A 58,003-nucleotide genomic window follows, 5' to 3' on the forward strand; every position below is an offset into this window, starting at 1 on the left:
GGCAGCAGGTCGGATTTATTCACCCGATTTTGTATCTTTCAGCTTATTAATTATGCAGCAATGAGGAACCGTCAAATCTGGCAAGGAGGCAGGCTGGAATTCTTTCACCCTGCCATTACCTCATGAGGTTAAATGTCTTGGTGCCATATTTAAACACTCAACGTCATACAGTCCTACTTCACCCAAAAGAACAAAACACTCAGCTTCATGGTTCAGTGAGGCCTCTTCTCCAGGCCATCCAGGAAAGGCAGGGGATGTCTTTCCTTGGAGCCCAGTTTGAGAGGAGGTCACCAGGGAGATCAGTACCCCGTTTGGCCAACAGAAAAGGACCACCCTGCAATGCAAGAAAAGAATGAATGATCTATGCACTTTGCCACAATAAGTGAAATTTTTATTCAATCCAAACTCACACTCTCCTAAGGGCATCAGGTAGTCTAAGGGTTAGAATCCACTGGAGATATCACACACGACCAGTAGATGGGACATCAGCACTGGATGTCTGCTAACCACAATAAGCTTATTATCTCCTGTAAGATCTTCCACAAATAGCACCTTACTGGCAAGATCTCAGCGCACAAAGCAGGAACGCATGCTTCTGAAATGCACTTTCATCCATAGTGCTGACAGTCAACTCCTCTGCCTTTATTACAAAATATAGAGTGACTGAAGAATTAGAAGATGCTGAGGAATCTAGATGTTCTAATGTATGAGTCATGAAAAATTAGTGTGCAGGTACAGCGCATAATCAAGATATCTTGATCTCCATATTTAAGGAAGGATGTAAATGTGTCAGAGGCGATCCAAAGCAAGTTTACTGGATTGATTTCTGGAATGAACAGGTTGTCTTACAAGGAAAGCTTTGACATGCGGAACTCATTTCTACAGGAATTTAGAAGGGAGTTGAAAAGAATGAGGTGAGGCTTGAATCATAGAATCTACAGTGCAGAAGGTGGCTATTTGGCTCATCGAGCCTATGCTGACAACAACCCTACCCAGGTCCTTTCCCCGCACACACAGAAACACACACACAGAAACATACAGAGATATACACACAAACACACGGAGATATACACACATATAAACACATGGAAAAATACACACACACACAAACTCACACACAGAAAAATACACACACACACACACACACACACACAGAAAAATACACACACACAAACACACAGAGAAACACATAAAGAAACATACACACAGAAACACATGCACACAAACGCACGTACACAAACACACGGAGAAACACACACACAAACGCACATACACAAACACACAGGGAAACACACACACACACAAAACACAAGAAACACATAAAGAAACATACACACAGAAACACACACACACAAACGCACGGAGAAATACACACACAAACGGACATACACAAACACACAGAGAAACACACACACACAAACACACGGAGAAACACACACAGACAAACACGCGGAGAAATACGCAGCAAAACACATATATAGAACCAGACACAAACACACAAACGCAGCGAAACACACACACACACACATAAACACATGCACAGGAACACATAGAGAAACATACACACATAAACACAGAGAAACACACACACTCACACACAAACATGCACACACAAACCCACACAAACACATGGAGAAACACACACACACAAACACTCAGAGAAACACACACACACAAACACACACAGAGAAATATACAAATGCACACACAAACATGGGCAATTGGGACCTGGTGGGAGGGCACGATAGTTGGCACGGACCAGTTGAGCCAAAGGGCCTGCTTCCGTGTTGCATTGTTCTGTGACTCTGTGAGAGAAATATATATGCACACAAACACAAACACACACAAACAAACACGCAAATACACACATGCCATCTGTTCCATTCTGTGTCTTTAATTATATACCTTACAGAAAAGGTGAAAAGGAATCAGTATTACTCCAATAATCTCTGTAAGCAGCTCTGAACAGCAGTGCACCAGTGGCCTGGGATGTCTTCTCCAATGTTCTCAGTCTCCACGTCATAGTGAAAGCCTTCATTAATGGTTCTAAGGTGACTGCAAAACTGCATTTTGAATAATCTGTGTTATTAGTGGCAGCTTCCATGCACAGATAAATGCCAGTGTAGAGTTTGAAAATACCAAATCATTCAGATTGGAGTCAAAGCTCTGTTACCTCAAAATAGCACGAGGCGGGACCACCATCAATTACAGGCAATGACACATCTCACCTTCTAGTTAACTAATCATTCCAAACCACTAGAAGTTTCAAATTAGGAGCAGTAATGTTTTAATTGACAAAATAAAGAGCTAACTTCTTTTGGTTTCGCTCATTGAGTTATTCACAGAACTGATTGCAATAATTTTATCATTGTATCCTTGAACAAGGTCCCACCATTTACTTAAGAACAAATGCCGAATCTAAGATTTGATGGTTTACAATGCCAAATAAAAAATTGACTCAAATAGCTGGAGGTTTTGCAATTCTGATCAAAAGAGCTACTTTACAGGGGTGAATGGCCTCAATGTTATGACATAGTGTATAGTGCACCTCTTGACAATTGTCCTTACACTTTACCATAAGCATCCATCTGGGAGACTATGGCTTGTGGGTTCACAGAGAGAATTGGGAGGGTGTGGGGTTTGGTTATGGCGAGATTTCTACAGTGCAATATAAGTAGCAAAATTATAAATGTCATTTCTAAATGCCTTTATTATAAACAGTCCACAGAAGAAATGGCACCCCCATAATGAGCAAAAAGAAGGAAACTGCGACTGAGCAACTAACAAGTTGTGGCTGCCAGAACTCTCTGAATTACTGGTGGCACAGTCATGGAATCTAACAGTGCAGAACGAGGCCATTCAGCCCATCAAGTCTGCACTGACCACAATCCCACCCAAGCCCTATCCCCATAATCCCATGCATTTACCCTAGCCCGTCTCCCTGATACTAAGGGGCATTTTAGCATGGCCAATAACCTAAGCAGCATGTCTTCGGACTGTGGGGAGGAAACTGGAGCACCCAGAGGAAACCCACACAGACGCAGGGAGAATGCGCAAACTCCGCCCAGACAGTGACCCAAGCTGGGAATTGAACCCGGGTCCCTGGTGCTGTGAGGCAGCAGTGCTAACCAATGTGCTGTGGTTGGCACTACTGCCTCACAGCGCCAAGGACCTGGATTCAATTCCTGGCTTATGTCACTATCTGTACCGAGTCTGCATGTTCTCCCCGTGTCTCCATGGGTTTCCTCCAGGTGCTCTGGTTTCCTACTACAGTTGAAAAGACGTGCTGGTTAGGTGCATTGGCCACGCTAAATTCTCTCTCAGTGTACCCGAACACGCGCCGGAGTGTGGCGACTGGGGAATTTTCACCTTAACTTTATTGCAGTGTTAATGTAAACCTACTTGTGACACTAATCCATAAACTGTAAACTTTAAAAATTACCAGGAGTACATTGAGATGTGTGAATTCGAGAAGAAATTAGAAATAACTCTTGGTGCCAAAGGAATCAAGGGATATGGGGGCGGGGGGATCAGGATATTGAATTTGATGATCAGCTGTATCAACATGAATGGTGGAGCAGGCCCAAAGGGCCAAATGGCCTACTCCTGCTTCTATTTTCTATGTTTCTACGTTGCACTATAGCATGATAATTAAACTCAGTCACCAATCTGAAAACCTCCAGATCAGATATATTTACAGTTTTTGGTTGTATCTGTCATGTTGTAACTGCGTTTCAATTTAGGTATTCAGGTTTATCTCTGAAGCAATAAATGCATCAAACATGAAGATTACCATCTGCCACTTATCTGAGAGGGAAGTTCCGATTAACCATTATGTTACATCATTTCACATAAATCTGGGAGCGAAATGTTTTCTCTTGTCTTTTCTTTATTGTGATGTCTTGCCTGGAAAAAAGATACGAAGTTGTCTTTAAAAATCTGGACTGCCAATTTGAAATAGCAATGCCGGTCTTCCAAACCAAACCCTTAAAAAAAATCTCATCAAACCGCTGACAGGAGGGATCACTAAAAAATTGGTTATAGGCGTGTCTTACGCAGCGTCTTAAAGGCCGAGAGGGAGACAGAGACAAGAGATCAAGGAGGGATTCCAAAACCTAGCACCTGGGCAGCTGAAGACATGCTAGCTCATGATGGAGTGAATGGAAAGCCTGGGGCAGGGAAAAAGGGGATGTGGGTTGGAGGAGATTATAGCAATAGGGAGAAATTAGGCATGAAGGGACTTAAAAAGGAAGATTAGAACATAAGATTTATTGCACTGAAAGTAAGAATGAGGATGATCGAAGAGCAGGGTTTAAATTTTGTTTATTAGTGTCACAAGTAGGCTTACATTAACACTGCAATGAAGTTACTTTGAAAATCACCTAGTTACCACACTCTGGTGCCTGTTCGGGTACATTGAGGGAGAAATTAGCACAGCCAATGCACCTAACCAACACGTCTTTCTGACTGTGGGAGGAAACTGAAGCACCCGGAGGAAACCCATGCAGATACGGGGAGAAATGCAGGCTGTGCACAAACAGTGACCCAAGCCTGGAACTGAACCCGGGTCCCTGGCACTGTGAGGCAGTGGCGCTAACCCACTGTGCCACCATGGTGCAGCAAAATATGGAGGAGGTTTGAATCAACTGTAAGACCTTTCTGTTGCCTCATCCAATAAATAATTCTCCTTTGGTCTCGCTAACAAAGAATTCATGGCTGGAATGATGAAAGTGACCACTGTAAAATAGTGGCTGACAATTAAGGGTCAAAGTCTCCACAGGAGCTTGCTGTACCTGCGTGCTTATTTTCAGCAACTGATGCACAAGGACTCCAAGGTCTCATTGAGTTTCCACCTCTCTCAATTTATACCCATTCAAGTAATAATCTATCTTCCTATTATTGAAGTGGATAACCTCACATTTATCTACATTCTACTGCATCTGCCATGCCGATACCCACACACTCAGCCTGTCCAAATCACGTTGAAGCACTTCTGCATCCTTCTCTCAGCTCACCCTCCCATCTAACTTTGTATCATCTGCAAATTTGGAGATAATGCATTCAGTTCCTTCTTCCAAATCATTAATATATAACGTGAACAGTTGGAGTCCTGGCACAGATCCCTGTGGAACCCCATTAGGCACTGAATGCCAATCAGAAAAGGGGGGAAGGTAGATCGTGACTGCCCTTGTCGGGGGGAAGGGGGGGTTCAGGACTGCCTGAGGGAAAGGGATTGGGGCTGTCAGAGGTGGGGGTCGGGACTGCCGGGAGGTGGGGGGATTCAGGAATCTGGAGGGGTCTGGTAGATCAGGGCTGGCTGGGGGAAGGTGACATTGGCGCCTGCCCAGGGATGTCCGAGAGGGGATGGGGGGGGGGGGCCGGAAGGCCAGCAATGGGGGGTTGCGGAGCTAGCCGGCAGTGGGGGGGGGCACTGCGCATGTGCCGGTCTCTGTGCTGACAGACCAGTGCATCCAATGGCCCACTCAGTGCTATGTTGCTGACCTCTCCGGTGGGAATTGGCCGCGTCCACTGATTTTCAGAGAGAATCTCGCTCAGACCCTCTGTGATTCACAGAGATTCATTCTGGAAATCCAGCTAAAAAAATTGGAGGGAGTTATTCCCGTTTTTACACAAATTGAGGAGTTAGGATGTTTTTGGGAGAATCCCACCCTATACATTTTACTAAAGTATTTTACGAAAAAGATGTTGCTGATGTTGAAAGAATGTTTGGGTCTGCTCAAGATATTTCCAGTCAAGTTCTGTTCATGAACAATAGACTGGCACCGGTCCAGTGTAATGGATGTTTATAAAATTTCATTCATGGGACACAGGCATTGCTGGTTAACCAGTATTTATTGTTTGATTAGCCCTATCCCACCTTGAGGCCTTTGTTTTCATTTCATTTGATTTTTTATTGTCCTCTACCTTTTCTTCCTTTATTGTGGTCCCTGCAGAATGCTGGCGAGGCGGTGGGGGGAGTGGGGGTGTCGGTGAGGGGAAGGTGTGTTGAGCCGTGGTGTCATGCTGCAGTTGGCAGAAATGGCAGAGGGCAATCCTTTGAATGCGGAGACTGGTGGGGTGGAAAGTGAGGACAAAGGGGGGGCCCGACCTGGTTCTGGGAAGGATGGGGGGTGGTGAGAGCAGTGGCCCGGGGGATGGGTTGGACACGGCTGAGAGCCCTGTCAATCACAGTGGGTGGAAAACCACAAATGAGGAAGAAGGGAGACGTATGGGGCAGCGCTACTTTGAAAAGTGGCTTCATCAGAACAGAAGCGGTGGAGGGGAAGGAACTGAGAGAATGGAAATTCTTATAGGAAGTGGAGTGTGAAGAGCTTCAGTCAAGGTAGTTGTGGGAGTTGGTGGCCTTGTAATGGATACTAGTGCACAGTTTCTTTACCCAGAGGGTGGTGAGGGATTGGAATGCCCTGCCTGCTGCAGTTGTAAATGCGCCTAGTTTGGGGGCGTTTAAGAGATCCGTGGATAGGTTTATGGATGAAAAGGGATTCGTTTAGGTTAGTGGGTCATTGTTTTGTAACTGGTCGGCGCAACATCGTGGGCCGAAGGGCCTGTTCTGCGCTGTAATGTTCTATGTTCTATGTTTATCACCACAAATGGAGACAGAGAGGTCAGATGTTATGGTGGCCATGAAGGACATGGGGGAGCATCAATAGATCTTTCTGTGGGTTTTGTGGAGTAGTTACTCCCCTACTGAGCAAGCAGGGGCTCCACCTATGGGAAACAAGCAGAAGGAGCTTACAACCCAGTGCCTCAGCCCAGACCATTATTCTGTAGGTCCCCGGACTTGGACTTGTGTCATATTTCTCTTCTTGTGAATGAAGGGTTGGGGAGTTAGAAGACTGGCCTAAGCAAGATTACTACAAGAAACATGCAAAAGGAAAGGAAAGAAATGAGGGGCAGAGATCAGGGTCTGAAATTGTTAAACTAAAGGCTGAATCCACAAGTAAAGCACCTAGTCAGAAGATGGCGAAGGAGAGGTTGTTCAGAGTCAGAGGTGGATGGTTGGAGGGTATTGTGAGTACACAGTAAGAGGTAGTATTGGGGGTAGGGTCAGAGCGAAGAAAACGTTATTGGAATTTGCAATCATAGAATCCCTACAGTACAGAAGGTCATTTGACCCATTGAGCCTGCACCAACAACAATCCCAATGTGGCCCTATCCCCGTATCCCCATGTATTTACCCTGCTAAGCCCCCTGACACTAAGGGACAATTTAGCATAGCCAATCCACCTAATCCGCACATTTTTGCACTGTGGGAGAAAACCAGAGCACCCGGAGTAAACCCACACAGACACGGGGAGAATGTGCAGTCAGTGACCCGAGGCTGGAATTGAACCTGGGTCCCTGGCGCTGTGAGACAGCAGTGCTAACCACTGTACCAGTGTGCCATGCAATCTTTCAAACCTGAAATAAACAAAACCAAAAACTTGTATGAAGTTGGCGACGCTCTCATTTCATTCTGCATAGTTAGCCTGCAGTACTTGCATAGCAAATCCTTGCCAGTAATATTAATAGATTGATACAATATTCTTAGAATGACAACATTCCCACCCAGGCCTATCCCCATAAACCCACTTATTTACACCACTAGTCCCCCTGACACGAAGGGACAATTTAGAACGGCCATTCCACCTAACCCGCATGTCTTTGGATAAATGATGGGTTAAATTTTCTTCGATAATTTTGTAATCATCTCCCATTTTTTCCAACTGGTGCTTTCTGTTTTGTTTCTTTAAATAGCTGACTGAGTGCAGAAGATAGTGCCAATGTTGTTCTTGGCTAATAGCAGAACCATTTCTATTGGATTTAATTGGCTGTGCTCCTATTATTCCAACAAGCTGATTGCCCTCCCGATGTACAGTGCTCCATCTAGTGGATTGGGTAAACCTATGAAAAAAACTGGCCACATGGAACTGCAATTTTGATAAGAACATCTCCAGCCATCTTCCTGTTGTGCAGTCACTAAACCATCAACTGGTCAAATCACACACCATCAAAGAGCTATTGTTACAGCAATTAGATCCACTATCCTCCTCGCCTCCCCACCATTCACCCTATCTCCACAACCCCTCGCACTTGCCTTGGTTAGTCCACCTAACTGATACATCTGTGGACTGTGGGAGGAAACCGGAGCTCCCAGAGGAAACCCACACAGACAAGGGGAGAATTCGCAAACTCCACACAGTCACCTATGGCCTCAATTACAGCAGGTAATTAAGAAGACAAATGGAATTTTATCCTTCATTGTGAGTGGGATGGAGTTTAAAAACAGCGAGGTTATGTTGCAGCTGGAAAAGGTGCTGGTGAGGTCACACCTGGAGTACTGTGTACAGTTTTGGTCTCCTTGCTTTAGAAAGGATATACTGGCACTGGAGATTCACTAGGTTGATTCCAGGGTTGAGAGGGTTGGCTTATGAGGAGAGACTGAGTAGACTGGGATTATACCCATTGGAATTCAGAAGAATGAGGGGAGATCTATAGAAACATATCAGATTAAGAAGGGAATAGACAAGATAGAAGCAGGGAAGTTTTTTTCCACTGGCGGGTGAAACTAGAACAGGGAACACGGCCTCAAAATAAGGGGGAACAGATTGAGGACTGAGTTGAGGAGGAACTTCTCCACGCAAGGGGTTGTGAATCTGTGGAATTCCCTGACCAAGGAAGCAGCTGAGGCTAACTCATTGAATGTTTTTAAGGCAAGGATAGATAGATTTTTGAACAGTAAAGAAATTAAGGGTTATGGTGAGTGGGTGGGTAAGTGGAGTTGAATCCACGAAAAGATCAACCATTATCTTATTGAATGGCAGAGTGGACTAAAGGGGCCAGATGGCCTACTCCTGCTCCTATTTCTTATGTTCTTATGTTTAGAATTGAACCCAGGTCCCTGGCGCTGTGAGGCAACACTGCTAACCACTGTGCCACCTGAGATATTCACCAATAGAACTCTTGACTGAGTTGACATATTCATCCATATAGGATATGAATTAAGAGCAGGAGTAGCCCTAATTCAATAAGATTATGGATTATCTGATTGTAACCTCAATTCCACATTTCCGCCTACCCTCAATAACTTCTCAATAAGATCATGGTTGATCTTTTCATGGATTCAACTCCACTTACCCGTCCACTCACCATAACCCTTAATTCCTTTACTGTTCAAAAATGTATCTACCCTTTCCTTAAAAACGTTCAATGAGGTAGCCTCAACTACTTCACTGGGAAGGGAATTCCACAGATTCACAACCCTTTGTGTGGGCAAGTTCCTCCTCAATCTTACCTATCAAGAATCTATCTAGCTCAGCCTTAAAAATATTCAGACTCTGCTTCCATTGTCTTTTGAAGAGGAGAGTTCCAGAGGTTTACCTCCCCTCTGAGAGAAACAGAAATTCCTCACCTCTCTCTTGAGTATATACTTCACACAGTCCCATCAGAGCAAATAGGCTTACAATGGAACATCGATTCCCTTTGAACCTGCATCCCTACTTCCCCACTATATCTTCAAACCTCTTGACACCTTTAAGATCAATAGTTTCTCAGGCATTGAAAATATGGACAGAGTGGCATGGCCCACTAAGGGAATCAGAACGGACGTGGGGCAGACAATGGGACATCCCGCTCACTTTGGGTGTAATTTTACAGTTTCAGGACAAGCGAGGCATTGAGATAGAAGATCCGCCATGGCAGCGTAGGCTTGAGGAGCCAAATGGGCGAATCTTCCAATTCCAGACAGCAATTGAAAATTTGTCTCCAGGATTATTTCAGTAACCGAGCCTAAACTCCCCAGCTGCCAGGTTGAGGATTTGAACTCCTGCTCGCAGGAGTCTAGGTCTCCGGATTGTTAGTCCAGTGCAATGTAATCACAAGTCTCATGGTGCAATGGGTGGTGCTCTTGCCTTTGAGCCAAAGGCTCCAGGTTTGAGATCTCTTCCCACCTCCACCAAGAACTTGCTGCCCATATAGGTTGAGTACCAAGCTGCAAATCCATCAAACACACTTTCAAAGGGAAGTGGGAAGAATGGATGAGATTGACTGGGAGAGATTCCCAATGAGCCAGTGAACAAATATCGGGGCTTCTACTATCGTTACATAGAAATGTAGAAAATAGGAGCAGGAGTTGGCCATTCAGCCTTTCGAGCCTGTGCCTGCCTTTCAGCATAGTTCCATGCCTGACGAAGACTGCAAGAAACTACAAAGTGTTGCGAATGTAGTCCAGTTCATCAGGCAAACCAGCCTCCCATCCATTGACTCCGTCTAAACATCCCGCTGTCTCGGGAAAATAGCAAGTATAATCAAGGATCCCATGTACCCCGGGCATACTGTCTTCCATCTTCTTCCATTGGGGAAAAGATATAAACATTTGAAACACATACTAACCTACTCAAGAATGGCTTTCTCCCTGCTGCCATCAGACTTTTGAATGGACCTATCTTATATTAAGCTAATCTTTCTCTACACCCTAGCTTTGACACTATATTCTGCACCCTTTCCCCTCCTTCTCTCCTATGTACTCTATGAACAGTATGTTTTGTCCATGTGATGCACAAGAAACAATACTTTTCACTATATCCCAATACTTTTGCCATACTGTGACAAGGGTTGCATGGTGGCACATAGGTTGACACTGCTGCCTCACACTGTTAGTGACCTGGGTTCAATTGCTGGCTTGGGTCACTATGTGTGTGGAGTTTGCACATTCTCCCCATGTCTGCATGTGTTTCCTCTGGGTGCTCTGGTTTCCCCCCACAGTCCGAAAGACGTGCTGGTTGGGTGCATTGGCCATGCTAAATTCTCCCTCAGGGTACCCGAACAGGGACCGGAGCGTGGCGACTAAGGGATTTTCACAGTAGCTTCATTGCAGTGTTAATGTAAGCCTACTTGTGACAATAATAAATAAACCTTTAAACGTAAAACAAATCAAATCAAAGTGCATGTTGCTGCACCAACTCGTTCTCTGATTGACCTGCACTGCCTGGGAGTGGGTCTAATCTCCGCTGCCTGCCTTCGGCAGTGACCGGAGGTGGCGCTGTGGGTGGAGGTCTGCTTGGTACTACCCCGCTGTAGGAGGGGGCGCTGCGCTGGGAGGAGCAGCAGCTCCCGAGCGGCGGGCGTCCATCCTGTCTCGGATATATCCTTGGCAGCGGAAGTGGAGGAAAGCGGAAGTGTATAAAGAGGCAGGAAGAGAGTGAGGGAGTTCCAGACTGGGTGAGAATGTCAGAATAATCATTATCATTGTGATTTTATTTAAGAAAAGAGACACAGAAAGGTTAAATAAAGTCTCACTAGTCATTTGTAATTTACAGAATTAAGCAATGTTTTCCTCACCATTGAATTCCTGCAGCTGTTGTCATGATTCCTTCACAAAGCAACTGCTGAAATGTTCTAAATCTGGAATTTTCCAAAATATTAACTAAACCCAATTCAGGTTGCTCCAATTTCTAGGTTAGCCTGCAGACTGAAGCTTAACTCAGGGCCATGGGTTTGACCCCCGTGTTGGGCACTATATTTTTTGGGCTGGTGCGATGGCACTGCTGCCTCACAGCGCCAGGGACCCAGGTTCAATTCCTGGCTTGGGTCGCTGTCTGTGTGGAGTCTGCACATTCTCCCTGCGTCTGCGTGGGTTTCCTCCGGGTGCTCCAGTTTCCTCCCGTGTTCCAAAGATGTGTGGGTTAGGTGGATTGGCCATGCTAAATTAACCCTTAGTGTCCAAAGACGTATAGGTTATGTGCATTTGAGGGATTAATACACGGGGTTATGGGTATAGGGTGTGGAGAGATGCTCTGTCTGCAAGTCGGTGCAGACTCAATGGGCCAAACGGCCTCCTGCACTGTATTGATTCTACAATTCTATGAAACCTTTTGGAACCTTTTATTGAAATGCATTTTTTTTTTGGTTATATTGTCATTTTTTGCCCTCTTGGAATTCCTGTCAATCCTACCTACTGCCGCCCCCACACTCCCTAAAAGAAATGTAATTTTTTTGTGCAAAGGCATGAGGAAAATCTTTTTCACGCAGTGGTTGGCTAAGGTCTGGAATGCACTGTCTGAGAGTGTGGCAGAGGCAAGTTCAAGAGGAAATTGGATGATTATTTGAAAAGAAACAAATGCAGTGCTATGGGGGGGAGGGGCAGGAGAATGGCACAAGGCGAAATGCTCATTCAGAGAGCTAGTGCAGCCACAGTGGGCCAAATAGCCTCCTTCTGCACTGTAACAGTTCTGTGATTTTCCCTGAAAATCTTAAACTGAAAATGACATGTTATCTGATTCTGTTTAGGGCTGCCGCCTGATGAATGATTTGAGTTGTCTATTTGGAAGTTTGATTTATAAAGCTGGAGCAAAAAAATTCTTCTTTAAAATTGAGATTTATTTTTCTTTGCTTATTTCTGTGTCCTACTTGACGCTTTCAATAAATAATCGGAGTAGCTGTCAGAATTCAATCCATCACCTTACCGTCTGGCTATTAACTTAACCAGAAGTGACAGCAGCAGCGATATTTTGCTTTTGTTGAAGAACTGACAATTCTTTTCTGTAGAATGAGATTTTCTGGACGACAGATTGCAGCAGTTTAGCTCAAAGCACATTTATTTATTAGACTGCAATGTGTAAAAGAAAAAAATGCCTTTATTTATGTAGTTCAGGATGTTACAAAATGCTTTACTCTTAAAACGTGACTATTCTTGTAATGTAGAGAGCAGGTTTGCATCTACCCAATTATGGAACAAAAGGTTTTAAACCTGTATGAATGTATTAGTTTTCTATGCTATTCAATCAGGTCGAAAAATCAAAAATGGAAAGCAATTTTGACAATTCCCACTTTGTGCAACTCTCTCAAAAATTGAGACAGTCTCTTGAACTAAAGCAGTACGATATTGGGCTAGCAACAGCATCAAAGTGCTAAATCAGCAGTCCTCTTTTCTTAACTGAGTAATCTCCAGCTGCATTGTAGTGGGGCGGCACAGTGGTTAGCACTGCTGCCTCAGTGCCAGGGACCTGAGTTCAATTCCAGGCTTGGGTCACTATTTATGTGGAGTTTGCACATTCTCCACATGTCTGCATGGGTTTCCTCTGGGTGCTCCGGTTTCCTCCCACAATCCAAAAAAATGTGTTGGTTAGGTGGATTGGCCATGCTAAATTCTCCCTCAGTGTACCTGAAGAGGTGCCGGACTGCAGCAACCGCCGGATTTTCAGAGTAACTTCATTACAGTGTTAATGTAAGCCTATTGTGACAAATAAATTTTTAAAAAATGTAGTTCTCAAATCCAACATTCACTGCGTCTTTGTACTGAAAGCCCCACCTGCATTTCAGCATGAGATCAACTCATATTACAGACCATATATCATCGAATCTCTACAGTACAGAAGCAGGCCATTTAGTCCATCAAGTCTGCACTGACCACTCATAATCCCATGCATTTACCCCCGCTAGTTGCCCTAATCCTAAGGGTCAATTTAGCATGGCCAATCCATCAAATCCACACATCTTTGGACTGTGGGAAAAAAACCAGAGCACCCGGAGGAAAGCCACACAGGCATGGGAACCAAGCCAGGAATCAAACCTGAATTCCTGGCACCGCGGGGCAATAGTGGCTAACCACTGTGCCATTGTGTACCCGCTATATTTGATTTGATTTATTATTGTCACATGTATTAACATGCAGTGAAAAGTATTAATTCTTACACGCTATACAAACAAAGCATCGAGAAGGAAACAAGAGAGTGCAAACTGTAGTGTTACAGACATAGTTATGGTGTAGAAAAGGATCAACTTAGTACATTCAAAAGGCTGACGACAACAGGGAAGAAGCTGTTCTTGAGTCGGTTGGTACGTGACTTCAGACTTTTGTATCTTTTTCCTCGTGGAAGAAGGTGGAAGAGAGAATGTCCTGGGTGCGTGGTGTCCTTAATTATGTTGGCTGCTTTGTGGAGGCAGCGGGAAGTGTAGACAGTCAATGGATGGGAAGCTGGTTTGTGTGATGGATTGGGCTACATTCACAACATTTTGTAGTTTCTTGCAGTCTTGGGCAGGCAAAAGAACTTATTTCAGGAAATCCAATGTGTGGTACTATGTTCTGTGGGCCAGATTGCTTTGACTTATGGGCATGAAGTGTCATATACTCAAAGAATAGGGTGTTGGCCTTCAAATGCATTGTGTGCAATTGCTGGTGTGATGTTCTGTGTTGCACCATTGCAGTTTGCACTTAATTCTCTGTCTTCATCCTTTAGGAGGAAAGTGATGGCTGCAGCAATGGAAACTGAGCAACCTAATATTGAGGTCTTTGAAACAGCCTCTGCAAGTGCTGCTTTGGACATTGAAGAATCAGATGAACCCGAGCCATACTATGTGGAGAGGTACTCCTGGAGTCGTTTACGGAAGTTAATCACTGATAGCCGGAAGCTGCATGGACACATGATGGCAAAATCTCCTCATGATTTTTGTTTTGTAAAGAAAAATGATCCTGAAGGACTTCATTCAGATAGGGTCTATTATCTAGGTGAGCAGCCTCCCACCTGTAGCAGGCTTGTAGTTTCATCTGTTACAGTTCACACCTTATTCCACAAGACTGGCAGTTGCATTAGTCATTTTTTTTGTCCCTATCAGCTTATGCCTGTTTGATGCCTGGATGTGTCTGCCTCTGTTTGCTTGTGGTTCCAGTGTTACAACTAATGAATGCAACAATCATCGCTTTTGTTTTAAGTAATATCAGATCATTATTTCTTCAGTTGCTGTAATGTGACCAATAGATTATTACTTTAACAAACACAATATCCATCACTTTACGCAGCTTGGGGCAATGAATTCACATGACTAAACTATGTTCAGAAAATGCTTGTTCTTCATGAACACACAGGCTGGTATTATTTATTTATTTGCTTATTCATCCTGGAGCACTCAGTATTGTATCCCTCACCACCAGTTTTCACCCTAGATAACAGGCTTCTGACTATGCAGTATATCACAGCAAGCTGATCTAGTTCCACTTGCAGTGAAATCCAGCAAGGGCCATTGGACAGCCACTTACAATGGGGACACTCACTCACCCCAGCACAAGACAGCTTAGGTTAATTATAATCCTTCTAACCTTCACCCTTCATCCAACACAGACTAAGGAATCAGTTGTTATTTCTCTTTTCTGCTGCTCCAAACTGGCTGCTCTTGGTATCTGTCATTGCCACTCTGTGAGTAGCCACTTGAAAACAGGAGCAAATTAATAACACATGCCACAGAGTCATAGAGGATTACAGCATGGAAGCAGGCCCTTCGGCCCAACTTGTCCATGCCACCCATTTTATTTAACCGCTAAGCTCGTCCCAATTGCCTTCAGTTGGCCCATATCTCTCTGTACCCATCGTAAGTAACTGTCTAAATGCTTTTTAAAAGACAAAATTGTACCTGCCTCTACTACTACCTCTGGCAGTTTTTCCAGATACTCACCACCCTCTGTGTAAAAAAAAAAATTGCCCCTCTGGAGCCTTTTGTGTCTCTCCCCTCTCACCTTAAACCTGTGTCCTCTAGTTTTAGACTTACTAACCTTTGGGAAAATATGTTGACTATCTAGCTGATCTATGCCCCTCATTATTTTATAGACTTCTATAAGATCACCCCTAAGTCTCTTATATTCCAGGGAAAGAAGTCCCAGTGTGTCCAGCCTCTCCTTATAACTCAGACCATCAAATCTTGGTCGCATCTAGGTAACCTTTCCTACACTGTTTCTAGTTTGATAATATCCTTTCTATAATAGGGTGATCAGAACTGTACACAGTCCTGTCCCTCCCTCAATGTTTCAGGAATTGTTATAGCATCACAATTCCATGTACCCATCCATGCCCTGAGCTCATCTGCCTTACCTGTCAGGCCACTTGCTTTGAAATAAATTAATCTAGACTCCCCTTTCTCTCTGCCGTACTCTGACCTGTCTAGTACGAGGATTACTGACATCATCTTTACTATTTAACGTGCTGTCTTTTACTGCATCGCTGTCCTCAACTCGCTCTTTTGTTTCCCTACTATTTGGGGTCCCCCCCACCTCAACTCATTTAAACACTCCTGTGTGGCTCTAGCAAGTCTCTCCACCAGGATGTTAGTCTCTCTTCAGTCCAAGTGTTATGTTATAGGAGCAAATATATTTTGGACAATATCCTGTTATCCTCTCCCTCACCTGGGGGAGGTTGACATGTATTCAAGTGGTTCGAACTTGCTTTTTCCTAGTGGAAGAAGCTGGACAAGACTAATGTGTAAAACAAAGTTGGAACGGTTGCATACAATTAAGTGCCTCCCTCTAAAAGACTTGTGACAGTGGTGTTACGAACTTCAGTCTACAGCAAAATCAATGAGCGTTGTATTCTAACTGTCCCGTATGTGAGAATTTTGTGAGGTTCCACTTACTGGGATGGATCTGATACTTGGGCACATTTCCTCCTAGTACATCCAGCAGTAATCAGTATTTGAATTTGTATAGTGTATACACAGGTATTGCACATCTAAATAGTTTCTGTACACAGTCAATATGTATAGTGTGCAAACACGAATATCATACAAGTTGTCCTCACAAATACTCAATGTTAATGTACTCAGACATGCGTATTGTCTATGGACAGTACACTCTCAAAGAAATAATGATAAATGCTGTACTCACACATTCACAATATTCAGTGAGATACTACATGCATGGACAAAAGCACTGTTCCTTCATGGGGAGACCATCCTATAATCAGGGTGGCACCTGAAGTTTATTATTTATTAGTCACACGTAGGCTTACATTAACAAATTAAGTTACTGTGAAAATCTCCTAGTTGCCACACTCTGGCGCCTGTTCGGGTACACTGAGGGAGAATGTAACATGATCAGTGCACTAACCTGCACATCTTTGGACTATGCAGGAAACTGGAGCGCCCGGAGGAAACCTACGCAGACACGTGGAGAATGTGCAAACTCTGCACAGACGGTGACCCAAGCCAGGAATCAAACCTGGGTCCCTGGTGCTGTGAGGCAGCAGTGCTAACCACTGTGCCAACTTACTTGCATATTATAGAATGTTACTGCTTGATAACCTTCACAGTTTGGGGAACACTGGTGTCCCTTTAGTTTACCAGCAGTGTTAGTAAGATTCTGTATGGGAACAACTTGAAGTCTCAGATTCTGTTTGTCTCAGTCCTTGCTCACCTCAAGGGTTGGTTTCTTTCCTCTCATATCCTTTCCCTTTGCTTAAGATCTCGGTCACATGCCTTGCCAATACACCACTTTTGCCACCTTTCCAGCATGGGGAATTTTTGTTCTCATTCTTACTTGTACACATTTGGTAACTCCTTTTATGCAGCCTGCTTTCTCTTCTGAACTTTTCCGCCAAGTTCAAGAAAAAAAACAATGATGACAATGAAATACATCAAAATAATGTTAAAGAGTAATCTGTGCAGCTTTCGGAAACTCAAACTGAAGTTGTAACAGAGGAAAAAGGCAAAGGAAAGAGCACTAAGAGCGGAGTTGAAAAATGTGCTGAAACTTCTTCGGTGTAACATGCAACAAAATTGTAAAGCTATTTATTAAGAACATTAACAATTTTTTAATTTGTTTGTGTGATGCTGCAAACCTTTAAAAAGTATTGTGAATAAAAACAGTGAAGAAATGAAAGGGATGGTACTTTTGTTTAAAATATAAAAAAAACCAAGGAACTACATAAAGACATACTTATTCACTGAAATTACCATAAATATATGAATAATGTCTTTACACTTGCAGCGTATGGTAATCATTGATGCGCAGAGATTTATCTTTTATATTTGTGGTTCTACTAGTGAAGGGACAATAAAGAGAAACATGAGTTCAAATCCTACCATGTTATTGTGGGAAATTGAATTCAATTGAAAACAAATTCTGAATGTAAGATGCAGGTATCTGTACAGACATAACCAGAAGGCCATGTCTTTAAAAAACTAACTGGGTCACTAACAGCCCCTCAAGGGAAGGAAGTCTGCTGTCCTGACCCAGTCTGGTCGACATACAAATCCAGTCCCACACTGGTGGGATTGAATCTTAACTGTCCTCTGAAATAGCCCAGCAAACCTGTAAGCTCTGCCAACCGAGGAGCAGCTGAGGATGGCAATAGAATGCTCACCTTTTCACTAACCCTCACATCATGAGAATGAATGAAAAGAAATGGCAAACATAATTTGCATACAAATTAATGCAGAAATTCTGTAATTTGAAGATTAATGTTGAGAGTGTATAATTTATATATTAGTGTAAGGAATGCACTGTTCATTGCATTAATGTGGGGAGTGTATAATTTGTACATTGGGGTTGTGTTTTTGTGGATTTATTAATTTGTTGAGTGAGTAATTGGTGTATCAATGTGTAAAATGTATATATAATCATAAAAATCTCAGTGTAGAGGAACACAGTGTCTTTAATTGCACCAGTGCTGTTTCCATGTTGAAGCTATCTACTCTGTGACTTTATCTTTCCTTAAATCTTTTCATAATTTTCTTCAATGATTTATCTAATTTCGTCTTAAATCCTCTGATTGACTCAGCATTGATTGCTGCTTCTGACAAATACATTTTATACGCCAAACGCCCTTTGCATGCACAAACATGTCCTTACTGTCCTCCTCCCCTCCCCCTGAGGTGACACTATGGCATAGTGGTTAGCACTGCTACCCCACAGCACCAGGGACCCAGGTTTGATTCCCGGCTTGGGTCACTGCCTGTGCGGAGTTTGCATGTTCTCCCTGTGCTTCTGGCTTTCCTCCGGGTGCTCTGGTTTCCTCCCACAATGTGAAAGACGTGCTGGTCAGGTGCACTGGCCAAACTAAATTCTCCCTCAGTGTACCTGAACAGTTACCGGAGTGTGGCGACTAGGAGATTTTCACAGTAACTTCATTGCAGTGTTAATGTAAGCCTACTTGTGACAAATAAATAAACTTCAAACTACTTGCATTAATCCCACATCTATGCCTGCTTTGTAGCAATGGAAGTGCCCCTTCACTATTTACCCTCTGAAACTCTTAAAATTTGAATACTTCCAGTAGAATCCAGTGCTTCTATTCCAGTGAATACCTTCCTAGTTTTTGAATTCTCTTGTCGTTGCTTTATCCTTTTACCCCTGGCCTTAACCCCAGTCAATCTACATTGTACCTTTTCCATGAATTTACTATTTTCCCAGGAGTGCAGCTGCAGTATAACCAATGTTTTGCTGTGCATGCTAACGCATAATTGTACATTTACTAATTTAAGGGTGTTAAATTGTTGCATATTTATTAATAAAAGGTCATAGATCTGTACATTTACTACTGAGGAGAGCATACAGAATAAAGGTACCGTATAGCAAGCTGAAAATCTCCAATTTATTGTTGATTAAGTTATTGATTTTGAGAGTTCTGCTTGACAATGGGTACGATGAATTGATCTGGTGTGTAATTGATTTTAATATGTCATTCCATTCCAGCCATGTCAAACGAAAACCGGGAAAATAGATTGTTCTACTCAGAAATTCCCCATAAGATAAACAAGGATACTGTCCTGCTGCTCTTATGGAAACCTCTGCTGGACTATTTTCAGGTACGGGAAACAGTGTGACAATTGTTATTTCACTGACTGCTAAATGTAGATAAACCAAATGACTTTTCATATTGATGTCCCAGTCCGTTCCTGACTACGGAATTTACTGTCGTGAAGAAGAACTGTTGCGGGAAAGGAAGAGAATCGGAACGATTGGAATTGCATCCTACGATTTCCACAGAGAAAGCGGAATGTTTCTGTTCCAGGCGAGCAACAACATCTATTTCACAGTGGACGGTGGTAACGCAGGTTTTACTGTGAGTCCAACTGTTTATTTCCACCTCTACAAATTTGACTTACTTTTGTCCTCTTTCATATCCGTGTGCTAGTGTTGTTTGAATGAGAGACCAGATACCTCCTTTGTGGACCTTTTTAGTACCTTTAAGAAGCAAAGAAGACATAATCCAGGAAATTATAGGCTGGTGAGCCTGACGTCTGGTGGGGAAGCTTTTGGAGATGATCCTGAGGGACTGGATACATGCACACTTGAAAGAATATGGACTAGTTAGTGACAGGCAGCATGGTTTTTTATGGGGAAGGTCATGTCTCACCAACTTGATTGAGATTTTGAAGAGGTGACAGAGATAATTGATGAGGGAAGGGCTCCGGGTGTAGTTTTTATTGACTTTACTAAGGTGTTTGACAAAGTCCCACGTGGCAGACTGGTACAAAAGCTAAAATCACATGGGACTCAGGATGGGCTGGCTAGATGGATACAGAATGCCTTGGTCATAGAAGATAAAGATTACCAGTGGAAGGGTGTTTTTCAGAACGGAGATTTGTAGCTAATAGTGTTCTGCAAGGGTCAGTGTTGGGATCTCTGTTGTTTGTAGTATTTGTAAATGAACTGGAGGAAAACATGGGTGATATGATTAGTAAATTTGCAGGTGACACGAGATTGGTGAATTGCTGATAGTGCCGGGATTGTGAGAGGACACAGCAGGATATAGATAGATTGGAGATTTGGGCACAGAATCTGGACAAACGTGAGGTGATGCATTTTGAAGCTTCAAATTTAGGCTTGAATTATATTGTAAATGGCACACCCCTTAGGACATACTGGTAAGGTAACATACAGAGGGAACTGGGCGTGCAGGTCCACAGTTCTCTAAATGTGGCAACACAGGTGGCCAAGGTGATTAAGAAGGTATATGGCACGCTTGCCTTCATCCGTCAGGAGATACAAAAGTGCAAGAACTGACAAATCACATTGCAGCTATATAAAACCTTGGTTAGGCTGTATTTAAAGTTATTAGTCACAGGTAGGCTAAGATTAACACAGCAATGAAGTTACTGTGAAAATCCCCTAGTTGCCACACTCTGGCACCAGTTCAGGTACACTGAGGGAGAATTTAGCATGGCTAATCCACCTTACCAGTGTGTCTTTCGAACTGTGGGAGGAAACCAGAGCATTTGGAGGAAACCCACACAGACACAGGGAGAACGTACAGATTCCACATGGACAGTGACCCAAGCCGGGAATTGAGCCCAGGCCCCGGCACTGTGAGGTCCCTGTGCTAACCACTGTGCCATCCCACTGGAGTATTATATGCAGTTATGGTCACCACACTACCAGAAAGAGATCAAAGCTTTGGAAAGAATGCAAAGAAGGTTCACCAGGATGTTGCCTGATCTCGAGGGTGTGGGCTATTAGGAGAGGTTGAATAAACTAGGATTGTTTTCATTGAAAAGACAGAGGCTGAGGGGGAGACCTGACTGAGGTCTACAAAATTATGAGAGGCATTGACAGGGTGACTAGTCAGAGGCTTTTTCCCAGGGTGGAAGTGTCAATTACAAGGGGACACAGGTTCAAGGTGAGAGGGAGGAAAGTTTAAGGGAGATGTGCAGGGGAAGTTTTTCACACAGTAAGTGGTGGGTGCCTGGAATGTGCTGCCAAAGGAGGTGATGGGTACATGAATAGGAAGGGAGTAAAGGGACAGGGACCGAGTAAGGGCAGAAGTTTTTTTTTAGTTTACTTATGGCATAGGCCTGGAGGGCCAAAGGGCCTACCCTGTGCTGTACTTCTCTTTGCACCTTGTTCTTTAATTCTGTGTAAAGACTGTAACATAGTTGGCTCGCTCTGTGGTGTTGCCTTCCTGGTCACCCAGCTCCATGGCTTAGCGCCAAAATCATCTTGTCTGATAATCTAGTTTCTGTGTGAGCCAGCAGCACGATCCTGGCGTGAGCTAGCAGTGTGATCCAGGTGTGAGCTCGCAGTGTGATCCAGGTGTGAGCTCGCAGTGTGATCCCAGCATGGAGTAGCACAGTGATACTGGTGTGAGCTAGTAGTGCAATGCCAATACAATGTGTGTGTGAAATAGTCATTTAGTCATTGGGCTGCAGTCAGAACCATGATGGGCCACATACTCGCTGTGGGCCACTGGTTGCCCACCCTTGGTTAAGAATCAACTCCATTATGTGGGTCTGGAGTCACAAGTAGGCCAGACCCTGGGTAAAGCTGGCAGATTTTTTCCCCTGCAGGACTTTAGTGAACCAGATTGGTTTTCATGACAATCCATTAGCTTCATAGTTTCATGATCATTGTTAGTGAGACTGGCTTTTCAGTCCATATTTATTAATTGAACTCATCTTGTGGAAGCATTAGTCTAGTCCTCTGGATTATGTGTTCAGTAACATTAGCATTTTGCTCATGTCGCCATTGATCAAAACATAGAAAATAGAAGTGTAAACCATTTGGCCCTTCAAGCCTGTTCCTCCATTCAGTACAATCATGGCTGATCCTTTATCTCAACGCCATATGACTGCACCTTCCGCATACCCCTTGACACCTTTAAAGTCTAGATATCTATTTCCTTCTTAAATATATTCAGTGACTTGGCCTCCAGACCCTTCTGTGGTAGAAATTCCATAGGTCCACCATCTTCTGAGTGAAGAAGTTCCTCCTCATCTCAGTCCTAAATGGCCTACCCCATATCCTGAGACTGTGTCTCTTTTTTCTTGATCCTCCGAGCCAGAGGAAACAACATCCTGCATCCAGTCTGTCCAGCCCTGTTAGAATTTTAGTTGAAAGATTAGATGAAAGCTTGACCCGGAATAACTTGTGACTGCCAATAAAGAAGATTTTTCCATTAAGAAATGGATAAAACAATCCATTGCAGTAAGGAGGAAACTTTCTATTTTCCGCAAGTTGAACAGCCTATCCTCCCAAAGAGAATCAAAATTATTTCAAAGTTGTGAGATGACACAGTAATAAATAGAGATGATTAAATACCTTTTACTTTACAGAATGAACCATTAAATCCTTCACCAGTGAAAACCAGTTGTCCCAACATCAGGATGGATCCCAAAATTTGCCCTGCCGATCCATCTTGGATCTCATTCATTCACAGCAATGACTTGTGGATTTCCAACATTGAAACAGGCGAAGAAAGACGACTCACGTTTGCACATAAAGGTACTGATGAGTCCGACAGAAATGCTACATTAATCTAAACCTGTATCCACAGTGTAAAAGCAAATTACTGCGGATGCTGGAATCTGAAACCAAAAGAAAACCCTGGAAAATCTCAGCAGGTCTGGTAGCATCTGTAAGGAGAGAAACAAACTGACGTTTTGAGTCCAGATGACTCTTTGTCAAAGCTGAGCTATGTCAATTCTTTTCTCTCTTTACAGATGCTGCCAGACCTGCTGAGATTTTCCGCACTTTCTCTTTTGGCTCCTGTATCCACTGTGTTCTGAGATCTGTTCCAGTCGCCCTTGGAATACCAGCGACTTATGGGATCTGTTCTGATACCACTCTTACACACAGTGATAGATGGAATTTGGCTTGGCAAAAGAAAGATGTGTATTGGTATAGCACCTGTCACGTGCTTAGGAAGTCCTAAAACACTTTATAGCCACTGAAATCAGCCAACGATAGCCTTCTATCCTCGGTAAGAAATGGAATGTGCGCTAATTGTATGATGTCAAGAACAACAGAAGTTAAGTGCTGTGCGGGGACAAGAAAGGGGAGGTTTTCTGTGATTTTGTACGCAATCCTGGACAACAGCAGCAGACAAACACACCCATGCCCTCTTTCCTTGTGAATGAGGTTTGTTAACAGTTTATGATACAGTGCAGAAGGAAGCCATTTGGCCCACAATCCCACCCATGCCCTATAAGAACATAAGAAATAGGAGCAGGAGTAGGCCATCTAGCCCTTTGAGCCTGCCCCGCCATTCAATAAGATCATGGCTGATATGTCGTGTCTCAGTTCCACTTTCCCGCCCGCTCCCCATAACCCTTAATCCCCTGTCTTATCAAAAACCCATCAACCCGCGTCTTAAATATATTTAGCGAGGCAGCCTCCACCACTTCCATGGGCAGAGAATTCCAGAGATTCACCACCCTTTGAGTGAAGAAGTTCCTCCTCAACTCCATTCTAAACCGCCCCCCCCTTTATCTTGAGGCTGTGCCCTCTAGTCCTACTGTCCTTTCTAAGCGGGAAGAGTCTCTCCACCTCTACCCTATCCATCCCATTCATCATCTTATATGTCTCAATGAGATCTCCCCTCATTTTTCTAAACTCTAACGTGTACAAGCCTAGTTTATTCAGCCTCTCCTCATAGTTCAAACCCCTCAACTCCAGTATCAGCCTAGTAAACCTCCTCTGCACTCCCTCCAAGGCCAAAATATCCTTGCGTAAGTGCGGCGACCAAAACTGCACACAGTACTCCAGCTGCGGCCTCACCAGTGCCCTGTACAGTTGCAGCAAGACCTCCCTACTTTTATATTCAATCCCCCTCGCTATGAAGGCCAGCATCCCATTCGCCTTCCTGACCACCTGCTGCACCTGCAGGCTGGGTTTTTGCGACTCATGCACAAGGACCCTGAGGTCCCTCTGCACCGTCGCATGCTGCAGTTTTTTGCCATGTAAGTAATAGTCCTTCCTACCATTATTCCTACCAAAGTGGACAACTTCACACTTGCCAACATTAAATTCCATTTGCCAGTTCCTGGCCCATTCGCCCAGCCTATCTAGATCCTTCTGCAGACTTTCCACACCCTCCGCACAATTTGCCGTTCCACCAATCTTGGTGTCATCAGCAAATTTCGACACCATACACTCGGTTCCCTCCTCCAGATCATCTATATAAATGGTGAATAGCTGAGGCACCAGCACTGACCCCTGGGGCACTCCACTAGCCACCGACCGCCAATCCGAATAGCACCCATTGACCCCCACTCTCTGCCTCCTATTTGACAGCCAATCCCCTATCCACGCTAACACCCTACCCCCAACTCCATGCCCCCTGACCTTCTGTAATAACCTCTTGTGAGGCACCTTATCAAACGCCTTCTGAAAATCAAGAAACATCCCCGTAACCTGTAACCACACATCTTCACCCTAGCTAGTACCCTCCTGACACTAATGGACAATTTAGCATGGCCAATCAATCTAATCCACATGTTTTAGGACTGTGGGAGGTACCTGGAGGAAACCCACACAGACACAGGGAGAATGTACCAACTCCACACAGTCACCCAAGGTTGGAATTGAACTCGGGTCCCTGGCGCTGAGAGGCAGCAGTGCTAACCACTGTGCCACCCATCGAATCATTGATTCACATCAATGGTTCTCAATATTTTTTGTTTGTTTCAATATTTTTTGGTTTAATACTGACATTTCTTAACTTCCTCACTGAAGAATCGATACAAACTCCTCCTTACTATTCAATTAGTGAAATAATGTGGTACTAAATAAGGACTAACTGACAGACAATCTGATGACCCCCAGGAGAACTTCAGTGGTCCAAGGTCAGTGGTTTGAAAATTGCAGTAGGTCTAGTAAATTTTTTCACAAATTCAAACTCCTATTAGCCTCTCGAAAAAGGCGAGCAGGAAGGGAAGGAATTTGAGACAAAGTCCAATATCAGGATGAAGTGAGGTTTGACGATGATGGGGTTGAGAGGCACTGGTAACTCATGTCAGTATTAATCATAGAAACTAGAAGCAGGATTAGGCCATTTGGCATGCTCCGCCATCCATTTTGATCATGGCTGATCATCAAATTCAATAACCTGATCCCCCCTTCCTCCCATATCCCTTGATCCCTTTAGGCCCAAGAGCTATATCTAATTTCTTCTTGAAATCAGACAATGTTTTGACCTCAACTACATCCTGTGGTAGTGAATTCCACACATTCACCGCCCTCTGAGTGAAGAAATTTCTCCTCGCCTCAGTTCTAAAAGGTTTACCCCTTATCTTCAAACTATGACCCCTAGTTCTGGACTTACCCACAATTGGGAATATTCTTTCTGAATCTATCCTGTCTAATCCTGTCTAACCATGAGTTCTTAACGGATAATGCCTAATAAGCTGAACAGACGGCAACATGGCCTGACGAGGAAAAAGAGTACAAAGCATGGGAATGTATAAAGCAGAAAAAAGGAAAGAATCATACTTCAAAATTCCCAGAAAGAAGTACAAATTGTCAGGATTATGCATAAGCCACTTCTGACCTGTTGAATATTGTTTGTAGCCTTTACAAAACCATTTCACATCCAAAGTTTGTCAAAACTGCAATAGCAATAAGCCAATTCCAAATCAAAAATAGAAATCTTTAATCAGGAATAAATCGCCTCAATTTTTGAGTTTGATAAATATAAGTTCTTGTATTACTACGTAGAAGATGGATTGATCTTTGATGAACTGACAGGAAATGTTATCAAGTTTTTAATGTTTATTTATTAGTGTCACCAATAGGCTTACATTAACACTGCAATGAAGTTAGTGTGAAAATCCCCTAGTTCCATACTCTGGTGTCTGGTCGGATACACTGAGGCAGAATTTAGCATGGCCAGTGCACCTAACCAGCACGTCTTTTGGATTAGTATGTGGAGAAAAAGGATAGGATGACATGAGTTTTGTTTCAAATTTGCAGTTTTAAACAAATTTCTGCATTTTGATGCTTTCTTCAACTTTTATCAATAAGGTTTGCCCAACTTAGAGGATGATCCCAAATCTGCGGGCATCTCCAGCTTTGTACTCCAGGAAGAGTTTGACCGGTACACAGGGTATTGGTGGTGTCCTGTGGCTGAAGACAGTAAGTACATTCATTAAGTGAACGCATGGGATTACGCTGGAATTAAATTATATTAGAGTCAGTCACTTTCCACTAGCCAGTGTGTTTCAAGGCCACTCATGATCAGGTAGATTTTGGATTGAATTCACAATCTGTGTTGCTAATTGATCTCAAGTAGGAAATTTATGATTTGGGAGAGGACAAAGTTAGTCAGGGTTCCCATTCCTGGTTGCAATCCAGTGCTACTAGAAAATGATGTTAGATAGAAACAGTATCAGGTTGTCACCAGGGTTGTGCTCCCTGTCTAGCAAACTGGCCACTTGAACAAGGTTATGGAGATCTGTCATCACTAATAGAGATCCTGAAGGATTGAAACAATTATATTAGTAAATATTTGGGGCAATTTAAGCATCTTCTGTTAAGATGCATTATCACATCGTAGTATTATCATAGTGTAAAAGGAGGCCATTTGGCCCATTGAGCCTGCACCGATAGCAGTCCCATCCCCATAACCCCAAATAATCTTATCCCCCTGACACTAATTCACACATCTTTGGACTGTGGGAGAAATCGGAGCACCTGGAGGAAACCCATGTAGACATGGGTAGAATGTGCAAACTCCACACAGACAGTGACCTAAGGCCAGAATTGAACCTGGGTCCCTGGCACTGTGAGGCAGCAATGTTGACCACTGTGCTGCTCCATGTTAATTAACAGTCCATTCTGGATGATTAATAATTTGCATATAACAAATTGCATAAAACAACAGGAACTTGCATTTTCATAGCATTTTTAACAGAGTAAAATGACTCAAATCTTGTCACATGAGCATTATCAAATTGATGTTAGACATTAACGGTGTCTAGTTTATCAGTGATTACCAGCTGGCCGCGTTATGTTCTCTTGTCTAGCAGACTTTTGTACTGAGCCACATAATGGGATAGCAGAATAGCCCAGCACTCGGTCAGACAGACTGGATTTAAGATGCATTTCAGGATGAGAGAAAAATAGAGCAGAGGTGGGATTTAAGGAGGGGGTTCCAGGGCTTCCGGCCTAGGCAGTTGAAGGCACAACCACCAGTGGTGGAGTGATTAAAATCAGGTGGAACGTAGAAAAGCTTGTAGGACTGGAGGAAAGAGGGAGGGCTGAGGCTCTGGAGGGATTTGAAAACGACACATTTCCACCTTATCTGACAGCATTTTTGAGGTTTGGAGGGGGGGATGCATTTTCCCATCCCGCCCATCACGGGAATCATAGTGGGCGGGGAGGTGGACCATGCAACTGTCTGCTGACCTCTGGTGGGAAGTGGAAAATCCTGTCCTTGGCGCCTATATTTCACATTGGCAAGGAGTTGGATTCTGTTATAAAACAATCCAACGGGTTGACCACATGCCATGATAATGAGTTCTCCGAACATAAACCTTGTCTTTGGTTGCTGATAGTGATTAGCTTTGTTGTTTCTTTGTGTAAGAAAGTGGCAAGATTCTAAAATGAGCAATAATATCCAAGTACTTGCATTGTTACTGAAAGAAAATTGAACATATGAATGATGATACATAATTAGTTATGCCTTTGCAGATAAGATGGGCAGATTTATGGAATTTCAAACTAAGAACCGGAATCCAAACTCGCCCTTTAAAATCCACAACTGGGGTTTGCTGGAACTTATTTAATCTGTTTATGAATTTGGAAACTACATCAAAGAAGTTAAATCTTCGTTAAAAAAAAGTTTAAAAAAAACTTTTAAAAACTTTTTTTTTCAAACATCCCTACAAATAATGAAGCATAAACTCAGACATAATGAGTTTAACGTTGATGACTGTTCCATTGATATTGAAATTGAAATTCTTTCCCAGCTTCAGATGGAGGAAGGATTTTCAGGATACTTTATGAAGAGAATGATGAGTCAAATGTGGAAATCATCCATGTAACTTCACCCATGCTTGAAACACGAAGGTGTGATTCATATAGGTACCCACGAACGGGTAAGGGGTCTCTTTCTTTATGTACGCTTTACATTATTTAAGCACTTTGTGATCTCCCTGATGATGTCTCCAAAATGAGGTTTGCGTACCTGAAAAAGGAATGCAGTACTGCAGTCACAATCGTGCAGTTATGTGTTAACCGCAGTTAAGTAAAACATGACAAAATACAGTGTATTATCTCAATCACAAAATGGAGGTACTGATGTAGGGCAAGGTGCCATCAGGAATCTGGCAAAGGCACTTCAGGTGGCAATGGAAAGCATCCATGTCAGGTTGGGAATGCACCCCCTTAGAAAGGTGGTGAGTGCCTTCTTGAACTGCTACAGTCCCTGATATGTAGTACACCCACAGTGCTTTTAGGACAGGAATTCCAGGATTTATACAGTCTGCAAAGTGGAGTTGAGGCCAAGATGAGATCAGCCATGATCACATTAAATGATGGAGCAGGCTTGAGGGGCTGGATTGCCAATTCCTATTCCTAGTTCTTATGAATCTTATGATTTTCCAGCGACGGTAAAAGAATGGTGATAAATTTTCAAATCAGGATGGTGAGTGAATTAGAGGGGAACCTCCAGTTAGGGGTGTTCCCAGATATCCGCTGCTCTTGTCCTAGGTGGTAGTGGTTGGATGTTTGGAAGGTGATCTCTTGATCTCTCTATACGAAAGGGTGAGGGAGACAAAATGGTCACTCTATCACAGTGTGGATAATAATTAGTATATAACAAATTGCATAAAACAACAAGAACTTGCATTTTCATAGCATCTTTAACAGAGTAAAATGTCCAAAGTCACTTCACAAGAGCATTCTTAAAGAAGACTTTGACACTGAGCCACATAATGAGACAACACAATAACCCAGCGCTTGATCAGATAGATTGGATTTAAGATGCACTTCAAGGAGGGGAGGAAAGTAGAGCAGAGGAGAGATTTAGGGAGGGGATTCCAGAGCTTTGGGCCTAAGCAGTTGATTGGACGACCATCAATGCTTGAGTGATTAAAATCTGGGGGAACTTAGAGAGGGTTGTAGGACTGGAGGAGAGAGGGAGGGCTGAGGCTCTGGAGGGATTTGAAAACTGCATAATGTAGCGGGCATCTGAGGCAAGGCTTTATTGTTGCCACTGAGGCCTGTGTACCCTTACACATTGGTCTCATTTTGGTTGGTGTAAGCAGCTGGAGCTCGCTCTTAACCTGCCAGAGTGGATGAGGCCACTTTTGTGGTATTGTATGGCTGACCTGTGCTGGACAACCTGGGCACTTACAGCAGGGTTGGTTGCCTGCTCAGCCTCTTCCTCTCATCAGCCGATTAGAGTGCATTCCCTTCAGACCTCCACGTGGTTTAGGAGGACACATAGAGTGGCATCATTAAACTTTGGTGCTAGACCATCACCTCCCCCTCCAGACATCTCCCTGGTTTGTAAAGACAGTGAGGATGTCCAGGCACCTTTTAAAAATGGCACCTGGATATGACAGCAAGGTGCACACCCTCTAACCCACCCGGCTACACAAGATGTGGAGAAACCCGACTGCATAATTAATGCCACCGGGGCTTAGAATATTCACACCCACTGTTACTAATCGTCTCCAGAACGCCCAGAAAAGAATTGAAGATTTTACCTTCAGGAGGAGCCCAAGTATAACTGCAGTTTTAGCCCTGGTCTCCTTGTTAAAAGTGTTTTGCTGCTACCCAATCTTTCTCCAGGCTACTGCTTTTGTGCTACTCCTCACATCACCTTGAGCACGCTAATCATTCCAGCAATGGCCCTGGTTTCAGTGACCCATGTTACTGCTGCCATAAACATAGACCCCTGTAATTCTCAGACTGAGCCACTGAGGTACAGCTGAAGGACAGATACAGTTCATACTCGGCAGGACATAGTTGCTCAGAAGAGCAACTATGTCCTACCACATCCGCTCACAGCAGGAATGCAGTACAATTATAAAGTGCACAGTCTCTTTGTGTTTCTCATAGCCAGGTCACAGCAATACATTCATTAACCCCTCAAGATGTGGGTTTCATGACTATTTATTAACTGTACCAATATTGTGTAAACGCTAGCTATCTTGATGCCACTCTTAAATCAATTGCAAATGTGTGGATATCAGATTTGGGGTCAGGGATGCTGATGTTTATCCAAATACAAAAGTTCACAGAGTCCAAATGGAGATAGAGTCATTTCATGAAAGCATATCTAATATGAATGTAATCAATTTTTATTAACCATTTTCTCCCTTTGAGATTAATTAATACATAAGGTAGAGAAGATGTATTTCTGTACTTTAATTATTATTGATTTCTGAATTTACCCAAACTGCTTGCATTTCATAATTTTGTTTCAATATTGCAGGGACTCTAAATCCAAAGATCACTTTCAAGATGTCTGAAGTAACAATAAGTGCTAATGGAAGGGTGAGCACCTTTAATAGTCACCAAATCTCAAATACGCTAAGTTTCTAATGACAATATCAATGGTGCCATTATCTCTCCTCTTTAGATTGCGAGTGTCATTGACAAGGAATTGGTCCAGCCATTTGAGATTATTTTTAGTGGAACAGAGTACATTGCACGGGTTGGATGGACGCGAGAAGGAAAATAGTGCGTATGTTACCGGTGCCTTGAAGGGTTTTTCTGCTTTTCAGTCTACGATTATAAGCGTAAGAGGGAAAGCTGAGAAACATAGCCCCGTTAGAGCTCAAATTGTTTCATCTAGATATTCAGTAATTGCAGCTGTATAAAACCCATGCCCTCTGATACTAGCGGCTGAAATTTAACTCATTATTCGTGTAATATCTGGATAATGAAATAATAATTTAAGGTTAATGAATAATTAATAGCAATAAGCATTTGGCAGACATGTTTTTGAACAGTAAGCATATTATTATTGGATGAATATCTTCAGACATTAGATCCATACCTGTAAGGTCTTGTGGGGGACAGATAACTGAACCTTGAGGATAAAATTTCACTTGACAATTTTAAGCATGTTCACTTTTAGGCAAAAGTTTTGGAGTTCTGAGGAAATTCACCCAATTCAATCCTTCAGCATAACATTTTGTTTCTGCATATATTTCACTTGTGTAAGTAAAAAGAAATATTGCCAATGTATCTGAATCTACAAAATATTGATTTTCTCACAGTGCGTGGGCCATCCTGTTGGATCGACCTCAGACAAGGCTCCAGATTGTCCTGATTCCTCCTGCTTTGTTTATCCCAGTAGTGGATGATCCAGTGGAACATCAGAAACTCGTGGAATCTGTGCTTGATAGTGTAACACCATTGATTATATATGAGGAAACAACAGATGTTTGGATAAACGTATGTAGCATCCACCTCCCTCGGTTTATAAACTAGCCACTATCCTCACCAATATTGTGAGTAATAGATTCATTGTAAGGCTAACTTCTTCACATTGTGGAAAAAATGCTGATGAGTGATTCAAAATAAAACTTCTTCCTTGTCAGCTCTGGCTCAGCTCTTGCTTCTGAGGCCATTGGATGGGCCAAATGGCCTCCTGCACTATAGGGATTCTGTGATTCTCAGTCACAAGGTGTTGGGCTCAAGTTCCACTCCAGAGCTTTGGCACAAAAATTGAGGCCAACACTGCAATGCAGCACTTCCTCTGTACTGCACTGCTGGAAATGCCATTTTTCAGGTGAGATGTTAAATCGAGTCCCCCTCTGTCCCCTCAGATGGAGGCAAACGATTCCATATTTTGACGAAGAGCTGGGAGTAATCCCTTGATCAACACCAAAAAAAAAGATACCTGGTCATTAAAGTTAAAGTTAATTTATTATTAATCACAAGTAAGGCATATATTAACACTGCAATGAAGTTTGTGAAATTCCCCTAGTCGCCACATTCCGGTGCCTGTTTGGACCAATGCACCTAACCAGTACGTATTTCAGAAACTGGAGCGCCCGGAGGAAACCCACACAGACACAGGGAGAATGTGCAAACTCCACACAGACAGTGACTCAAGCTGGGAATCAAACCCAGGTCCCTGGTACTATGAGGCAGCGGTGCTAACCACTGTGCCACCGTGCTGCTGTTATCATTGTTTGTGGGAGTTTGCTGTGCACAAATTGGCTGCCACGTTTCATTCATTACAACAGTGACTAACACTTAAAAAATACTTCATTGGCTGTAAAGAGACAGTTAGTGGTCATGCAAAGTCTGCATAAATGCACGTCTTTTTTTTGTAGGTGCACGATATACTTCACATATTTCCTCAGGTGAAGATGGATGAGATTCAGTTTATTTTTGCCTCTGAGTGCAAAACTGGCTTCAGACACCTTTACAAAATTACAACAGTGTTGGAGGAGTGCAAGTATAAACGGTCCAGTGGGAGCTACCCCTCTCCAGGTAAAGACATTGAAGAAAACATGAGCCTTTCTTAAAACTGATTTGAGTTTCAGTTAAAGAAACTGCGAAAGAATCAATGTGCTGGCAATTTGTCAAGACCTGTGGTGTTTGTTTATTTCACCGAAGATAAACGCCAGAATTCTACTGTCCTGCTGCCCGCCATGGAATTGGAACGGGCGAGGGGTGGACAATGGAAATGTCCGTTTGACCTTGGACAGGAGTTTCCAATCTCGCTCGAGCAAGGCCATAAAATTCCACCCAGAGTATCTGACCAGTTAAAATTTCTATTATTTGGAGAATGTGACCGGGATGTTACTGCCCACACACCATGGGAATCAGAGCAGGCGAGGGGCGGCCAATGGGAAGGTCTGATGACCTCGGGCAGGATTTTACGTTTTTGGGACGAGTGAGGTTGTAAAATCTCGTTATGTGATTGGAGGCACCCCTTTTGTATGGAATTTGGGAGTGAGTGTTTAGAAAATATATTTCAAATTCAATTGATAAATATTTGGTATAGAAAGATATTGAGGTAAATGAGAGGCAGAGAGGTTTAGGACACTTCAAATTTCAGGATTGGTCAGATGCACCTCAGTAGTTTTGTCTGGTCCTGTACATTGTTATATTGTTGCACTAGTTAGATAGGAGCTGTTCTTTGAGATTAATTAACCCTGAGTGTCCAACAGGTTTTTTTCTTCTACGTTGAGGCTGCTACATAAAGGCTAACAAACTCTGTCTGGAGAATAATTATTCCCTGCAACCGTTGTGATTACGTCACTCCCTCTATCTGTTGGTGCCCCTGTGTTATTGCATCAACAGCATCACCTTACATTTATATAGTGCCTTTATCATAGTAAAACATCCTCAGACTCTTCAGAGGGGTGTTATCAAACAGAATGTGTCACAAAGGAGCTATTAGGACAGGTACCCAAAACCTTGGTCAAAGAGTTAGCTTGGGAGGAGTGTCTTAAAGGAGGCGGGAGAGATAGGTGGAAATGTTTAGGCAGTGAATTCTAGAATTTAGGGCCCAGGCAGCTGAAGGCAGGACTTTTTAAAAAATTATTTAATGTGATCTGGGCATCGCTGGCAAGTCCAGTATTTGTTGCCCATCCCTAATCGCTCTTGAAGAGGTGGTGCTGAGAGCTGCCTTCTTGATCCGCTGCAGTCCATGTGGTGTAGATACAGTGCTGTTAAGATTGGCCATCATTGATGGGATGATTCAAATCAGAGATTGCAAGCAGCTCAAATTGGCAAACTCTGCAGTAGCGTGTCCCTGGTATTATTCCTCCATCGGTAATGTATGTTTTCTCAGCACTCCTTCGCAGATGGCTAGGCATCATAATTCATCTCTCAGTAAAATTAATCTGAAAAAGTTACAGCTGAATAGATCATTTCCATTTTTGCCAGGTTTAACTCCTCGCGTGGTTGATAATTAACTGCCTCAAGATAATTACAAAGGGTTAATTTGTACAATGCATGTAGCCATCAGATGTCATTAGTCCATGTATTTATTTACACAGGGAACAAAATAGCTTTAGTTGTAGCCAAGATGAAATGTGCCTTGTCATGTGAACTGCCTGATCTACCTTAATCTCCTTTGATTTTGGGAAGTGTGTGAAATTAGCAAAGCTACCTTTTCTGCTCAGCTGCATTTCCCAGAGAAAATGGTTGTCCTAGAGCCTGTTGTGGTGATGATGTCCCCACATTGGTATTAAGTAGTGGAACATTTGAAACAAATGTCTGAAATAGGGTGGTGTGTTATTTGGAGGTGATGATGTTTCCTTGATTTGCAAAATAAACCCCTGACCAACTCAAGTAATCTGGGCTTTTTCTACAAGACATTGTAGAAACCCAGGTCTTAATGTAATTTAAATCGTTGCTTAAACCTTCTGATGTATATCAAGGTACGGCGGCATGGTGGCACAGTGGTTAGCACTGCTGTCTCTCAGCTCCAGGACCAGGGTTCAATTCCCGGCTTGGGTCACTGTCTGTGTGGAGTTTGCATATTCTCCTCGTATCTGCGTCTGTTTCCTCTGGGTGCTCCAGTTTCCACCCACAGTCCAAAGATGTGCAGGTTAGGTAGATTGGTCATGCTAAATTGCCCCTAATGTCCCAGGATGCGCAGGTTAGAAGGATTAGTGAGGTAAATAGGTGGGATTATAGGATAGGGCCTAGGTGGTTAATGGTGCAACCTCAACGGGCCGAATGGTCTCCTTCGACACTGTAGAGTTTCTATGAGTTTCTTTCTGTGAGAAGTAAACTTGCAGGGATCGAATGGGGAAGTGGAACTTACTGGATTGCTCTGCATGGAGCTGGATATGACTGATATGGCCTCATCTGTGACTCCAGGGCTTGAGTCCAAAAATCAAGGCTGATACTCCAATGCACTGTCCCTTCTTTTGGGTGAGACATTAAACCCAGACCCCACATGGTGGATGTAAAGGATCCCATGACACTCAAAGAAGAGTGGGATAAATTATCCCTGGTGTCCTGTCCATCTTAACCCCTAACCAGCATCAGCAAAACAGGTTTTCTAGTTAGTCTTGAGTTGTGGGAGTTTGTTGTTTGCAAGTTTGCTGCTACGTTTGCTACATTGCAAACACTTGGCTGTAAAGCTCTTTGAAACATTCGGTGATTGTGAAGAATGCTATATAAGTGCAACTCTTTTGGTTTTTTTCTGACTAATTCACATGCCATTTTCCCCAGATGATTTTAAATGTCCAATTAAAGAAGAACTGCCTTTGACCAGTGGAGAGTGGGAAGTGCTCGGGAGACATGGCTCTACGGTAAGTACATCTTATGTTCCAGTTTGACCGCAGAGGTTGGAATCCTGGCAACTTCGATATCACTTCAAGCTTTTATGGCAACAACATCATCTCTCACTGGGCTGATTGTGAAAACTCTTATGCATTAGTTAACAATAAAATTGTAATGCTGGCGTGCGGCCAGTCTTATAGGATGCTATTGAGCGAGCCTCAATCTCTTAAACATCAGGTTGAGGCAGAAGGCTGCAAAATGATTAGGTGTTGTGTGCCTCTTAGTGGCTTTAAGAAAAGGCTGCCAGTCATGTCCCTGCCTCTTCTTTTGGCCAAGAAATAGTGTGAGGTACACGAGGTACATAAAGGTACCATAATGCTTATTCAAAGAATCAATGATGACACAGTGGGCTGAATGGCCTCCTTCTGCACCATAACAATTCATTCCATCAAACACGGGCGGGGGTAAGGAAAATAAAGATGGGTGTCATTGCCAATTGTTCACTGAATGTCCTGAGTTTTATCTGCACCAGTGTATCCCGTGGACAAAAGAGCCCGTGATGCCAAACAGTGCTGTCTTACAGTGCAGCATAGTGGTTACCACTACTGTTCCACAGCGCCATGGACCAGGTTCAGTTCCGGCCACGGGTCACTGTGTGGAACATAAGAACATAAGAAATAGGAGCAGGAGTAGGCCATCTAGCCTCTCGAGCCTGCCCCGCCATTCAATAAGATCATGGCTGATCAGAAGTGGCTCAGTTCCACTTTCATAAGAACATAAGAAATAGGAGCAGGAGTAGGCCATCTGGCCCTTCGAGCCTGCCCCGCCATTCAATAAGATCATGGCTGATCTGTCGTGGCTCAGTTCCACTTTCCCGCCCTCTCCCCATAACCCTTAATCCCCTCTCTTATCAAAAACCCATCAACCCGCTTCTTAAAAATATTTAGCGAGGCAGCCTCCACCACTTCAACGGGCAGAGAATTCCAGAGATTCACCACCCTTTGAGTGAAGAAGTTCCTCCTCAACTCCGTTCTGAACCGCCCCCCCCTTTATCTTGAGGCTGTGCCCCCTAGTCCTACTGTCTTTTTTGAGCGGGAAGAGTCTTTCCACCTCTATCCTATCCATCCCATTCATCATCTTATACGTCTCAATGAGATCTCCCCTCATTCTTCTAAACTCTAACGAGTACAAGCCTAGTTTATTCAGCCTCTCCTCATAGCTCAACCCCCTCAACTCCGGTATCAGCCTAGTAAACCTCCTCTGCACTCCCTCCAGGGCCAAAATATCCTTGCGCAGGTGCGGCGCCCAAAACTGCACACAGTACTCCAGCTGCGGCCTCACCAATGCCCTATACAGCTGCAGCAAGACCTCCCTACTTTTATATTCAATCCCCCTCGCTATGAAGGCCAGCATCCCATTCGCCTTCCTGACCACCTGCTGCACTTGCAGGCTGGGTTTTTGCGACTCATGCACAAGGACCCCGAGGTCCCTCTGCACCGTCGCCTGCTGCAGTTTTTCGCCACGTAAGTAATAGTCCTTCCTACCATTCTTCCTACCAAAGTGGACCACCTCACACTTGCCAACATTAAATTCCATTTGCCATTTCCTGGCCCATTCGCCCAGCCTATCTAGATCCTTCTGCAGACTCTCCACACCCTCCGCACAATTTGCCTTTCCCCCAATCTTGGTGTCATCAGCAAATTTCGACACCCTACACTCGGTTCCCTCCTCCAGATCATCTATATAAATGGTAAATAGCTGAGGCCCCAGCACCGACCCCTGGGGCACCCCACTAGTCACCAACCGCCAATCCGAATAGCACCCATTGACCCCCACTCTCTGCCTCCTATTTGACAACCAATCCTCTATCCACGCTAACACCCTACCCCCAACTCCATGTCCTCTGACCTTCTGCAGTAACCTCTTGTGAGGTACCTTATCAAACGCCTTCTGAAAATCCAGAAAGACCACATCCACCGGCTCTCCTCTATCCACCGCCCTAGACACATCCTCATAGAACTCCAGTAAATTTGTCAGACACGACTTCCCTTTAATGAAACCGTGTTGCGTCTGCCCTATCAAGCAATTCCCTTCAAGATGCCTCGCAATTTCCTCCTTAATGACGGATTCTAACATTTTACCTACCACAGACGTTAAACTAACCGGCCTGTAATTCCCCGCCTTTTGCCTGGCACCCTTCTTAAACAACGGCGTAACATTAGCCGTTTTCCAATCCTCCGGCACTTCCCCGGAATCCAGCGACGTCTGGAAAATAACCACCAAGGCATCCACTATCACCTCCGCCATTTCTTTCAGAACCCTCGGATGCATTCCATCCGGTCCTGGGGACTTGTCCACAATCAGCCCCTCCAGTCTGTCGCGCACCACCTCTCTAGTAACAGTAATGTCATTAAGACCCTCCAGTCCTACCACCTTTCCATCGCTAACACCCGGCAAATTATTCACGTCCTCCTCCGTGAAGACAGAAACAAAAAAGTTATTCAAGACCTTCGCCATATCCCCATCCCCTACCACTAGGTCCCCTTTCTCATCCGCTAAGGGACCAACGTTCACCCTAGCCAGCCTCTTCCTTTTTATATATTTATAAAAACTCTTGCTATCCTTTTTTATATTAAGCGCTAGCCCAGCTTCATAGCTTCTTCTACCCTCCTTTATCAACTTTTTTGTCAATCTTTGTTGACATTTAAACCTTTCCCAATCCTCTTCTCGCCCACTGCTCTTAGCTACTCTAAATTCCTCCGCTTTTAATTTAACACTTTCCTTCACCTCCTTCGTTATCCACGGCTTATTACCTCTCTTCCTACTGTCCTTTTTAACCATCGGAATAAATTTCTGCTGAGCACCAAGAAAGATCTCCTTAAAGATCCTCCACTGCTCCTCAGCAGACCTACCTTCCAACGCGCTCCCCCAGTCCACATTCGCCAATTCTTCTCTCATCCTACCATACTCCCCTCTATTCAAACAAAGGACACGTGTCCGGGAACCCACTTTCTCCTCCTCCATCTGCAACAGAAACTCCACCATACAATGATCACTCTCTCCAAGAGGATCCTTCACCTCAAGGTCCCTAATTCTACCCGCCTCATTACATAGCACCAGATCCAAGATAGCTCGCTCCCTCGTCGGCTCCAACACACACTGTTCCAGGAAACTATCCCGGCAGCATTCCAAGAACTCCTCCTCGAGCCCACCTCGTCCAACATGGGTCGACCAATCAATATGCAGATTGAAATCCCCCATAACTACTGCCGTCCCATTCCTGCACGCCGCACTTATTTGCGCGTTAACAGCCCGCCCCACCTCCAGATCATTATTCGGGGGCCTATAGACGACACCCACCAGCGTCTTCCTCCCTTTGCTGTTCCTAATCTCCACCCACAACGATTCCACTTTCTGCTCTTTGGCTCCGATATCATCCCTTGCTACCACCTTGATGCTGTCCTTAATCAGCAGAGCTACGCCACCCCCTCTTTCCTCCTGCCTACCCTTCCTAAACACTTGATAGCCCTGTACATTCATCTCCCAGTCCCTGTCACCTTGCAGCCACGTCTCTGTAATGGCCACCAGATCGTATCCATTTGTGTCGATCTGCGCCACCAGCTCATCCACTTTATTCCGAATGCTTCGTGCATTCAGATAAAGCGCTTTCATCCCAGCCTTCTTCTGGACCCTATTTGCCGTAACGCCACCACTTGGGACATCCTCAGCCTCTTCCCTTACCTGTACCCTATCCTTAACTGTAGACCTCCTAACATCACCTACCCTCGCACCCTCCCCCCCCCTAATTAGTTTAAAGCCCTGTCTACAGTCCTCTTTACTCGATTCGCCAGCACTCTGGTCCCAGCACGATTCAGACCAACCCCATCCCGCCCGAACAAGTCCCACCTACCCCAATACTGGTGCCAATGCCCCATAAATTCGATCCCATTCCTCCCACACCAATCTCTGAGCCACCCATTCACTTCCTTTATCCTGTCAACCCTACGCCCGTCTGCACTCGGTTCAGGCAGTAGCCCAGAGAAGACCACCTTGTCGGTTCTACTTTTTAATTCCATTCCCAGCTTCTCATACTCCCTCCCCAGATCCTCAGTCCGCACTTTGCCTACGTCGCTGGCACCCACATGTACCACCACAACTGGGTTCTCACCCTCCCACTCCAGATTCCTCTGCAGCCCAGCTGCGACATCCTGTACCCGAGCACCAGGCAGACAACACACCCTTCTGTGCACTTTGTCATTGTGACAAAGGACAGTGTCAATACCCTTCACCCCACTATCTCCAATCACTACTACGTTCCTTTTCCCCTTCTCTTTGCCTATGTCCTGCTGCATCACTGTACCGTGTGCAGTTTGCTCACCAACCTCACCTGCCTCGTCCTCTTCCAGAGTGGAAGCAAGAACCTCAAACCTGTTATGCAGATTAAGAGGCTGAGGCCTCCGCTCCTCACCCCCCTTCCTCCTCCCAGCAGCCCCCTTTTGTTCCTGACCCTTAGATTTAGACAGTCTAGAGGGGGTGGATGTCACTTGCACCCCATTGACAATGGCACCCTCTCTCCCCCTGATGAGCCTCAGTGTCTGTAGCTCAGAGGCCAGCTCATCCACCTTGAGCTGGAGCTCCTCCAGCAACCTGCACTTACTGCAGACATGGTCACTGGGAAGGACCCTGGGGTCCACCAGTTCCCACATCATACAGGAACCGCACATCACATGCCCCTCCATTATTCAATATAATTTGTTGTGGGAAAAAATTTTTTCCTTGTTTCTTGCTGTAGTAGTTTTGAAAAAAAAATTTTTTTTTTTCCTTGTTCTTTCAACCTGGCCTTTTTACCTTCAAGCCCTTTTTGATATTAAGCCCTAATAGCTCACTCTGCTTCCCTCTCACTCCGCTGCCCGCTCCGACGCTGTCTGCTATCTACACCAGGCCTCCTTTTAAACTTGGTGCTGATTTAAAGCTGATGGGCCACAACTGCCTGATAATCACTCCCTCACAATTCTTAAAGCAGTAAATACAATAAGTAAATGCTTTAAACAGTTCTACAAAGAACAAAGTGCTTTAAACTTATTTTAAACAGGTTTTTAACAGGTAAAGTCTTAGCTTTCTCTCTGATGCTCCTTCCTCGTCTGCTTTTCCCGCTTTCTCCCCATAACCCTTAATCCCCTTGCCTACCAAAAACCTATCTACCCGTGACTTAAATATATTTAGCGAGGTAGCCTCCACCACTTCAACGGGCAGAGAATTCCAGAGATTCACCACCCTTTGAGTGAAGAAGTTCCTCCTCAACTCCGTTCTAAACTGCACCCCCCTTATCTTGAGGCTGTGCCCTCTAGTCCTGCTGTCCTTTCTGAGCGGGAAGAATCTCTCTACCTCTACCCTATCCATCCCCTTCATCATCTTATACGTCTCAATAAGATCCCCCCTCATCCCTCTAAACTCCAACGAGTACAATCCCAGTCTATTCAGCCTCTCTTCATAGTCCAACCCTCTCAACTCCGGTATCAGCCTAGTGAACCTCCTCTGCATTCCCTCCAAGGCCAAAATATCCTTGCGCAAGTGCGGCGACCAAAACTGCACACAGTACTCCAGCTGCGGCCTCACCAGTGCCCTGTACAGTTGCAGCAAGACCTCCCTACTTTTGTATTCAATCCCCCTCGCTATGAAGGCCAGCATCCCATTTGCCTTCCTGATCACCTGCTGCACCTGTAGGCTGGGTTTTTGCGACTCATGCACAAGGACCCCCAGGTCCCTCTGCACTGTAGCATGCTGCAGCTTTTCGCCCTTTAAGTAGTAGTCTCTCCTACTATTATTCTTGCCAAAGTGGATAATCTCACACTTGCCAACATTGTATTCCATCTGCCAGGCCCTCGCCCACTCGCTCAACCTCTCTAGATCCCTCTGCAGACTTTCCACACCCTCTGCACAATTTACTTTTCCACTTATCTTTGTGTCATCAGCAAATTTCGACACCCTACACTCAGCTCCCTCCTCCAGATCATCTATATAAATGGTAAATTGCTGAGTCCCCAGCACCGATCCCTGGGGCACTCCACTAGTCACCAACCGCCAATCCGAATAGCACCCATTGACACCTACTCTCTGCCTCCTATTTGACAGCCAATCCCCTATCCATGCTAACACCTTACCCCCAACTCCATGCCCCCTAACCTTCTGTAACAACCTTTTGTGCGGCACCTTATCAAACGCCTTCTGAAAATTGAGAAACACCACATCCACCGGTTCCCCTCCGTCCACCGCACTAGACACATCCTCATAGAATTCCAATAAATTTGTCAGACACGACTTCCCCTTAACGAATCCGTGCTGCGTCTGATCTATCAAAGAATTCTTCTCAAGATGCCTCGCTATTTCTTCTTTGATGACGGATTCAAGCATTTTTCCTACAACAGATGTTAAACTAACTAAATTTGCACGTTCTCCCCGTGTCAGCGTGAGTTTCCTCCTGGTTTTCAGGTTTCCTCTCACATTCTGAAGATGTGCTGGTTAGCTTGTTTGGCCATGCTAAGTTGACCCTTGTATCGGGGGCGGTTAACAGGATAAATATGTGGGGTTACGGGAATAGGGCCTAGATGGGATTGTGGTCGGTGCAGACTGTTGTTGCCATAATGGGCCAAATGGCCTCCTTATGCACTGTAGGCATTCTATGAGATTTCAGGCAGGCTGGCTATAAAGCCTTAATGTCTTGGGCAAGAGAGGGGGAAACTGTCAGGTTTTGTGCATTCAGTCATTAGCCAGTGAGAAGCGTGTGAGTGAATATTGGGTAAGAAGATCACAGTATTCCTCTTGTGGGCACCGCAGTTGAACAGCTCACTGACACTTAGTGTTTTAACTCACAAATGAAGAACAGGCTAGTGGCCAAGTGAGACAGAACTGAACCACATGTTTAGTAGAGTGAAGCAGAGTTCTCTGTTGGAATGTATGTTTGTTTATTGGCTCTTGTCAATACTCTGGTTATTTAAACCTCAGGTTGGTGGTGGTATGAGAAAGGCTCCACTTTATATAGGAGCTGTGTTAATGATTGTAATACACAAGTTATATGACCTGGAGGACAGTTTCTCAAACTATGTATTTTTAACAGATATGGGTCAATGAAGCTACTCACCTGGTGTATTTTCAAGGCACTAAGGACACACCTTTGGAGCACCATCTCTATGTCGTGAGCTACGAAAATCCCATGGAGATTGTACGACTGACACAGTTAGGCTACTCTCATAATTGTTTCGTTAGCCAGGTAAGATTCCTGCTCGTCAGAAAATGAGTAGATCCAACTCCTGGTGGCGATTGTTGTATCCCTTCTCATTGAGATCTGCATTTAGATAATAAAGTCTGCCAACATAGTGACAGTTTCAGCATATATAGTTTTACACGTACAGATATGATTCTTATTTATTGGTGGAGGGAAGGGCAGGGATTGCACATACAAACATATGAATTAGGAGCAGGAGTAGGCCATTTGGTCTCTCGAGCCTGCTCTGCTGTTTGATAAGATCATGGCTAATCTGATTGTGGCCTCAACTCCACTTTCCTGCCTGCCTCCTCTTCCCTTTGGCTGCCTTGTTAGTCCGTAATCTATCTACTTCTGCCTTAAATATATTTAGTGACCCTGCTTCCACTGCTCTCAGGAAGAGTTCTACTTGAGTTGCTGTGTAGGAATTTACAGTGGAACAGAGTTACAATTTACACCTTCTCTTTGCTTGTAGAACTTTGATATGTTTGTCAGCAAGTACAGCAACCAGGACCATCCACACTGTGTACACATCTTCCGACTGACTGGTTCAGAAGAAGTCCCTCTCCACAAACAGAGTGAATTCTGGGCCATAATGTTAAAGTCTCCAGGTATCATCATTGTAATTATTTAAAAACTAATGAAGTAATCCTCCATAATCTGTGAGTTTCCTCTGGGTACTCTGGTGTCCTCCCACAGTCCAAAGTTGTGCAGGTTAGGTGGATTGGCTGTGCTAAATTGCCCCTTTGTGTCCAGGGATGTATAGGGTAGGTGGATTAGCGGGGTTAATGTACAGAGATAGGGCCCAGTGTTATGCCTTAGTAAAATGCTCTTTCGGAGAGTCAGTGCAGTCTTGATGGGCTGAATGGTCACTTTCTGCTCTGTAGGGATTCTATGGATTGTGCAAAAGCTTCTAGAAAGTTGTCTGTTCTCTCTGAAGCATGCAGAGGTGGTAAGAGGGGTCAGAAACATAAATGGTATGCTGATAGGAGGTACTGAGGTGTGCTGAAAGTGATAAACATACATAAGACACACACTCAGATCTCACTATTACTTTGAAGCCAATTCAGCTGTCATACAAAATAAGGAGCCCATAGCCTGGCTGTTGAAATGGGTTCCATTGTGAGCTTATGCAAGCATTTCTTTACCTGAAATGTTACTGATTGTATTGCAGGTTGCCCTCCAGATTACATTCCTCCAGAGATGTTCAGTTTTCCCAGCAAGTCTGGGTATATACTGTATGGAATGATGTTCAGACCGCATAATCTACAGCCTAGAAAAAAATACCCCACTCTGCTTTACACGTACGGTGGCCCTCAGGTAGGATTATTTCCCATTTCCTCTAAACAACATTTTGTGTTTCTTTTTCACCACCCTTTTTGTGCGTCCTGCACCATACCCAGGACACCTGAACAAACAGACAGGCAGGTAATTTTCTGCTGTGTCTCTGCTGGAGCAGACAGTGTTTTCAGTAGTAATTCACTGTTTGGTTTCCCTGTTGTTTGCTGGGATCATAAAGCAGTTTCGTCTGAACTCCCCTTTCGATTGTTTGCTGACTCTCTTGTGTCAAAAGCCTCTAAGTATGTTTACTCTAATCCAATGCTAAAGATGTCTATTAGGTTCTGTGTCTATTGTCCCTCAGTCTCTCTTTTCAAGAGAAAATAGACCCAGTCAGTTTGTTCTTTCTCGATAGGTATGGGCTTGTCTTTCTGGTGCCGTTCCTTGCACTCCCTCTATATCATTTTAATAATTTGGTTGGCCAGATTTGTACACAATGATCGAAATGTGGCCTAACTATAGTTCGATACAAGTAGCGTAGCTTCTCTCCTGTTCAATTCTGTTAAACCCAAGTACTTTGTCCCTTTCTTTGTGCCTTAATTAAATGTCTTCACTGATTTGTATATTTATTGCACCTCAGATCACTTTACTTTTCTATACTCTTTTCATTCTTATTTTCCAAGTAACGTGTGACCCCCTTTCTTTTCCTAACCAAGATGTCATATCTCACAATTCTTTTTGATTTCCTTGTCCAAAGGCAGGATCTTGCCAACTATTCAGCAAGCCATAGCAAAGTGCAGTGATTTTTCTTTTGCTCTGGACAGGGAAAGGAAGTAGACCTTGTATCTACCTCAGCTGGAACAATGATGGAATCCCATGCTGCTGGTGTTAATCTGATCCCCACACTACTGTCTAACCAACTGAGTTAATTGGCCCCCACTCCCATACTTACTGTGCTGGAATTCATTTGCCAGACAGTTAGGTTAGTGCCCCTGCCTTTGGGTGCTGATGGAGTCAATGAGCTAGTCTGTTCCCTGTTGAGATTTGTGAGATAGTTTCCTCCCTCATACACTGTGTCTTCCTTCCCAATTGATTCAGTTACTTGTTGTAAACCTTCATTCCAGTGATTTCTTTCACTGTTTTTGTGGGGTTTTTTGCCATTTGCAGTCTCTAAATCAATCTAAGTGCTTTCTATTTTCAGATGAATTAGAAATAACCAGTCTGAAAGATTTCAGATGGATATTTCTTGGAGGTCAAATGTCGTTGTTTAACATGCATCTTGTTTCTTTAATGGCTTTTATTGGTCCACTAACTTCACACAGTGTCCACACTGAAGATGGACTATCAGCTTCTCAGCTTCAGCTGCACAGCAACTGGCTGCAGTAGTGAAGAGGAGATCAGGAGTAGCCACAAGTGACTCTTGCTAATTTCCTCTGCTTCCGTGTCAGAAAGGTTCCTGCTCAGAATATAGTGATGTTGAGATCACCAGTACAATAAATGGAAGATCAAATGCAGAAGGCGTGTAATTACAGTCTTTATAGTTTCTTGCACAGAATGGCTACAGCACAGGAGAACATCATTCAGCCTACTGTGTGTACTGGCTCTCTCTGAAGGAGCAATTCACCTACTCCCCCGCCTTCTCCCTGTAGCCCTGTACGTTCTTTTCAGATAACGATTCAATTCCCTCTTGAATGCATGATTCAACTTGCCTCCTCCACACTCTCAGCCAGTGCTTTCATTGAGTGAGAAATGTTTTCCTCATGTCACCACTGCTTCTTTGCCAATTTCCCTAAATCTGTGCCCTCAGATTCTCAATCCTTCCACCAGCAGGAACAGTTTTGCCCTATCTATTCTGTCTAGACTCCTCATGAGTTTGAATATCCCTATTAAATTTCCTCTTGACCTTCTCCTGTCCAAGGAAGACAGTCTCAACTTCTCCAATCTTTCTATGTAACTGAAGTTCTTCATCCCTGGAACCATTCTCCTGAATATTTTCTGCAGTCTAATGCCGTAATAATGAAAATAAATATAATTTTGCCTTATTATTTACTCTACACTAAAAGTAATTTGGATTAAATGTTAAACATAAGATGCAATAGATATACCTCATATTCTTTTTACTCCGTAGGTGCAGTTAGTAAACAATCGCTTTAAGGGAGTTAAATACCTGCGTTTGAACACACTGGCAGAGCTTGGTTATGTTGTGGTTGTCATAGATTCCAGGGGATCCTGTCACAGAGGCCTTAAGTTTGAAGGTGCCTTGAAATACAAGATGGTAGGTTGAATGTTTTATCCTTTGGATTCAGTCAATGCAGTTTCTTCAGTATGAGAAACACAGCCTAATGAGACCACAGCCTAATAAACAATTGATGATAATACAGGGGCATAACACTTAGATTGTTAAGAAATGGATTGTTTGCTAAGTTCCCGATCTCAGGTACAGAGCTGTGAGGAGAGGCTGAGAACCTTTCCGCACAGAATGGTATGATCGAAGGGAGAACTATCAACAACATGCTCTTGCAAGCCCCCTGTCAGCAAATACACGTCCAGAATTAGCAGAGGCCTAAAAGCAAGGGGTGCCATTTACCTTGTGAGGGCCCTGTGCACAGGTGAGGTTAGAGCACTAACATTTTCATGGACATTGACACTTTCTTGGTGTCTAATCTGCAAGTGTACAGTCATGAAAAGGGACGTCTGCAATAGGAAATGTAAAAAGAGTTGAAAAATTTGTAAGCAATTGAGAACATAAAAGTAACGGCAACAAAAGATTATAAACATCATGAAGCACCAATCTTATTTCTATTGGTGAGCCATATGCCATTGCGGAAACTAGCTTTGCGTGCTTTAGTTGAAGTGAGATACCCTATATATTTGAGTGATTGAGTGGGCAGCCTGGTGGCACAGTGATTAGCACTGCTGTCTCACAGCACCAGGGATCCGGGTTCAATTCCAGCCTCGGGTCACTGTCTGTGTGGAATTTGCAAGTTCTCCCTCGTGGGTTTCCTCCAGGTGCTCTGGTTTCCTCCCACAGTCTGAAGATGTGTGGGTTAGGTTGATTGGCCGTGCTAAATTCACCCTGGTTTCGGGGAATTAGCAGGGTAAATATGTCGGGTTGTGGGAATAGGACCCGGGTGGGATTGTGGTCAGTGCAGAGTCGATGAGTCAAATGGCCTCCTTCTGCACTGTAGGGATTCTATGGTACAGTTTGTCCGGACTGAATTGAACCTTTTACCTCAGCCTTAACTCGGGAATGATGGGTCGGCTTGGTAACAAGGCGGGCACCTCGGTTGAGGCTGCATCAGTGACTGACTCTCTGTCATTCTCCCAGATGCTCTCACTGACACATGCTCATTCTGACACTGCTGCTGACTCAAACTATTTCTCCCTCTGTCACTCCCTCAGTGTTGCAACTTCTTCACACTCACCCTTTTACTTTAAAACACATTCTCGCCGAATCTCTCATTCAGCAATCCTTACTGATTCACAACTCCATTTCCTCAATAACTCATCTCTTTCATTTGCTCTCTTGCACTCATTCACTCTTACTCAATCTCGTATTTGCTCACACTTAAACTTGCCCATTCACCCATTCTCTTGTACTTTTGTCATCCTCACTCAGTAACTTACTTTATTTAGCTGAAGATTCGAGTGCCTCTTACACAGATATATATGTATTTTTATGTCTACACCTGTACTTATCAGTTTTCAATCTATAGAAATAAAATTTTGGCTTCCAAAAATTCTAATTGGATTACTTCAGTCTGGAGTAACCTGATGCTTGCAAACTGAGAATCTTTTTGACAAATCACATGTGCTTGATATGATGTCATTTTATATTAAACACACAGTGCTTTTAACATTCTAATCAGTGAATTTCTCATGCAGGGTCAGGTAGAAATTGAAGACCAGGTAGAAGGACTACAGTATTTGGCTGCCAAGTATGGTTTTGTTGACATGGAACGCGTGGCAATTCATGGTTGGTCATACGGTGGTTATCTGTCCCTCATGGGTCTGGTGAGAAGACCTGAAATATTTAAGGTTTGTAATTGGGTCTGTACTCGTTGGATTTTAGAAGGATGAGGGGGGATCTTATAGAGATATATAAGATAATGAAGGGGATGGATAGGGTAGAGGTAGAGAGATTCTTCCAGCTCAGAAAGGACAGCAGGACTAGAGGGCACAGTCTCAAGATAGGGGTGGGAGGGGTGGGGGGCAGGTTAGAATGGAGTTGAGGAGGAACTTCTTCCCTCAAAGGGTGGTGAATCTCTGGAATTCTCTGTCCGTTGAAGTGGTGGAGGCTACCTCGCTAAATATATTTAAGACACAGGGAGATAGGTTTTTGACAGACAAGGGAATTAAGGGTTATGGGGAGAAAGCGGGAAAGTGGAACTGAATGTTGAATGGCGGGGCAGGCTCGAAGGACTAGATGGCCTACTCCTGCTCCTATTTCTTATGTTCTTATGTTCTTAATGTTAACCCATTCTCACCTATAGGATCAATAGGAATGTTAACTAAGTGACTGGATATGTCTGTAATGGTGAGGGTGTCTGCAAACCACCTGAGGTTGGAATGTATGAATGGAATGCCTGCATCTAAAAAGCAAAAAAAATTATTCATTTCTCCATTATGTGTAAGCTCTTTGCTGCGTGACAATTCTACAGCTACTAAATCTGAACATAGAAACATAGAAGATAGGAGCAAGGGGAGGCCATTTGACCCTTCTGTTCAACCATTCACCACAATCATGGCTGATTGTCCAACTCAATAGCCTAATCCTGGTTTCTCCCCATAATCTTTGATCCCATTCACTCCAAGTGCTATATCGAGTCGCATCTTGAATACATTCAATGTTTTAGCATCAACTACTTTCTGTGGTAATGATTTCCACAGGCTCACCACTCTTTGGGTGATGAAATGTGTCCTCATCTCCGTCCTAAATGGTTTACCCCAAATCCTCAGACTGTGACCCCTGGTTCTGGAGTTCCCCACCATCGGGAATATCCTCCCTGTCTAGTCCAGTTTGAATTTTATAAGTCTCTTTGAGATCCCCCCTCATTCGTTCGAACTCCAGTGCAAACAATCCTAACCTAATCCTAATTTCCCCTCATACATCAGTCCCGCCATCCCCGGAATCAGCCCGGTAAACCTTCGCTGCACTCCCTCGACAGCAAAAACATCCTTCCTCAGAAAAGGAGATCAAAACTGCACACAGTGTTCTGGGTCTGGCTTCACCAAAGCCGTGTAAAATTGCAGCAGCTCATAGAAACGTAGGAAATAGAACCATTCGGCCCTTCAAGCCTGCTCTGCTATTCATTTTAATCATGGCTAATCATCAAAATCAATATCCTGATTCCCCCCCTTCCCCCACATATCTCTTGATCCTTTCAGCCCCAGGAGCTATATCTAATATAGATAGAAACATAGGAAATAGAAAAACTCATTGTTCATATCTACATTCTTCTTATTGGCTACTACATGGACCAATCATATGTGACACGTTTATAGCTTACCACTGATTTCTCGAAATCACAGCACAGGAAGCCATTCAGCCCATCATGTCTGTGCTAGCTTTTCACTGAATGATTCCAAAACAAATCCCACTGTCTATTCTCTAATCCCAAAGCTCCATAACTTCCTCTGTTTTAAAGATTTGTCCATTTTTCTTGCAAACAATGTCATGATCTCGGCGTCAACTAGTCTCTGTGACAATGGTCAGAGAACTCACTGGATAAAAACATTTCACAGAACCTCTCCCCTCACTGTCATGACAAGTTAACTCGGTCACCCTCATCTCTGTCTGCCCACCAGAGGAATTAGTCTTTCCCTATTCACGTAATCAAAACTCTTCATAATCTCAAAAGACTTATTCAGTTCATGGTGGTATAAAAAAAGGTAATTGATCCAGAGGAGGAGATATAGGAGGGGTGACCAAGAGCTTGGTCAATAAGGTAGATTTCAAAAACAATTTTAAATGTAGAAAGGACAGTGAAGAAACAGAGGGGGTTTAGAAGGGACCAAGGGAGGTGAAGGCATGGTCTCCAGTACTGGGTGAATGGAGGAGGGGAAACACCAGAGCCTTGTGTTAGAGATGAGTTTGGAGGTAGAAAGGTCTTAAAGATTTGAGGAACTTACAGAGATGGGCAAGTTGAGGCTGCGAAGGAGTTAAAAATACAGACATGAGTTTTAAATTTGACTCTTTGGGGATCAGGGTGGGGATGTGGGATTTAGACTCAAATAGGATTTTGCTGGAAAAAGAGTCATGCTATTGAAGCTTCTTGTCTTGCAGTCATCACAAGATAAGTCAGCGAAAGCTTGTAGGACAACCATTTCCTGGTTCATTCCCCATGTTTATGCCTTGACCAATCAGAATCAATCAGCACGTTTTGAATTTGAAACAAAGGCTTGGCAGTTAACTGTTTTTTGCTGTGTTCTCCATTACAACATCTCTATCGATCAATCAGCGCTTTCTTCTCATGTAGTATAAATTGTTGTTCCCTTTACTGTTGGTTTATCTTGTGAGCTATCCTGATGAGTGCAAGATGAAAAGTTTTGATGGCAGGCCTTTTTTTTAAGCAACACTCAAGTTTTGTACTACCAAACAACTGATTGTTGAGATTACAAAAATAATCTGGTTCAGTTTAAAACAGGATTGGTGACAAGGGTACGGAATGATAACATCAGTCTTCCCCAGGTTTTTCTGGACGAAAGCTAGATACTGGATAAAACATTTTGATCCCTTTTCATGTGCCCTGCGCCTTTCTGACATTCATGCCTGTAAACTGTAACTTCATTTTTGTGCAGGTAGCCATAGCCGGAGCCCCTGTAACGTTGTGGATCTTCTATGATACCGGATACACGGAACGCTACATGGGTCTCCCAGATAAGAATGAGAGTGGCTATGATATTGGATCAGCAGCGATGCAAGTTGATCGATTTCCTCTTGAGTAAGTTTCACCACTTTGCTATCTGTGCTGTGTTCAGCTACAATCCAATCCAAAGTTCATTCAAAAATTTTTTTTTGTTTAACTTTGTTTTCTAACCTAAGTGTTGGACAGTTAAATATAATCTGTGGACATTTGGTGTGCAGAGCTTTAAAAATCCTTCGATAGCTTTAAACCTTAAAGTTTATAAATTGCGTTTTTTGGAAAGAAGTTCTTATTATCTCGCTGTAAACATCTAGCAAGAGTTGAGTAGACCGGTTTTAAGTGAGTTTAGTAACTTTATAGTAATAAAATTCTTGTGACCTAATAACTAGGGAAGTCTATGTGCTCTATAATATATATAATAAAATACAAAAATCAGAAAATGCTGGAGAGTCTCAGCGGGTCAGGCAGAATTTATGGAAACAGAAGCAGAATTAGTGGCCAGAATTTTATCTCGGCCTCCAGAGGCTCATAAGATCCTGCCTGAGGCCAACAGAGAATGCTGTTCTGTGAGCCTTGCCAGTCCCGATTCTGGGGCTGGCGTGCCGGTAAAATTCTGGCCACTGTTTCAAGTCTGTGTGACTCTTCTTCATACAGATTGGAAATGTTAACTCTGTGTCTCTCTCCGCAGATACCACCACACCTGCTAAGTTTTTCAGCATCTTCTGCTTTTTATTTCAGATTTCCTACATCTGCTAATGTATTTTGCTTTTATTTAAATCTCATCCTAAAATACTAATAATTTGCAGTACCACTGTTACTTGGAGAGATAGTGAATTAAATTAAGATCTAACTTATGAACCAGAATGTTTGATATTGGTAATTGGTTATTAGCATATTGAATGTTTTGATAAGAACAGAGTCTTATTTAAACAGAGAAAAACTGCAGAAAGCTGCAACACAAAAGGACTTGGGTGTGCGCAAAACACAGAAAACTAGCACACACGTGCAGCAGGTAATCAGGAAGGTCAATAGAATATTGATACTTATTTCAAGGATTGGAGTATTTAAGAGTAGGGAAGTCTTGCTGCAACTGTACGTGGCACCAGTGAGACCACACCTGGAGCACTGTGAGCAGCTTTGGTCCCCTTATTTAAGGTAAGATATTATTTCATTGGAGGCAGCTCAGAGGAGGCTCACTGGGCTATCCCTGGTATGGAGGGATTGTCTTATGAGGAAAAATTTGGGACTCTACTCATTGGAATTTAGAAGAATGAGAGGTGATCTTATTGAAACATTTAAGGTTCTTAAAGGACTTGACAGGGTAAATGCTGAGAGGATGTTTCCCTACATGGTAGGGTCTAGGACCAAAAGGCATAGTCTCAAAATAAAGGAGCACCAATTTAAGACTGCGATGAGGAGAAATTTCTTCTCTCGGAGGGTTGTGAATCTTTAGAACTCATTGCCACAGAGAGATACGAGGCAGAGTCACTGTGCACACTTCAGGCTGAGATAGATTTTTGATAAGTCAGGGAATCGAGTTACGGGGAAAGGGCAGGATCGTGGATGTTGAATCAGCCATGATCTTATTGAATGGCGGAACAGGCTTGAGGGAACAAATGGCCTATTCCTGTTCCTATTTTTTATGGTTTTATATTTAATTTGAACAAAATTAAATTCAAACAGAATAATTAATGTGCTCAACTAAAATTAACCAGTTCTGATGAACTGGTGAGCTGTGTTTGAAGTATTCTTGATCGATCTGTGCCTGTACAATATTTCAACTACAATTTAAATTGGATTTTTGATGTTTTGGAAGATTGAGTTAACAATAAAAAAAATGCACATTAGTAGAGTTGGTATTTGCCGTGGAATTGTGCCACAGGCAGATTAAAGGAACGTTTTAGCCTTCACAATAAGGATCATTTTGTGAAAAACATTCTCAAGGACAGTTAGTGAGGATTATCATCAGCAACAAGTTTCACAACGTGACTCTGAGAATTGCTGTTATCCCTAGTGTGAATTGTTCTAGATAATGAACAGTGATGTTCATTATGAGTTATGAGTTATGTTCGTATGTTCTTATGTGATCATGTTTCCTTCCTTCCTTCTTTCCCGCCTGTAGTCCCAACCGCCTGCTGCTCTTGCATGGATTCCTCGATGAAAATGTTCACTTTTCTCATACTACTGTACTGCTCAGCTTTCTCGTTCGATCAGGAAGGCCGTACGACTTGCAGGTAATCTGTTACACTGCAAATGAATAAATTGCAATGCGAGTTAGGCCTTATGTTTTCAAAGAACAGATTGATCGTATACACACTCATACATATAGGACTGGTTGCAATATCCTCCTTTGCTTCAAGCTTCTGAGATTTGACACAGCGATTTCCTCAGGATCAGAGGGTCAATTGTTTAGGACTGAGATGAGGAAAAATGTCTTTAACTCAGAGGGTTGTGAATCTTTGGAATCCTCTAGCTCCAGCATTGGGTACCTTTAAGGATACCCAAGATGGGCAGAATTTAGATTTCTAGAGGAATGAAGGGATATGAGGAGCAAGTGGGAAAATGGAGTTGATGAATAGAAGATCAACCATGGTCAAGTTGAATTGGGGAGCAGGATCAAGGGGGAATGTGGTCTGTCCCTGCTCCCATTGTGCTGGCCTTGGAAAGGGTCCAGAGGAGGTTCGCAAGAATGATCCCTGGAATGAAGAGCTTGTCGTATGAGGAATGGTTGAGGACTCTGGATCTGTACTCGTTGGAGTTTACAAGGGTGAGGGGAGATCTTATTGAAACTTACAGGATACTGTGAGGCCTGGATAAAGTGGATGTGGAGAGGACGTTTCCACTCGTAAGAAAAACTAGAATCAGAGGGCACAACCTCAGGTTAAAGAGACAATCCTTTAAAACAAAGATGAGGAGAAATTTCTTCAGTCAGAGAGCGGTGAATCTGTGGAACTCTTTGCGGCAGAAGGCTATGGAGATCAGGTCATTGAGTGTCTTTAAGACAGAGATAGATAGGTTCTTAATTAATAAGGGGATCAGGGGTTATGGGTAAAAGACAGGAGAATGGGGATGAGAAAAATATCAGCCATGACTGAAAGGCAGAGCAGCCTCGATGGGCCGAGTGGCCTAATTCTGCTCCTATGCTTATGATCTTATTTCGTATGCTTTTATTTGCTGACATGACAAACAGATCCAATCACTGTGGTAAACAACTTGGTTCCAAGCTGCTGACTTGCTGTTGAAAACAGTTGCCGACTTTAACGCTACAGAAACATTAGGATTTTAAAAAATCCAATTTTGACAAAATGTGGGGAAAAATAACATTATTAAACTGGAAAAAATATACTCAGGACAAAAACAAATACTTAAAATGGAAAACATATTGATAATTGTGTGTGCAATTGTAGAATAAGGATACCTGAACGTTTTCTTTTATTTATAAATTGATGTTTTTCAACTGTTCAAGGTGTACCCTCAGGAGCGGCATAGTATCCGTGTTCCAGAGTCCGGTGAACATTATGAACTGTATCTGCTGTACTATCTTCAGGAGAACCTGGCTTCCCAGATTGCTGCCATGAAGTAGAAGATATTGTGTTACTTTTGAGACTTCTCAGTCAACAACTCAACGCAATAGATGGTAGAAGAAAGACACTGCTCCACTAATAGTGGCCCACTCTTTCCCCCATAAGTCACTACTATTATCTTTTCTTCATTAATAATCACCTCTCTGTTCTTTATCATCCAAATAGCAGTGACAGTTTCCATTCAATTTCAGTAATAGCAGCAACTACCCTTGTCTCATATATCCAATAGCAACCCTTTCTCCATTGCTCACCACATCTATATCTCCACGGCTAGTGCTTCCCAGCACCATCTCCCAGTGGCACATCTCTTTCCTGATCCCTCTCTAAAATTGTAATGCATCACCCATAATCTCACTAATAGTGCCTGACAATCACTTTCTGCTGTTTGTACTGAGAATGTAAAATAAGTCCCATGATCGTGGAAACTTCACATTCCAAGAGCATGTTACGGGCATTAAGGATGATTTCTCCTGAGGAATGTGTATGTACGTCAGTAAATCTTGAAAAATGTACCAATTTTCCTCCAATTCTATGTTGCTTGCTCTTTGATTCAATGCAGCTATCTAGAACTCAACGTCTTATTGAACCTTCCCCTGTGAGCTGATCGGCTTAGTGAGATTTAACCATTTGCTTCTGGCTGCCAGTCCTACAGTTCAACTTTCTATCACCACAGCATCTGCTCACAGCCTTGCCAGTGCTGTGATTCATTTGCTTAATTACCATAAAAAAACAATTACTGTATTTGCACGGATTGTAGAGTAAATGGAGATGATTGTGAAACATTTTTGAGCACTTTATGTAACAGTAATGTTTTGATTAATGTCTTAAACGGTATCATTTTTATTACTTAAAAAAAACTGCATCTGGTCATGGATTATTTATTTTCTTTCAGCTACAAGTGAAAGGGTTTTACCACTGCCAAGCTTGTTTAGATTTTTGGACACAGTCCCTGCAGGGAATTGTATGTTTTCTGTGTAGTGAGGGCAATGTGGATTCAACAAAGACCTGCTCGTATTTCTTATGTTCTTATGAAGCAAGGTGGGAGGACATAAACTCTGGCATGAATCTTGCGGGCTGAATAGTCTGTTTCTGTGCTGTAAATATCAAATACAGCTAAGTCTGTGTAACCACATAATTGCAGGATTGTGTCCCCGTACTGAATCATTATTGGACAATATAAATTAATGGTTTCTCCCTTTGGGGTGGCACGGTGGTTAGCACTGCTGCCGCACAGCACCAAGGACCCAGGTTCAATTCTGGCCTTGGGTGACTGTGTGGAGTTTGCATGTCCTCTCTGTGTCTCTGTGGGTTTCCTCTGGGTGCTCTGGTTTCCACCCACAGTCCAAAGATGTGCGGGTTAAGTTGATTGGCCACGCTAAATTGCCCCTTATTGTCAGAGGGATTAGGAGGGTAAATATGTGGGGTTGTGGGGAAAGGACCTTGGTGGGCTTGTTGTTGGTGCAGGCTCGATGGGCTAAATGGCCTCCTGCACTGTAGATTCTATGATTCTAACTGTCAGTGTGAACACAACACCATCTCGCACTGGTAATGCATCCACTGGGGGGGAAAATCCATTTGCATAATGCTGTTTCATTGATATTGAAGAACTCTACATGGGCTGTATGCCTACGGCTCACAGTGCTACTGTGTCAAAGGGATCAATGTGAAGCTGCTAGCTGCACTAGGTAAATCAATTTCTTCCCCGGTTTCTCTGCCAAATTGTTTCCTGACTTGATAAAGGAATCTGGTGCCTCTTTTCTACTGATAACTGAGGTAGGGCCTGAGTGGGATTGTGTTCGGTGCAGACTCAATGGGCCGAAGGGCCTGTTTCTGCACTGTAGGGTTCTATGTCTATGTATTGCATTAGGGAAGGGGGCAAAGTGGATTAATAGTTTTGAAGAGAGGTTTCTTCACCCCCTCCCCAAAGGGTCTTTTACTGGTGAGTTAAACCTTATGCTCTTGAATTCAGAGGTCCAGGCTGTTATAGCTTGTTAGTGACCTCCTCGGAAGCATGAGAGAATTCAATCTTTAAAAAAGGCACATGCTATTATTCTGGTCAACACAATTAACACATTTTGATAAATTAATGGGGACGTTTACAGACAATCCTATCTTTCTTTTAAATATGGACTTTAACCTACAAATTCCGATGATGGTTTTTTTGCATTGTGAAAGTTACAGATGTGTAAATATTGCAGGTTGATTTTCTGTTGATGTGGCTTTCTATACATTTGTGGTAAATTAGATTCAGAAATCATATGCTGCTTTGTCTAGGCTGCATTCTTTGGTCTACAAATGGTTTCACTTTATTTTTAAACTGGTTTGCAACAGCTGTTCTAGTCTCTGATTAATCTGTTGGAAGAACTAACTTTTCCGTATATCCCTCTGGAGGTGTTATGCCAGTTATTTGGCATGGTTGGGAATTACCATGAATTTTTATTGTCCGACAGTGATTCAGTACAAGGGTGCAATCCTGCACTTACATGGTCACAGACCCTTCAGTGAAGACGTACTGGTACATACAGCTCAGAAATAGGCCATTCAATCCCAGCGGTTCATGTCAGCATTTATAGTCCATACAAGCCTCCACCCACCTTGTTTCATCCAACTTCATCCTGATATCCTTCTATTCCTTTCTCCCTCATGTGTTTATCGAACTTCCCTCAAATGCATCTATGCTGTTCCCTATAGTAGTGATTTCCACATGCTTGCACTTACATCAGAGGATAAAGGTTAGAAGTGCGCTGGTGTGATTCACTGAAACCTGAGTGTGGAGTAACGTAAACTGGATAGGAAATTATTGAAAATACTTCGCTTCCATGCTTTTTTTTGTGCATTTAGCCTCTTAGGTCAATAAAGAAGTTAATCATTCTCCCAGAAAAATTGGAAAAAAATCAAATTGAAACATAAATCAGAATTGTTAGCATGGCAAGTTATTGCTGAAGACATTGATGAATCCCCTTTGCTAGAATTTAGTAAATTGTCAGTATGCAGTCACTGTCTGTATAAATTCAGCTCTATTAGTTAAACCTGTGAATTAAGCGATTCACCATGTAACTCTCCAGCACTGCTACCAAGAGCAATGACTTTGGTTCCTTTCAAATTTTTGACAGTGAAATCATTTTGGCACCACGTTTGGTAAAGGAAAATCAGAACACGTTCTAGAGGTCTAAAACTACAACCCACTTGAACGGTAATTGTATTGTGCAGAGTTACACAGTCGAAGTGTTATCAACAAGCATGTATGGCAAATTGTTGCTGCAAATATAACATGCATTTGAAGGTTTGCATTGAGATCCTTGATACCCAACTGTGAAACATT

At 43.4% G+C, this 58,003-nt stretch overlaps 1 protein-coding gene across 1 annotated transcript; it reads left to right on the forward strand.

The window, feature by feature from the left end:
• Nucleotides 1-11,150: 11,150 nt before the first annotated feature.
• Nucleotides 11,151-57,128, forward strand: LOC145359464 (dipeptidyl peptidase 8-like). The gene is made up of 20 exons (XM_080214023.1): nt 11,151-11,220; nt 14,238-14,506; nt 19,457-19,569; nt 19,653-19,826; nt 22,816-22,984; nt 26,504-26,614; nt 28,450-28,578; nt 30,924-30,985; nt 31,071-31,171; nt 31,714-31,891; nt 32,779-32,938; nt 35,642-35,721; nt 42,807-42,959; nt 43,429-43,564; nt 44,128-44,273; nt 46,360-46,506; nt 48,117-48,269; nt 51,033-51,175; nt 53,220-53,331; nt 54,564-57,128. The coding sequence occupies exons 2-20, from the start codon at nt 14,248-14,250 to the stop codon at nt 54,678-54,680; spliced, it is 2,643 nt and encodes an 880-aa protein (XP_080070149.1). The 5' UTR covers nt 11,151-11,220; nt 14,238-14,247; the 3' UTR covers nt 54,681-57,128.
• The last annotated feature ends 875 nt before the right edge of the window (nt 57,129-58,003 follow it).

The sequence above is a fragment of the Carcharhinus amblyrhynchos genome, chromosome 28 (assembly GCF_965287045.1).
Source record: "Carcharhinus amblyrhynchos chromosome 28, sCarAmb.v2.hapA, whole genome shotgun sequence".
Classification (NCBI taxonomy): Eukaryota; Metazoa; Chordata; class Chondrichthyes; order Carcharhiniformes; family Carcharhinidae; genus Carcharhinus; species Carcharhinus amblyrhynchos.

Bases quoted from the DNA above. Each gene is read 5' to 3' on its own strand.
- LOC145359464 (XM_080214023.1), top strand. From the start codon at position 14,248: ATGGCTGCAGCAATGGAAACTGAGCAACCTAATATTGAGGTCTTTGAA. The intron at 19,570-19,652 runs GTACGGGAAACA...TTGATGTCCCAG, and splicing joins CTCTGCTGGACTATTTTCAG to TCCGTTCCTGACTACGGAAT. The intron at 28,579-30,923 runs GTAAGGGGTCTC...TCAATATTGCAG, and splicing joins ATATAGGTACCCACGAACGG to GGACTCTAAATCCAAAGATC.